Genomic DNA, 72,089 nt, shown 5'->3' with positions numbered 1-72,089 from the left:
GGAATCAGTCCCTAGAGGAGGACATCATGCTTGGTAAAGCAGAGGGTCATCGAAAAAGAGGAAGACCCTCAATGAGATGGATTGACACAGTGCCTGCAACAATGGGCTCAAACATTGCAATGACTGGGAGGATGGCACAGGACCGGGCAGTGTTTCCTTCTGTTGTACGCAGGGCGGCTATGAGTTGGAATCAACTCAACAACACCTAACAACAAACAACTGAGCTCTGTCCAGGAAAATATAATACAAATTGTTTTATTATGAAAGTTTTCAAACATACATAAAGAGTAATATGAACTCACATATTACCATCCTTCAGATCCAACATTTTGCCACACGTGCTTCATCTCTTTTCTTGCATTCTCGCTTTCTCCGTCCCTCCCTCTCCTTTCTTTTCCCTTTCTATCCTTCCTTTCCTCCCTCTCTCCTTTCCATGCCACAGTCACAGTATTTTAAAGCCTTTTACATCATGTTATTGTATTCCTGTATTTCAGGATATGTAACTTTAAAAAATGGCATTTTCTTATATAACTGTAATACCATTATCACATCTGACCAAATTAATAATAATTCTCTAATATCATCTAACACCTGGTTCCCCTGAAAGTTTTAAAAATCATAAGGCGTGAGATTTCTATTGCTTCTCCAGGGAAAGGTCATGCCACAGATAGCCTTAATAGATTCATTATCAGGAAATTTTTCTTTATACTCAAATTTTCATCCTATTACTGCTTATTATGCCTCCATGTATCATGTTAAATAATTAATCTCCCCTTTTAATGTTTACACATTCCAGATATTTGTATACATTTAGTTTGTCTCTTCTTAGTCTTTGCTTAGCTGGGCTATACATATTTAATTCATTTCATCTTCCCTTATAAATCAATTCCCTCAGCCCCTTAATCATTTTGGAGCTTTTCTTTGAACCTCGCCCAGCTGGTTTCTGTAAGCCTAGTAATGAGCAGTCCAGAACCAGATGCACATCCAAGAGTGGGCTCACCAAATAAAACAGCTCCGTTTCTTCTCTGAACGCTCAACCCTAAACCACAAGAGCCTTATTTTCTGTCATATTATAACAGAAACCAACGTCTTGTTTTCTGCTTATTCCCAGTCATTTTTTGGCATTACAGCTTGTTTCTCCTTCTTCCCACTAAACATCTGTGCTTCACATCACTTTTCTCCAGATGTAATGGAAACAGCATTTTGGAATCAGAAGAATAGAGACCCAGCTTGGCCACTCTGTCTGTGCAGCCAGGCAAGCCACCTAGTCCTCGGTGCCACTTCGGGTTCTTTACCTAGATAACAGGTGAAGAGCGAGCCTTCCTACCTTACAGGATTGTTGGAGGATCAAACAAGATCAGGTAAATGAAAGGGGTTTATTAACTTTCATGGTGTGTGCCCACCTATGCATGCGTGTCCACCTGTGCATGCGTGTGTAGATACACATACATACGTATATTGTTTACATTCCAAAATTCTTCAGTAATCAAAAAAAAGGCTATTCTGAAATAATACTTATAATACTTTAAAGTCAAACGTACCTAGTTTATTCTTTATTCTATTTCCTATAATCAAATTAAATATGGCTAAATACCAGTTTGGATTTCTGCATATTAATTACGGAATTAAATGGGTTATTTTCATCTTCAGCCCCTTATCTGAAGTCCATCCAAATTTTCCCTTTATAGAAACTGTAAGTAAATTCATTTAAACCCATACTAGGTGTGGAGAGAAAATGTGTCTAAATCTCTGTCCTGAAGGGCCAAGAGAAAGTTTCATAAACTAAAACCCATTCTTTACATTATGGGGAAAAAAAAAACTTACCTTCATTCCATCATTCTATATGGCACTGAAACCACTTGGAGAAGCCACTTGATCTCACTGGACCTTGGGTGACTTACCTGTTATGAGTTTCCTTCTTGCTCTTTGCTAGACTATGTCCCAATATGGGCCCTTAGAAGAGATGTGCTCAGGGACAGTCAGTGAAAACACACCTCTTTCCTGAGCCAGCAACTACAGGGGCTGGCTCTCTCACGTACAGTTTGCTGTATCATTTTAAGAGTGACATTGTCAGTATGTGTTGATGACATAAGTTTATTCCATTCAACTGGACTAGGCCTAGTTTAAGTGATGAACCTTGGAGTGATACAAAGAGAACAGGGGAGAAAGAACTAAGCATATTGTTACTCTCAAACTCTAAGACGTTGTGTACTATCACTTTTCTAAACGGTATATTTTAGTGTCTAGTCTACGTGGTGTATTTCTTACTTTTCTATTGCCCAGTTTAACAGATTTTTCCTATTCTGGCACAGCTGCTCTTACAATGGACATAAACTTAGTAATAGACATAAAATCCAGAATGGAATGACTGGAAGGACAGAATGGTCATCACATTTTCTTTCTAGCACACTTAAAAATACAAAAGGTGAGCAGCTACATTCTCTTAAGACTTTCTCTACTTGCATCAATAGCCTATTGTATTGTTTAATAACTGCTGTCGTGAAATTGTTCCAGCTCAATTCCTCCTACCAAAACAATCTTATAAAAGCATCTTTGAAATAATTTGATACATAAACTGAGAATTTAATATTTTCCTTCTCTTCTTGCATGTAAATCAGTTGTGTGTCATTTGCTTCTGTTTACTGTTTACTAGGTTCTAAGAATCATACTAAACACTTTATCTGATAACCTAATTTAGGTTTCGTAATTATATGAAGTAGACACTATTAATATCCATACTTTACGAAGGGTTAATTAAGTGGCAAAAATTAATAGCTGATGATAAGCAGTGCTGTTGTTGTTACGTGCAACTGAGTCAGTTCCGGCTTACAGCGACACTATGTACAACAGAACAGAACACTGCCCAGTCCTGTGCCGTTCTCACAACCGTTATGCCTGAAACTGCTGTTGCAGCCACTGTGTCAGTCCATCTCATTGGGGGTCTTCCTCCTTTTCGCTGACCCTCTACTTTACCAAGCATGATGTCCTTCTCTAGGGACTGGTCCCTCCTGATAACATGTCCAACCTACAACTCCAGAACCCATGCTCTCAACCACTGGCACGACTTAATGTTTCAAATAATAAATTGGGACCCACCAGAGATGAATTTTAACAAGCCTACTCTATACCAGGCACTCTGGAAAGAAGTGAAAAGGCATGCTCCTTTCCAAGAGGCTCACTGTTTGGTCAGGGAAGAAGTCATGGCTGTTAGAAGAGAAATAAGAATGGTGGCATCATTATCAAGGGCAACTCTACCATCTACCCAATGCCTAAGAAAATGTTACTCTCATACAAAATTCAGTTTAATTCCCTTTAAAAAAAAGTATTTGATGAATATCGCAAATCACTTTTTCCTACAATTCCTTGGCCCTCAGTTATCCAATAAATTACTGAATACCATCCATTTTCCCTCAAATTGTCTCTCACATTCATTATTTGATGGTACTCAAATTAGGATCACTGCACCAGACTCAGTTATAACTGGGTTCTCTGACTTCAGTTTCTACCTCTTCAGTTCTTGCCACGCATCACTACCAGATTAATCTCCTTAAAACAAAGCTTCCACTGAAACCAGTACCCCCTCCAAAACTGTACCCAATTTTGGCTTTCAAGGATCCAAAGAATGTTAACACCAACCTGCCTTTCCAACCACACATCAATGCAATTCCTCCTCTCCATTCAGACCAGTACACTGGTACACTGTCATTATTGTTGGAACTATCTTGCCCTCCTAAACTGCTCTCTGCTTTTGACTCTGAAGATTGTTCAAGGCCCAACTCAAAGCCTTCTTCCTCTCTGCAGCTATCCTGACCACTGGTCATCCTGTGTTTTCCCTCCTCTATTCCCAGCAGAGCTCAACAATTGTTTGCAGAAATGAATTAGTGCTCAATTGAACAACTAGAGTACTTTTTGCCAATACCACTCACGGATGCTTATGTATTGCCCTGTACTACTACTGATTTTTTATATGTACATTTCTTTAGTTTCCAGCTGAAGTAATTAAAAGTTTCATAAAGGCCTGGACCATGTCTTCAAGTCATCATCGTTTGTATGCCATACATGGTCTCCTACTCTGTAGGCACTCTGTGACTATTTGACAATTGATATGTTTAAATTATAGGGAAGAAAATTGCCAAGTCGTCACCTTTAGATCATATAGCTGATTCTGTGAGCCAAAAGCGTATTAATGACAAGATATCTGGCCTCTAAGTTCTGATTTTACTCATGCATTAATTTGGAGCTGGGAGAAGCTACTTTTCTATGCCCTAATTTTCTCACCTATAATGGAAGAATTAGAAAGTCAAATAATTTCAAAGCACCCTGAATACATGAATGCTAATTTATTAAATGCCTTGCTATTAGTCAATGGCTTGACAGACTATTTGCTAAGGATAGAAAAATTACATACAATGTTATGGCGTTGCAAGTCAGTTAACTTTATCTGACTTAACTACTCTTAGGAAACGGAGGGTTCCATTTCTAGCAAAGATAGTGGACAAAATAACCTCAGAACACTCCCAACTATTAATGTTGAAAAAATATATAAAAGCATTATTTAAGGTTCCACTTCCACTTAGGATGCAGAAAACTTCAGGAGGATGTCAATCCCACCCTAACAATGAGGAAAAGACGAGTAACTTCTTGAACCCATCAGTGAGCTGAGGTCACAAGGTGAACTGAATTCAAAAGGGTGATGAGCACTCCCGAGGAGAGATGGAGTACAGGAACCCTTTCACTTTTGGCAGGGTATGGAAGGAAGAGGCAGTCACCATAAAAGCAAGTAAAGAAGAAAACGCTGAAACTGTAATGAATTCTTCAAGGTCTAAGAGTGGCCGTTTAGAAACCCTTCGAGCCCCAGACACAGAGGAAGTCTGCACCCATTTCCTAGTTCTTCATGAGTCACCACCAGGTGCTCATGAGAAAGACTGGCAGGCACAAGACCTGAGAAAGACCCTGTCAGTGGCCCAAAGGTAGAAGCCCCTCCTTCTACATGAACCCTTCTCTTTTAAGAAACAAAAGACATAAGCTTCTGGGGGAGAGGAGAGGCCCAAGATGCACTGCTTTTGGCAGAGGGACGGGAGCAAAAGCTATCTGGCACTGGAGGAAGGACAGAAAATGAGCTCTGCTCAGGACCCTGCACTGACACAAAGCAGATCTGCGACCACAGTGAAGGGGCAGAACTGCCGAGAAAATCCCACCCCGGAAGTCCAGGAGCACAGGGCATGCCTAAGTCTGAGGCTGGAGCCAGAGAACCAAGAAAAACCCTTTTCCCCTCCCCTGAGCCTCACACCAAGTAACAAGTAACAGCAGCCTATTGCTGGGGGAGATGAAAGAGCATGGGTCAGACTCCTTCCGTGATGTAGGTGTTTAGGGCTTGCTGAAATTTGAGTTTGGAGAAAAACACTGAGAAAAACCCTTCCACAATCCAGGCCCCATACTAAGCACAAAGTAGCAGTACCCCTGTGGCAATCTGAAGTCTGGTGCACTAAAGATAGCCATAGCAACAACAAACCAAAGCCTAGTTCAACTACTGACTAGACGGCCCCAACCCTCCGGACTAAAGGCTGGACAGAAGGTGTGTGCCCATTTCTAGATGCAAATGTTATTTATCTCAGTTTATTTTACATACGATATTTGGTATTCAATAAAAAAAAATACAACACGCACACACAAGCAAGAAACAAAGACTCCAAGTGACAAAGCAATCAAGAGAACTAGATTTAGAAACTACTCAGATGTTAGAACTATCAGCAAGGACTTTAAAATAACTATGATTAATATGTTAAAGACCTAGTGAAAAAGGGAGACAACACGCATGAGCAAACAGGGAATTTCAACAGAGATGGAAACCAGAAAAAGGAATTAAATAAAAATGCTAAAAATGAAAAATACGGTATCATAGTTGAAGAATTCATTCAACATGTGTACCAGTACACTGGACACAGCTAGGGGGACAATCAGTGAATCTGAAGACAGGTTACCAGAAATTACCCAAACTGAAATACAAATTAAAACAAACAAACAAAAAAACAGAGCATCCAAGAGCTGTGGGCCAATATCAAAGGGCTGAGTTTGAGTTCCAGGAGAGGGGAAAATATACAGCATAAAAACATTTTAAAAGATAATAGCTGAGAATCTTCCAGAATCAAAGAATGAAAACAAACCAAAGATGCAAGAAACTCAGAGGCCCCAGAATAAATACCACACACACACACATACACTCCTAGCTAGAGTCCAACTGCTGAAAACCAAACGAAGAGAACACCTCGAAGGCAGTCAGGGAAATTACACAGGCCAAAGGATAATCGAGTGATATGGTTAAAGCACTGAAGACCACCACCACCACCAAATAACAAATTGAACTAACTCAGATGTATATACCCAGCAAAAACTCTTTCAAAAATGAAACTGAGGGTCTTAAAAGCTAGCGAGCGGCCATCTAAGATGCATCAATTGGTCCCAACTCATCTGGAGTAAAGAATGAAGAACACCAAAGTTACAAGGAAAAGTATTAGCCCAAGAGACAGAAAGGGCCACATAAACCAGAGACTGCATCAGCCTGAGACCAGAAGAACTAGATGGTACCCAGCTACCACCAATGACCGCCCTGACAGGGAACACAAGAGTCCCTGATGGAGCAGGAGAAAAGCGGCGTGCAGAATTCAAATTCTAGTAAAAAGACCAGACTTAATGGTCTGAGACTGGAGGATCCCCAAAAAGAACAGCCCCCGGACTGTCAACTCAGCACTAAAACCATTCCCAAGGCCAACTCTTCAGACAAAGATTAGAGCGAACTATAGGACATAAAATGATACTCGTGAAGAGCATGCTTCTTAGCTCAAGTAGATACATGAGACTAAGCGGGCAGCTTCTGTCCAGAGGTGAGACGAGAAGGCATAGAGGATTAGCAGCTGGCTGAATGGACATGGGAATTCAGGGGTGGAAAGGAGGAGTGTGCTGTCACAGTATAGGGAGAGCAATTAGGGTCACATAACAATGTATGTATACATTTTTGTATGACAGACTAACTGTAAACTTTCACTTAAAGTACAATAAAAAATAATTAATTTAAAAAAAATGGAAGTAAAAAAAAAAACTTTTCCAGACAAACAAAAACTGAGAAAATTCACTGCTAGCAGACCTGGGCTACAAAACATATTAAAGTTCTTCAGGAAGGAGTATGACGCCAGATAGGAATTTGTATTTATATAGAGAGACAAAGAGCACCAAGATGGTAAAAAACGTGGATAAATTTATTACCTTTAACCTCTTTAGAAGATAAGTGAGTCTAAAGTAGGGCTTGGCAAACAATAGCATGGGGGCCAAATATTTACATGCCTTTTTGTAAATAGTTTTATTGGAATATAGCCACACCTATTCATTGATGTATATTGTCTATGCTGCTTTCATGCTACAATGTGAATAAAGTTGAGTGCACAAAGGTGAGTAGCTGACACAGAAACCACCCATATGGCCCACAAAGCCTAAAATATTTACTATCTAGCCCTTTGCAAAAAAAAGTTTGCTGACCAGTAGTCTAAAGCAATAAAAGTAAAAAAACAAGAAGTAACAACGTATTATAGGGTTTATAACATGTAAATAATAAAATGTATCAAGACAACAGCACAAAAGATGAGAGAGAAGAAACAGAAGTATATTATTGTAAAGTTCTTACATTATATGTGAGATGGTACAATACTCTCTGAAGATAATCTGTGATAAAGATGTACAATAAAACTGCAAAAGCCGGAATCTACGTAATGCAGAAACCTGTCAGAGAAGGAAAACTCAGATATTTCCCACTAAAACGAGTGACAGAAAGGTGGTAAAACTGCACCCTATCAAAGGCAGAAAACTTGCAAGACCCAGAAAAACTAGACAGTCCTGTAGAGTTCCCACTGTCACAGGTTTCACTGTACATTGTAAATCCTGAAGCAACTACTAAAAAATTTTTAAGAGGTATAACTAAGAAGCCACTAGTGGAGATATAATGAAATACCAAGAAACATTCAGTCCTAGAGAAAAGAGCTAAAGGATGGCTCAGTGGTAGAATTCTCACTGTCTATGCGGGAGATCTGGGTTTGATTCCTGACCACAGCACATCATGTGCGGTCATGAAAACTTAACATATGTATACTATGTAACTTAGATTCTACATTTAGATAGAATCATATACAATCAAGACATACACTAGATTGTTCACAGAGGTACTATTCAAAATAACCCAAACTGGAAGCTCACCAAGTGAATGAACATCATGCAGTAAAACGGATAAATGGTAGCATATTCACACAACAGAATACTGAACAATAATGCGAAAGAATGGTCTACAACCATATGCAACAACACAGAACCTTACAAACATAATATTGAGCAAAAGCAGCCGGACATGAGTATATACTGTATGTTTCTATTTATATAAAGCAGACAAAACTAGTAAATCTGTACTGTTACGAGAGGGGTTACCTTTGGTGGTCAGGTGGGGTGGGGTGGCTAATGACTAGAAGAGCTTCTAGACGGCTTCTGGGGGGCTAGCAATGTTCTGTTTCTTGATGTGGGTGCTGGTCATGTGTTTTGGTTTGTGAAAATTCATCACACTGTACACTAATGGTATGTACAATTATCTCCATGTATATTAAATGTCAGTAAGTATCTTAAAATCCAATCGGAAGGATAACACACACACGTGAGGAAGATTCTGGGGGGAAAAAAGTTATTGAAATAAACACTCAGATAGCTAAACAGTAAATTAAAATAGCAGAAGAGGGAATTAGTTATCAGAAAGATTCAAGGAAATGTCCCAGGATGCAGCAAGAGGGGATAAAAAGAGGTTATGAAATCGAAGTTAGACACAGAGAATAAAATAAGAAGACATAAATCTCATAGGATGAGCTGGAAGAGATGCAATATTCAAAGAGATAAAGGATGGAAATTTTCCAGAATTGAGAGAGACATTATTAGGCTCCTGAAGAACAAGTCCTGAGCAGAATAATTACAAATTACCTACACTTAGCAGCCTACTACTTTAGGTCCTTAGAGATGGAGTAGTCCCATCCCCTTTGTTTTAAAGATGAGAAAACTGAGGCCCAAAAAGGATTAAGTGATTTGCCTAGGGTCAAAAATTGATGAGACAATCCGTACAGAAGCACACAATCTGAGCATGTTATATTTTAAGGGTTATGAGTAACAAGAGCAAACAATTTGACTTCAATTTTCCTACTAGTATCATTTATAAACAGCCATCTGAAGATATTCTTCATGGAGAGAATTTTAACTCCCCAGCTGAAAATATGGAGGCATTACTGATTCAAGTACCATGCAGTAAGTGCTTAACAAATGGTATTTAATGAACAGTAAGACCAAACCAGAGCTGCTCACCCATACCATAAAGAAATAAGTTTCAAGCCTTCTACTTAAATTTCACAATGAGGCCATTGTAATCATTTCAGTGCATAAATCTTATATATATAATCTTCCTCTGTTAAAACGTTTCAACATTTTAGAGTGCTTTTTGAATCACATATTTTAAATTATGTATCACTGATATAAAGCAAATTACTTTCTTCCTTTGAAACAGAACAATTCAACATCTAACTGAACCTCTAAATGCCACTGGAAGTATGACACAAATTTCAAAATGGTCAGAGGCATAAAACGTACTGAAGACCTGATAGAAAGCATCTTTTTTTTTATATAATGAATCATTACTGATGACAGGTCAGTGGCTTTTAATTCAAATATTTAAGAAGATCTAGTTAGTATAGGAAATATCAGTTTAGCCTTTATTCAAGTTTCACAGTTTTGAAGTAGTGAAGAGCAAATTTATATTACTTTAATGCTCACAGATTTTAAAGTCATTAATAATATAATCCTATGACCACTTTTGACAACTTTTAAATTAGGACAGTAAGATTTTTCAGAACTATAAAAAAACTTGAAGTGTCAAAATGAAGTAATTTTGGATGTTCCAAGTTGAAACATTTTCCGGAATTTCTAATATTTTTTATAAGTAAAACAACTTTATTATGTCATGAAGATCATAGCCTAGAAATACATAAGGCACAGATATTTTCTTTAATATTTTGATTAAAATGGAAAAAAAAGTTGGTACTTAAATACCAGACTCAGGAGAAAACAAATTTGTTTTAAAGATGAGTTTTTAACTTTTTCAGAGAATCCTGATCAGTTTCAGCTGCTTATGAGAGTTAAGAATAATGTATTTTTTTTAGGTTTCAATAAACTTTATTCATACTCAAATCTGACAACTATAAAAGCGGGAGAACTATAAAAATTAGCAAATTTAGTTAGCAAAAGGAAAATAAAACTAAAATAAAAAAAGACAACAGGCTATGAAAAATACTTCTATCAAGTATTTACTGCATAAAGAACTCATTCAAATGTATAACGAAACCATTAAGACAACTGTTTATATAAATGAACAAAGTACACAGACAAGTCACACAAAATCAAATTCTAAATTGTGAATTAAAATATGAAAAAACGTTCATGCTTGCTAGAAATCAAAGAAAAACAAATTAAAGCGACTTTGAACTTTCCCTTGTACTTACTAAATAAGCAACAATATTTAAACGCCCCACCCAAAGCTGCAAACTTCCAGCGAAACTGATATACGCCAATGGTGACAGTAGAATAATACAATTCTTTGAGGAAGCAATAAGGCAGACATATTAAGAACCTGAAAACTGATCATTTTATTCCCTTAATAATCCCACCCCCAGGAATTTATTCTAATAAATTGAAAACAACTTCCTTAAGTCTTCAGCAACAGGGAAATGGCTTCAGTTGTAATATATGAGTATGATATGATTCAAATAATTATCAAAACTAATTAAGTACAAATAGCTAGATAACATAAAATGAAAACAATCAAATGAAAATTGCAGGTACCTTAAGACTGTAATCATGTGAACAAAAAAGGGAAAATAATACAAAAATTAAAATTCTGAAGTCATTGTATTAGAACAGTGAGGATTATGGGTAATATTTTTTGGGCAAAATGTTCCCCGGTTTTCAATAAAAAATAAAAAAAAAAAAAGATCGGTTATCTTTCTAAAAAGCCACTTGCCGTTCCAAAAAATCTCTACTCTTCTTAATAAATTATACATGTCAGTTTTTAAGTTGAGAAATACAGCAAAAATACCACAGCTGTTTCCTAAAATCTAAATATTCCTCTATTTGGATCTTATCTGGCAAGGCATGAAGACACACTGTAACCTGTGCCGTTCTAATAACATCTCTTGCTGACATAAGCTACAGGCTACTTAGATATGCATAAGTAAAACTGTAAACTTTCAATTTATAGCTTTGTGTTTGGTATTTTGTTAATGCATCACAATATCAAACTCTTCCTTATAATTTTCTGTGTTACACTAAGAATTAGTTTTAATGTTTTCACTTAAAATATGTTGCCAATATGCTGAAATGCTCTACTGAAGCATATAGCTTTTCATATTGAGTTTATACTAGATTAACCACAAACAAAACCCCTTTAGTTTACATGTTTTAAAATTCTGAGTTAGAAGTTGCAAGCAGGCAACCACCTTTAATAGAAAGTCAATCCATAAAAATGAAAAAACTCCTATTTTATGAAATTTTTAATGGTTTTTCCTTGTGAAACTATATTTGAATAAATGAAGAGGGAACTGAACTTTTCTACAGACTACATATTACTTTCCTATATGAAGCAATAATTACATATGAAATTTACCATGTTGTTATGTAACTTTTTTCAAAATTATGGTAAAGAGGGATAGGGAACTTTCAATAGACTATCTGAATGAAAACGTTTGAAAATAACTATTACTAAATATTTAGAGCAGAAGGGATAAATGGAAATGCAGGGCAGCTATCTCAAAGTCTATAAATATACTTGACAGAGCAAACAACTAAAAAAACAATGTCACAAGGATCAATGCCCTAAAAAGGGATATAAAGATAGTTTAGTAAAGGACGGAGAAATCTATTTTTAACTGAAGACTCATTCTTCCGTTTTAATTAAAAATATTATATGCTATTTAGTAACTTGGTAAAAAGTGGTCAACTATGTTGATGAAATTACCAGGAAGAGATCTCATAGCTGCCAAAATATAAGCCACTGAAGCTGTCCTCTGCTCCAATGGTAGAGGTGAATTTAATTAAACATTTAGTCTTTTGCTTATATCCTGTTAGTGGTAGCAGTAATAATCTGGTTCACTTACAAATATTTATTATAAAAATTTATTAGTTTCCAAGATCTAAACAAACACAGCTATTACTAGATGAGTGCGGTCTTATCAAAGACATGTTCTTAATAAAAATAAACTCTCCAAAACACAAAGAGTTAAATGATGGCCATTTCAAACATAGTTAAAAAAAGAATTTCAATACAATATGGAGCCAGCAGAAAGTCAAAATAACACTAAATTACGTTCACTTTTGTGAAACCGAAGTCACATGTAGCTCCACATTTCTTTTTTCTTTGATTAGAAAATTTGTTCAACTTTTCACAGGAAAAGACTTTGAAGAGAGATCAAATTCAGAAACAACATAAAAACATCCTAAAAGAACATTCCATAATACAGCAAAGAACTGAACAACTGTAAAGCCATTTATAATTTCTAGCGGATGAACTGTACCCTATAGAAACTATAAGTAATGGATATTTTTCTTCATGCGTGGGAGAAAAAAAAAAGCCAGGCCAATTTTAACATGTCTGAATTACATCATCCTCTCCCTTCACCTCATTTAATGATACACATTCACAGCTCACAGCCTGTTCTTTAGGCTCTTCTTTCTCCTCTTTAGACTCCTCAGGTTTGGGTTTTTTAAGTCCTGTCTCTTCTGGGAGAAGAGATGAGCAGAGCTCGAGAGCCTGCGCGATGTCATCAATGGTCCACTTCTCTTCAGGAAGGGCATGATCTTCTAGTGTAAATGGTCCCTGTTTGGTTCGGGTCAGCTCTAGCACATTGGCACAGGAAGAGAGTTCTAAAGCAACAAAAGATGGGAAGAAAAAAAATATATCCGCAAGATAAACAGTCAGTATTTTATTGTCTATTAACGTTTCAAATGACAGAAGAACTCAATTTAAACCTCTCAAAACCACTCTAAAACTGCAGTAATCCAATGTAAGAACCAAGAGTCCTGAGATGAAGAAATGATCAAGTAGCAAAATAATAATTAATAGCTCACCTTATAAACCGCTTTAAAGTCTACAAGCACTTAACATTTTTCTTATTGCCCTCACCACTTTGCAGATGAGGTAATATGACCTATCCAATGTCACAACTGCCAACAAATGATAGAGCCAGAACTGTAACTCTCTGGCTGTTTCTAAGGCTATCACTTCCAGTATTTTTAAAAAATTTTATGTGTATTAATGAAAATAACTTTTAGATGGAAATTTCTTTCTGATCCCTACCATGAGTCAAAATATTTTGCACTTAAAAAAACCTTGGCCTTTATATTCATTACTTCCATTTTCATTTTCTGATCTTCTCTTTCTCTTCTTTCCCATTACAAGCATTTCACTGCAGCTGCTGATGCTGATAACTGTATGCCATAAACCTGCACGATTCTAAACCTGAAGGCACCAAGAGTTCAGTTCCTAAGGCGAGTATTCAGAGATACGGAAAACAGAAAATTCCCTCTTCCCATCAAAGAGGAATATTACTCTCTAAATGATAATCCAGAATTCATTTTCATACTTACCTTTGCCAATGTCACTGACCAAGCTTCTGATATAAAAACCTCCTCCACATTCAACATCTGGAATGTTAACAGTGACATGGTAAATTACCCACCTCCTATGAAATCCACTTTACATAGAAATGATGCCTCTAAACAAATGTAAAACTGCACTAGGCAAACAATCGAGTGATAAAATATTTATGTGCTAAAACATAAATTATTCATCCAGTAGCATATGTGTGAGATTGAAAAGTCAGAGCGTGGAGAAAGCAAACAGCAGAACCTCATGAACACATTTTAAATTAACTGGCAAGTCAAAGCACTTTAATACTTCAGCCTTGTTCATTTAATAGGTTTTAAATGGCAGAAATCTCAGCTTCGCTATCATGAACTGTAGATTTTTTTAAATATTCGGATTTGTACACTCAAAAAACACAACAAACAAAAAAACCTTTTCAAAGTGACAGGAATCATGTTCAGGGTAATACATTACACAGACAGCTCAGCATATTTAAATGTTCTCTTGGAAATATTCCTAAAGAAATCATAACCATTAAAATTATAAGATGTCCCAGAACTGAATGCATTCTACGGGTCAATAAGAGTTCTTGAAACCTACGTTAAGCCTGGGACCGGAGAAAAATCACTTTTCTGATTCTTTTTATTCATATACAAGCTCTTCTGGAAAGAGCTGCTCCATTTCCACAAAAAAGGACTACATTCCAGCTGTTTCTAGTCTTACCATACAAATAAAGCCATTTGGAGGAATTAATCAAAGCTCACCACCTGGGAATTCTTTCTTTTCCCCTACTGCTGACATAAAAAATGAGCCCTAAGATCTGTAATGTAGGTGTGCCAGCTTTCTTGCATTATATTTAACTTTGGCGAAAAGACAGAACTTTTGGCCTATTATAATCTTTAGTCAACAAAATGAAGTATTTATGACTTCAAGGCAGTTGGAAAAATTTGAGTTTTTCTTACTTTCAAAGATACCATCTACTCTGCCAATCCATCTGCTGCATTTTCACGGAATACAGCAAAGCATTTTTAAGTGTGTTTTTATCATTATCGGTCAAATATTTTAGATTCAGGAAGCAAGAAAAGTGGTGACTTTCTTTTAATTGTACAAAATCACATTCTACAGGAATTTAATACACATTAAATAATAATGCTAATGGAAAAGAGCAGGCAGGATTAATTTAAGGGGGTCTACAGATTAAGAACTTCAGCTTTTGATTCTTCACAGCTCCTACATGTACAGGGCTTCAGCTACCACTTTCTGCAGCCAGGAAGATCATAAAATTTCAAAAAAATATAAACAAACTTTTTGGTTTTTAAATTTCTTTCAAATGCAGATTATATATAAATTCAAACTGATAATGTGAATTAAAATTCAACCACATATCCAAGAATTCATTCTTGCCTGAACCATTTTTCCTGTATTTTCAGGTTCTTTCATAGTAAATTGTAGGGGTCAAAGAAGGGGGGAATATCACTCCACTTTCAGAATTTCTTGTCTCAAAACTCAAAATGCTTTGTTTTAAAAGGATAAACTAATGTCAATTCTGAAACTGAACATAAACGATCAAGGTACTAGCAAAAATGGGGAAGAAGCACCCATTAAGATTATAAAATATAAAATCTCAAATTTTGAAAATACATATTCCTTTACCCACACCTTTTGGTCCAATCTCCAACCAATCATGGGATAGCAGGAACAGGCAAAGTTTCTTTCCATGGTGCACGGGTTTGCCATGAGTTGGGGGCTGACTGGATAGCAGCTAACAACAACAACCTATTCTTTCCCACAGAGATCTAATGCACAGTACTTCCAACTTCATAGTAAGATAACACAATATATGAAAAACTCAGCCTATTTAAAAAACACTTCTGAACCTCCATATAGCTATAGGTATCTCATTAACTGTGTTATCAGAAAAGATTAACAAATTCTAATCTTCCTTAAATTCAAATTTCAAGAAATCTTCAATATCCTAGGGATCCATTACAGTTACAAAAAATAGCCAAATACAAAATATAAGTACACATAAATACAAATTATTTCAAACTTCTCCTTACCTAATGTGAAAAATGGTGGCTGGAATTTTTGAAGGGAGATACTGTACACAGTAACTGGCCTGGCAGGTTTTGCTTCTACTGCTTCACCTCTCTTCATCAAAGTTGAAAGTCTCTGTCCATCCTTCTTTAATGCAGAATAGCTTGCAATATAAGAGAGGGAGACAGAGAGGGAAGGAGAATTAAGAGAGAGGAATTCCAGATTACGGCATGGAAATATAGGATAACTAGCAACCCCTTGAGGTGCCTGTGGTTCAGGGGTAGAATTTTCACCTCCTGTGTGGGAGACCCAGGTCTGACTCCCAGCCAATGCACCTCATGTGCCGCCACCACTCATCTGTCAGTTTGTCGTACTACGGTGGCTTGTGTGTTGCTATAATGCTGGACAGGTTTCAGTGGATCTTCCGACTAAAACAGACTAAGAAGAAAGGCCTGACAATCTACTTCCAAAAAGCAGCCAAGAAATCCCTATGGATCACAAAAGAACATTATCCAGTCAGCAACAAATCATGAGGATGGTGCAGGACCAAGCAGTGTTTCATTCTGTTGTACATGGGGTCACCATGAATTGGAGTCAACTCAATGGCAAGTAACACAACAGCAGCCACAGCAGCCCTTCAAAATGAAAATCCTTCTTAAAAATGGACAAGTTTTTTCTTCCATGCTACTTCACAGTGGTGTCAGAGGTTAATGTATCTCATCCTAGCACTCAATGAGCAATGTTTCTCAATTTTAATCTTTAACCATCTCCCTGGAGATGGTTTATTCATGTTTTCTCTTCACTACTCCTCACTCTCAATTAAGAGCACAGGGAAGTTAGTAGCCTCTGGCCACAATGATCAGGGCTATATGCATTAAACAATTTCTATTACGATAGTATTAATTTTCATATAAAAGCTACCAAAATATTTCTAAAAAGCATATTAGTAAATGATCTACTTAACAAATCTTCAGCTTTGTGCGATAAAATTCTATTAGACCACAAAACATTGGAACACTCATGGAGAAGAAAATTCTAAAATGATCCTTGTAAGTATGACAGTATTGTAACAACGATTCAAAATAATGTTTACACAGACCTGGCTAGATTTTTAAAATCTTTACATCTGAGGCACAATCATGAAGAAACCTTTCTCCACTAGATATCTAAATGTTCTTGAAGAAACCAAGATTTTTTTAAATACAAAATATACACTAATTCAAAAAGAAATGCCACTAACTTATCCTGACACATTCTAGAGCAATTAAAAAAGCAACAACAAACAAGAAGTGATCTGCTTGAATGGTAATATACACAAAAAATGTAGTATCAACACATTTACACCTTTAATAAATTGTTTAACTCTCATCTGTTTTGTTTGTTAGAGGACAGTGAAGCAAAAGGTTACGGGCCCAAAAGGAACGGTGCCCACACCTGGCAGGCAGTCCACATTAGGACACAGATACACATCTATGATGCCCTTACCAGACTGGACTGGTCCCTTCACAGCACTTCTGAGCAAAAGTGACATCACTGGGCTCCAGAACATACCCTGATGTCTTCAGATGGAATAAAAAAACCAGTACACTGGACTAGCACAGATGTCTGGCTGTAGAAGCATCTAAGGACAGAGGAGACCACGTTCCACTGCCTTTTTAGAGAGTCTGGAAAGCTCTACATTCTGTCTAAAGCAGGCTCACCTTCATTTGATCATGGTTATGTCAGACTTAAGACCTGCCTCACTGTATAGTAAAAGGAACCCATTTATTTTAATCGAAGTGATGTTCACCATCACTAGCTGCCGTGAAGTCAACTCTGACTCATGGCGACCCCCTGTGTGTCAGAGAAGAACTGTGTTCCATAGGGTTTTCAATGGCTGACTCTTTGGAAACAGACCACCAGGCCTTTCTTGCAAGGTGCCTCTTGATAGACTCGAACCTCCAACCTCTTGTTTAGTAGCTAAGCACATTAACTGCACCAATTATTCAAATTCAATAATGGAACTTACAGGGGGGGTACTTGCATTATATTCCCAGTAAACTTCTGTAGAATGCCTTCAATATCTTCTTGTGTTATTTTATCTGCCAAAAATGAAGAAAAAAATGACACTAAATCAACCACAGAAGCACATATGCTATTTTCACTCCACCAATGATTCTGAAAAATTCATTAAAAATTTTTATAACAAAGTATGTGCCACAGTGTATGTTTTATAGGCCAAATTCTACCTTGTTGAGATGAATAAAACATAAATTGATGAGATCAAAGGGGAGAAAAGTGTTCCCTTATTCATCACTAAGACAAGCTTTCCTCTGCTTCATTTTTCCCCCCAATAAAAACGAACCAATCATCGTACATGCATTTAGGTGGCTCTTACTATGGACTTCAGGAGACCAGAGAAACGTGCCACACTAGCTATAGCAATGGGCCTGCAGTGATCAATAATCAGGTGATCAAATGAAGAAAACTAACACCCATAAATTCTTTCCTAAATTTCTCCAGGCATCCAATACTGTAAATAACCTCACAGTAATGTGGTATCGAAGATTATCAAGTGTTAACCACATTTTAATTTTTACCTGAGATTTTTCAAAACTATTCTGTTAGACATCTTACACACTCACATGCAACTTTGTCTTCAAGTAAAGTTTTATTTATCTGCAACCCCCTCTTCTCTGCTCTTGGAATCTATTCTTTTAAATGAACACTCTCAGTCAGGATTCTGACTTTTCTTCAAAAATGGGCCAGCATAAAACAGAATATACACAGCGAGGATTTTAGCATGCTTACTAAGCCTTTTTTTTAAAGTGATTTCATAAAATTCGAATGAACAGATATAAATAAAGCTTTCAATATCTGTCACTTAATCTTGTTTTCAACTACTGTTTGATACTCTTTCGAAGAAAAGACGCTGTACTACAGTTCTATAATTTAAAAAATTGAAATAACACACTAACATTCAATTATCCGGAATTTTCATACCTACTTATATATGAATCCTTATGCATATTTGATATTCAATAATAAACTAAATCATGGAAAGATCTTGTAACTTCTTTAAGTCACAGTCAATGGAAAGAAATTACAGTGCTGCTTTTTTACCTCACTTCGTGGGAAATTTGTTTTAAACAGTTTTTATTCTGGTATATACAAGTTAAATCTGATTTATGTGAACAATATTAAACAAAAACTAATTAATGTGCTTTGAAGTCCTTTTCTAATGCCAGAATTTAAATTAAAAAGCCAGCATGGAATACTGAGCTCAGATTTGAACATCAACACAGCGAGACGGCCTTAACCTCAGTGTGACCTTCATCCTTATAAGCTAAGCATGAACAAAAGACCCAAATCTACTGGCCTCAGACAGACACAGAAGCGCTACAGAACTCAAAGGAATTGCTCCTAACACCTAGCGGCTTCACAAAGGCAACTCGCACTCCCATGGCTGTTCTGTTCACACTGCTTCTCCAACAGATGTATCTCATGACATAAATGAGGATTTTTCCACAAAAAAATTCTTACTCTATTGCAACATTAAAACATACTTACTGGTGGCAGCCCTTTAGTTATGCAAACCTAAGATGGTCAAATCTAGACAGCCAATGCCACCACTGTACTGAAGAATTGTTGAAAATGCTATAGTTGACAAAATTGAAATAGCTCGTAATTTAACCAGTCACACATCTTAAAAACAAGACAAAACAGCTTTCTACTTCTGCTAGGCTGGTGTCTTTATGCTGCAGACGTGTACTCCTTTGTCCTGCACAGGTGGCTCTATTTTACTGATATTCCTTCTTACAAGATGACGGTGCGCATTCTTTTTCCTCCTCCACCTATCCAGAAACTGTCCATCTATCACAGCTCGGTTTCCATTCCACTTCTGCCATGGTGTCTCCCTTCTCTGATTTAACATCTCAGGCATTTATGGTTTGTTATTTATTCCAAGTAATCGTATATAATTTTTAATCATCACCTATTATAAGTATAGCTATTATCTCACCAATGAAATTCTAAGCTCCTTAAACAGTTTTTCTTCTTACATATTACACATGATTAAACGGTATAGCCACACAAACAAACAAAAAAAAACAACGAACAAACCCAAATGCACTGCCGTCAAGTCCGACTCACAGCAACCCTACAGGGAAGAGTGGAACTGCCCTATTGGGTTTCCAAGGAGCAGCTGGTGGATTCGAACTGCTGACCTCTTGGTTAGCAGCTGAGCTCTTAACCACTGTGTCACCAAAGCTCCTATAGCCATAAAGTGCAATCTTATTTAGCCATAAAAATGTTACAGCATGGATGAGCCTGGAAAACATTATGCTAAGTGAAAGAAGCCAGATGCAAAAGGCCACATACTGTACGACTCCGTTCATGTGAAATGTCCAGAATAGGTAAATCTAGAGAGACAGAAAACAGATTAGGGGTTGCAGGGGCTGAGGGAGGGAGGGAGGATTGGGGAGGGACTTCTTAACACGTATGGGGTTTCTTTCTGGGATGATGAAAATGTTCTGGTATTAGATAATGGTAATGTTGCACAACACTGTAAATATACTATAAACCAATAAATTGTACACTTTAAAATGGTGAATTTTATGATACCTGGATCTTATCTCAATGGAAAAAACGAAGATATTACTCTGGGTGGGAGATGTGGTACATGAGTATGTAGAGAAGTATGCTGGTCATATCTAAAACATGCTATTAGTCTCATCCACATAATAACCAATGTCCCTACAAAGGATTGTAAGAATAGGGAATCTATCTCCAAAGGATTAAGGCTATCCAGTAACTAGCCAAAAGACGAACAACTGATGAAAGAAGACGGCTATGGTACAAGTGTCACAGGACTTGGAATAATTACTCTTTGTTTAGTAAATTAATAAACCATCAATGTGACAGCATTCACTTGAAATTAATTTTTTAAAATCCTTCTCATGAAACCAATATATAAAAGATCATGTTACACATGATGATTTGTTTAAAATGTATTGACTCATCCAGGGAAGCTACAACATAATAGTCGGTACTTAACTGCACTATGGTATGGAGTTAAAAACAATATTCAAACACGATAGAGTAACAGGTACCTGACAAGCCCTACCACCATAAGCAGCTTTTAAACTGGGCCAAACATATTAAACAAACTGCTTTAGACATTAGACAACAGGCTAGGACTCTAATCCCTGAGAGAAGGGAAACAAGGTGAGCCCCATCATCACACTGGCTTTCCGCTGGAAGCACTTTCTGAATTGTGGTACAGGGAGGAGGATGAATCTCAAAGCACAGTGATCTGTTGAATTTAGGAAAGTGAGATCAGAATTTGGATTAGCAGCAATAGCCAAGAATTTGAGGGAATTACACAGAAAAAGAGCTCCAGAAACAAACATCTGCATATACTGACAATGGTTTTTCCACATACGTGCAAAGCCAAGTGGAGAAGAGGATAGGTTTTCAACAAATGGTGCTAACACAATTTGATATGCATATGCAAATAAATGAACTCAGATTCATACTTCACACCACATACAAACATTAACTCTAAATGGACCATAAAGGGAGTGATTACAAAGGGCAATGAGGAAGCTTGTAGGCGATAAATATGCTATCTTTATCGTGGTGATGGCTTCATGGGTGAATACCAATGCCAAAACTTACCAAATTGTATACTTTAAATATGTACGGTTTTTTGTACGTCACTCATACCTCAAGAAAAGTCGTTTCTAAGAAATAAATGGGGGTCTCTGAACTGGATTACAGGAATGTATTGATGCTAATTTCCTGATCTGATGGTTGTACTGTGGTTATGTAGGAGTGCTTTACTACGGAAGATGCACACTTTGGTACTGGGGGTGGTGGAGCTACATCTTGCTCTTGGGTGGCTCTGGAAAAGTTATTCTGCTCTATTCCTGCAATTTTTCTGAGAGTTTGATATTATTTCAAAACAAAGAGTAAGATCATATGGGGATATTATAAACTTTATTCCAATGAGTTTGAAAATTTAGATGAAACATACAAATTCGGCAGGAGGGGCGAGCGGGGAAAATTATCTAGAATGACACCAGAAATAAAAAAAAATGTTTGACACTAGTGACAAAATCCAATCTATAATTTAAAACCTTCCTAACAAAGAAAACTCCAGATCTACATGTCTTTATCAGTGATTCTATCAAACATTAAAAAAGAAACAATGTTGACATAAACTCTTTCAGAGAATAAAAGAAAACACTTCCTCAATCTACTTTACAAGGTCAGCATAACCTTAATAACAAAAACATTCAGAAAAAGGAAAAATACAGGGTAATTTCACTCATGAACATATGCAAATATCCTAAACTAATATTAGCAAATCAAATACAATTTATATAAAAAAGACAATCCATCATGACCAAGATGGGTTTATTCCAGAAAAGTAAAGTTAGTTTAACATTTGAATAAGGAGAAAAAAATTAACAGATGCAGAAAACGTCTATGTTCATTCAGGATTACAAAAAAAAAAAAAAACAACTCAGCAAATTAGGAACAGAAGGCAACTTCCTTACTCTGAGAGAGGGCTATTAAACAACAACAAACAAAAACCTACGGCAAAAGTCTGTAAGAAATAAGGTGGGAAGATTTGTTCTTCCAGGCATTAAAGCTACAGCAATTAAGACAGTCTGATGCTAGTACAAGGACAGACAAACAGACCAATCTTACAAACAGACTCAAAACAAATCCATGTATGTATGGTGCTTAATTTGTGACAATGGAGGCAATGCAGAGCCAACGGGAAAAAGTGCTGGGTCAACTGGATAGCCACATAGGAAAAAAACAGAATGTTACAATCCAGGCTGATTATACTTGCAATGTGAAAAGACAAAGCAATAAAGCTTCTATAATATAGTAAAATATCTTCATGGCTTTGGGGTAGGAAAAGTTTTCTTAAACAGGGCACAAAAGACTAACCATTGAGAAAAAGACTTGATCAACTAGATTAAATTGAATCTAAGAACTTCTGTTTTGCAAAGGACACAAATAAGAGAGGGAAAAGGCAAGTCACATAGTAGGAGACAATACGTGCAATAAATATAATCAAAAAAAGAGCACATTTTCTTAGTGTATAAATAACTCATACAAATCAATAAGAAAAAGGCAACTCAACAGAAAAAAACAAGCAAGAGACGTGAACAGACAATATACAAAAGGAGATGGCCAAGGGGCCAAAACACATATGAAAAAGTGCTGACTCTCATTAGTAATCAACTTAAAACCACAGTGAAATAACCACTACACACTCACCAGAATAGCCAAAAGATATGAGGCAAGGGGAACTCTTATACAGTGCTGGTGGAAATGCAAAGTTATACATGTTAACAGTTAAACTGTTTGGCAATTTCCAGTAAAGCTAAATAAAGACCCATCCTATGACCCAGAAATTCAACTTGGTTATATAGCCAAGAGAAATCAGTGCACGTCTGAACCAAAAGTCAGGTACAAAATCTACATAGCAGTTTTATTCATAAAACCCTAAATGGGAAAACCCAAATGTCTATCAACGGAAGAGAGAAAGAGTTTGTGTGTGTGTGGAGTGGTATGTTCACACAATGGCATACTACACAGCAATAAGAAAGTCTACAATATTGATACATACAACAACATGGATGAATCTCAAAAACACACTGAGTGAAAGGAAGACGTAAGAACGTGTGCTGTACAAAACCATTAATATGAAGTTCAAGAACATGCAAAACCAATCTACGATGACAGAAGGCAGAACAGTTATGGGAGTGGAGGGGTGGTGACTGTCTTAGAAAAGGCACAAGGAATCTTTTGGAGTGATAGAAATGTTCAGTATCTTAACCACAATAAAAAAGAAAGAAAAATCAATGAGGTGAAAACCATCTATTCTTAAAAAAAATTGTTTTTAAGTATTCAGAGCAGCATTATTTGCCCATCAAGAGTCGAACAGAAAATAAATTATGGTATACTACACAGCAACACACAAGGATGAATCTCATAAACACAGAAAGTAAAAGAAACTAGACTTAAAAGGATATATACTGTTTGATGCCATCTATGTAAAGTTGCAAAACTATATGATAGTTTTGGAACTATAACCACAGTGTTAGAAATCACAGTGGAAGTTATGTTTGGTAAGGAGGGATGAAGTAGTGATCGGGATGGGGATTGTGAGGGGTTTCTGGGAATCTTTTTTCTTGATTAGGGTGGTAGCTGCAGCAATGTTTGCTTTGTGATAACTCATTGAGCTGTCAATTTATGTTCTGGTCATTTTTCTTTATGTAATACTTTATAATAAAAAAGTCTACATACAAACAAACACCATAAGATTGATACCCAGCTATACTGGCCCTGCTATAATGTATGCCCTATTTGTTAAAATACAATATGAGACCGAATTCAACTCTTCAGCTTGCTAGAAGACTTGAAATAAATCAGTGAATTATTTTTTTCATTATGTTGCTTGATTAATCAAGCAAAATGCTTAGCTAACGTATAAATATTAACAGGCGAAGTGAAGCTATTACGAACAAGAACAGGGTGATCTCACTATTATAGGGCAATACGTAAAATACAAGAGGCCACTCAACACAAATACATAGGGAGGCCAGGTACTGGACTACCGAAAACTAAAATAAAAAGAGTTAACTTTAATCACAGGGGAAAAACCAGAAAGCCTACAAATAATTCAAAATTGGTGAGATGATAATGCAGGTGAACTGACTGTACAAAACTGTAACTGCTGCATGATAAACAGTATATGTACTGTGAGAGTTGCTGGGAGACCATTTCATTTATCTTAAAGTAGTGAAAGTAGGACTGGTAGAAGGTGGGCCCCGTGAGTTCTGCTTTACTTCCAGGCAAACAGCTTTCCCACTGTCTTAGCTTTCGGTAAACTCCAAAAGCACAGTGACACTATCAGTCTTACAAGTGCTAAACCTGGCATTTATTTCAACTGCTGAGAAGTAACTGTGAAAAAAAAGCAATGGCCAGATACAGGTAAAATCTAACAAGAGACTATCTCTGCTTCTTTTCTCATTTACTAGAAAAAATATCCGAAATCCTAGCTTTAAATGCTTTTTTGGCAAGGGTGTCATTCGGAAAGATAATTCTGAACATTTAAAAAACTGATTTTATAGGAAATATGCAATTATAAATCTTTATTAATAAACTCCTACCATCTCTTCAACATATGGTGCTGAGAAAACGGAATATCCACAGGCAAAATAATGAGGCAGGACTACCTTACATCATATAAAAAAATTAACTCAAAATGGATCAAAGACCCAGATTTAAGAGCTAAAACTATAAAATTCTTAGAAGAAAACATAGGGGAAATTTTTCTTTATCTTGGATTTGAAAATGGTTTCTTAAATATGACACCAAAAGCTCAGGCAACAAAAGAAAAATTAGATAAACTGGACTTCATCAAAACTTATGTGCACCAAAGAATACTATCAAGAGTGTGAAAAAGACAATCCCCGGAATGGGAGAAAATACTTGCAAATATATGTCTGATAAGGGCTTACCATCCAGGATATATAAAGAACTCTTAAAACTCAACAACAAAAAGACAAGCAATCCAATTTAAAAATGTGCCAAACCCACTGAGGTCAAGTCAATTCCAACTCACAGCAACTCTGCAGGACAGAGTAGGACTGCCCATAGGGTGTCTAAGGCTGTAAATCTTTATGAAAGCAGACTGCCACATCTTTCTCTCATGAAAAGGCTGATGAGTTCAAACTGCAAATCTTTTAGTTAGCAGCCCAGCACTTAACCACTGTGCGACCGTGGCTCCTATTAAAAATAGGCAAAGGACTTCAATAGACATTTTCCCAAAGATACACAAATGGCCAATAAGCACATGAAAAGATGATTGACATCATCAGTCATTAGAAAAATGCAAATCAAAACTACAATGAGATACTACTTCATACCCATCAGGATGGCCATAATTCAAAAATTTTTTTAAGAAAGGAAAATAACAAGTATTGACACGCATGTGGAGGAACTGAAACCCACTGCTGGTAGGACTGTAAGATGGTGCAGGTGCTGTGGCAAGTACTTTGGTGGTTCCTCAAAAGGTAAAACACAGAAGCTAGCAAATGATCCAGCAACTCCACTCCTAGGTATATACCCAAGAGACTTGATAACAGAGACTCAAACAGGTATTTCCACGGGAATGTTCATGGCAGCATTATTCACCATAGCCAAAAGGCAGAAACAACCCAAACGTCCATCAACAGGTGAATGGATAAACAAAATGTGGTATATACATATAATGGAATAGTACCCAGCCATTAAAAGGAATGAAGTCCAGATACACGTTACAGTGTTGATGATCCCTGAAAATATGCTACATGAAATAAACCAGAACGAAAGAATATTATAAGATTCCACCTAGGTAAAATATCTAGAATAGGTAAATTCATTGAAATAGAAAGGAGATTAGAGTTTACTAGGGGCTAAAGGCAGGAGGGAGTGGGGAGTTATTGCTTAATTGGTACAGAGTTTTTGTTTGGGGTGATAAAAGGGTTTTGGAAATGGTGGTAATGGTTGCACAATATTGAATGTAATTAATGCCACTTAATTGTACATGTAGAAATTATCAAAATGGCAAATTTTATATTATATATTTTACCACAAAAATAACTAAATTAATTAAATAAACTCATACCAAACAATGTGATAATTTCCAATCTTCTTAACCTAAAGAAATGTACTGAAGCCTAAAATCACTGATAATATCAGATAAAGAGATTTATTTTCAAATTCTGAATTCACAGAAACTCTCTTTAAAATGTTAAAAAGAAGACTACATCAGGGGGACTTCATACCATAAGGTTTTTCTTCTGTTACTTTCCCTGTAGAATCCAGCGTATCAGTAGCTTTTCCCAGCTCTCCAGTGGCAATGTACCTCTAAAGGAAAACAAACAAGAAAATTAGGCCAGAAGGTAAAGAAAAATAGTTATGCATATCTTGAAATTTATACAGAATTTTCCTAGTACACAACCAATGATACAAAACAAAGGCAAAAATAAGAGACAGCAATTGTTTGTTATTGACAGGCAGGAAGTATTTGTGCAAAGAGAGGCACATTCAGAAACTGCCCACACTATCCAACATGAAAGAAATATCTGACTTTATTGAAAAGTATGGCTTATAAATGCTGTTATTTTAAACAAATTTTTTAAAACCAGTTTTATACTGGGCAGTTTTGTTTAATGAAAATTCTCCAATATACCTAAGTAAACAAAATGATATAATAAACCTCTACACAGCTATCACTAGGTTCAACAATTTTGCCATATATGATTATGTACATCAATTTACAATTTCTTATATGGAATAACACAAATCTTAGTAACTACTAGATCATGTATGTGAACAAACTATGTAGAAAATGAGCAAAACTAGTATAGCAAAGGTAACGCACTTGATTATTGTTTCCTTAATAAAGAGAAACTGATGCTTCTTCAACTCTCTCAAAGGAAAAAAGTCACTTCTAAGAACTGACCATTATTCACATGTGAAGAATTATTTCATTCTTAGTCATCTCAGGAATGTCTTACTTCTCATCTCAGGGCCAATCTATAGTACGTATTTTTTTCACTACTCACTTTTGGTCAAATTCAAATTTATTTGGTATACTGCATAAAGTAGGAGGTCTGGTAACGCAGTGGTTAAGTGCTCAGCTGCTAACTAAAAAGGCTGATGGTTCGAACCCACCAGCTGCTCCACAAAAGAAAGAGTGGCAGTCTGCTTCCATACAGATTACAGCCTAGGAAACTTATGGGGCATTCTACTCTGTCCTATAGGGGGGCTATTAGTCGGAATTGACTCAGCAGCAAGTGGTTATCTCATGCAGTAGTTAGAAAAAAAGAATCTAGGTCCTACTGAAAATAATCTGTATTTATGTGAGCATTTTTGCAAGAGGAAGTTCAAAGTACTTTGCAGAAATATAAGTTCACTAATGACAAGCTCACTGTGCTAGTGAAGGGACTAGAGGCAAAAATGAGAAAAACATTAGAACTTCGAATTCCCATAAACATGTAGGCATTTTATATCATCCGAAGTACCCTTTGATGAAATCCCTTACAAATTTACATAGTGCAGAATTACTTTTTTTACAAATACAATACAGGAAAAAATGTTTTGAGGCATTTGAATTCATTTTTTTATTTCGTTAGTATTCACAAAAGTCAGTTTCCAGTTAACTAAACTTTCAGTCTCATCGTGTGAGACGCCCACTCCTGCTCCTGTATTTCGGAACAGTCCACCTTGACTAAGCATTTAAGCATACGCGGGGGAAGGCTAGCAGAGTGAGTGGGAAAGGCACAGGCTGAGACTCCAACTGGCTGGGTTTGAATCCTGACGCCACCACAGCTGAAAAGGAGGTTAAGTTGATCTTCCCTATAAGAGCCTCATTTTCTTATTTTAAAATGGAGATAATAACAGCACCTCATGAGAAGAACAAAAGTTTAAAACAGTGCCTGGTCCTAGTAAGTAACGGTAACAATACTATTATCATTACTGTTATTTAAAAAAAAAAAAAAAAGAAGAATTCATAGAACAGGGGTTATAGTGACTCATCTGGTTACACTGAGTTCCCATAAAGAACAGTAATGCAACAAATTGCTCTCAGATTTTTGCCTTAATAGCCTGTCTAGTTGCATCAGAAAAACACAATGCAATCTCACATAACTGTGTCTTGAATGTTCAAACCAACCCAGAAGCGCCTCGCCTCAGAAGAAAGGCCTGGCAATCTGCTTCTGAAAGGTCACAGCCATGAAAACTCTATGGAGCAATTCTACTCTGTATACATGGGGTCGCCAAGAGTCAGAATCAACTGGACAGCAAATGGTAGTGTTAGTGGTGCTACGTAATAAATTGTTCCCAGGAACCTTAACAAGCTTTCCAAGCATGCAATGCTCATTCAAGTCTAAGATTCCTTCCAGTGCTAAAAACAAAACCTATAAAAAATATCCACCAACACTTTTTAACTACTTTTGTTAAAAACTTAATCGTCAACATACTTAAAGGTAAAACCTAAATGATTTAATTCTTTCAACAAATACATAATCTAAAATTAAAAGTGTGAGAAATACAAACAGCTAACAAGACAATAACATCCATTTTTGAAATGTGAAGCACACACGAACTAGGTTTCTGTAATAAGATGCACCTGGGATTTTCTATTTATTTTATAGAGTCATCCGAGGAACACGGTATGACATTCAGCTTTCTTAGCTGGATACCAAAACAGTTTGTGACAAACAAAACTGAAATCAAAGCCAATGATGTATTTACATTTCAGTCGTCATATTTCTGGAAATAAAACTTTTAAATAACATATTGTTTTTTTTTTTTTTTTTGTGTGTGTGTGTGTGTGTGTGTAGTTTTACGGGGAAAGTGTAGGATGAATATTCCAATGAACTCAACATTTTATAATAAAAGTGACTAGTTAATTACAAAGATTCGGAAAAACAGCAGATACTATGAGCAAAATTAAAACCATCCATAATCCCATAGCAAAGTAACCACTGTTTATATTTTGGAGTTAACAAACAACTATTAAGCAACCTGTAAAAATTTACATCAGAAAGAGATTCTAAACACTGTACTTAAGCACAATGTACAAATCCACTGTATAACAGTCAAACCCCTCCATTTTAACAAAATTTCTGTATTTTGGTTTTTTTTTCATCGCCAACATTTTAAAGATTCCAAGTAAGCCAGGTTAAATTGTTTTTCATTTATCTAAGGCACTTAGCTCCCTTCCAACTGAAAGACACAGGTTTTCATGCCAATGGACAGACAACTAAAATGGAGACGTCACAGGCACTATGCTCTCCGGTGCTTTTTCAGAAAAGCTTACTTAGATCACTGCCACTCACAGTGGGGTCCACAGGCCAGTACCAGTTCATGACAAGATAAATTAAAAAAAAAAAAAGAGGGTGTTTAGAAACTTATCTAGCAACTTGGCATTGTATAACAATTGTATTTTATAAAAGTCATCAATAAATTGGAAATTTTTAAAAATGGTCTCTTACCAAAATTTCTGTAGAAGAAACAACTTAGATAAAATCTGATCACTTTACCAACTATTTATATTCCATTTACAGCAAGGGTTTTAAAAATAAAAAGTTTAGTTCGGGAACTTGTTGAAATTCTTCTCTACCTGTTGGCATAGTAACTTTTCTTCCACAAGCATTTTCATCGCTCCTAACTCTAGCTATTATAATCAGCACCTAGTTGCTAATTAGAACACAGATATCATTATCCTTTTGGAGCTGGAAAAGACCCAAGAAGTGATCAAATAATTTTTCCTAAGGAAAAACTGAGAGGCCCAGAGAGGTTGACTACTTGGACATCTTGACTTCTATTTCAATGCTCCTTCCAACATGCTGAGGGTAACTCACTGAATACCAGCAGCAGTCCACAGGTTTACTGTTTCTCCTGCCTCTGCATAACCCCTCCTCTCTCTCCTATCAAATGCCTTAAAAAGGGATTTTTTTAATTTAGTCAATATAACAAAGCCCCACTCTTTTCTTTAATAAACATTTTTTAGCCACTCAACAGTGACCAGTGGTAGTTCAGGTAGAACTCTCACTTTCCACGCAGGAGACCCAGGTTTGATTCCAGGCCAACGCACCTCAAGCCCAGCCACCGCTTGTCTGTCAGTGGAGGCTTGTGTGACGCTGAATGGGTTTCAGAAGAGCTTTTAGACAAAGACAGGTTAGGAAGAAGGGCCTGGCAACCTACTTCCAAAAGTCAGCCAATGAAAACCCTATGGGGCCGGCTCAACTGTAGCCAACAACAACCATTCAACAAATCCTGTTTTTTGCTGAAAAGTGCATGGTTTACAAAATGGTATTGTTGCTGTAAGAATTCCAAAGTTTTAAAAAATCTACCAATAGAATTAATGATCTTTAAATGCCTTTCCATCTAAGAAATATAATTACATGAAAAAAATCTAAATATATACATATTTAATTGTGGGCACTGTAGAATTTTTGCTTCTAAGAGTCTAATTTGTTTTTCAATTAAGAATCTCTAATTTATAGTCTTAATATTTTGAATCTCATATCAGAATTATAAACACTGTAATTAATACTCAGGAATAATGACACATGTTCATGCAACAAACACAGTTTATTTTTCAACTGACTTAAAATCCAACCCATAAGTCATTAAGAAAAACATTTTTAAAAAATTAAGAAAAACATTAAAAAACAAAACAAAACAAAAAACTATTCTAGTACTCTTACCTTGGTCCCTGACAGCATACTGGTCAACATTTTTGTTCCTCTTCCAACTCCAACCACTACAAATCAAAGAAAGAAATATTTATGACACTCTATTTTGTAAACCGTTTTAAAAATATCTATACTTTTAAAATCATAATTTCCTGGCATACACAATGTGAAGCTGGAAAGAACGTATGTTTAACATAATCTGAGGACTCCTATTACCGCAATCAGTTGAACCTGACATGCAACTAAGAAATCTGGAAAGGGAGGGTCGGGGAGAAGAGATACACAATTTTCCATTCTCAATGTACTAAACATGGCAGAAACCTCAACCCAGCCAATGAGACAATGAAAATTTTTAGAACAATCTCAAAAGACTCACTGAAATTTTATATATGCATCACTGAAAAATATATGGCACAATTAACCATGCTGTAGTGTCTGACAGGATGAAGGTTTTTTGAGAGTTCATTATTAAACAAAGCAAAACCCATCATCACAGCTAATGAACCATTTAAAGATGATTACAATCAAGAAAACAGAAACATAACAAATCAACCTAATACAAAGAATAATGTAAGAAAAAATGAAAGCTTCGAGAATGTATGCTAAGATAAACCAAGTATAAAGTACAATGGCCCACTTGTCTCTCCAATTTCAAAGATTAGTTAGCCTTCAATATCTTCCATCAGGTTAGGCTGAGAGGATTTAATCACTTCTTCACTTAACAGCAGGCAAATTTTTATAAACACTGAAGTATTTACCATCAATGGATACAGTTGTGCATAAGAAAAAAATACAATATAACCATCACAATTCAGAATCACCAGAAGAAACAAGGAGAAATGACTGGCAAGCTGAAGGAATTTCCATCAATATTTATAACTGCTACTATTCAGTGAGTTTACCGTGGATCAAGGGCATTGAATCTAATAAACTTAAAATATTTCTAGTTAACCACAATTATAGATATTTTTGCCCACATGAATTACAATCTATAATTTTAGAAAACAAAAAAATCATACATTGTTTCTGATTTTCTTGAAAAACAATTTTCTTCACCGATTTTATCCTTTTCTTTAAAAAAATTTTCATTTCTTTCCTCAGCTTTACTTAACTTAAGTCATGGTTTAGTATTTGTTTTCATCTAATTTTAGCTCTAAAAAATGGACTGGATACTGTAGTATAGTATTTTACAAACCACAAGTCACAATTCATTAGTGTATCATGAAATCAATTTAATGAGTTACGATCGATATTATTTAAAAACTGAAAAATAAAACACTCAGACTACATTGCATGTAAAAACGTAGGTACTGTTCCATAAAATTTTGTTTCTAGTTTGGAGGGGGTGAGTTGGGAGGAATCCCAACACACCTATTTCTCTGTGACTACAGACATAGTTACAAAAAAATGCTTGGAAAACACTCATGCGGAACCTGTACTTAGACCAAGAGGCAGTCATTTAAACAGAACAAGGGGATGGTGCATTGATAAAATTAGGAAAGGAGTGCGTCAGAGTTATACCCTTTCGCCATACTTATTCCATCTGTATGCTGACCAAAACATCTGAGAAGCTGGACTGTATGAAGAACATAGCAACAGGATTTGGGAAGACTTATTAACAACCTTTGATATGCAGATGACACAACCTTGCCGGCTGAAAGCAAAGAGGACTTGAAGCCCTGGTGGCACTGTAGTTAAGAGCTCGGCTGCTAACCAAAAGGCTGGCAGTTCAAATCCACCAGCTGCTCCCTGGAAACCCTATGGGGCAGTTCGACCCTGTCCTACAGGGTCGTTATGAGTCGGAATCAACTCGACGGCAACAGGTTTAATTTTTTTTTCATTTTTTAGTACAGGCTTCAGTATGGATTACACCTCAACATAAAACAAAACCCCTCACAACTGGACCAATAAGCAACATCGTGCTAAATGAAGAAAAGACTGAATGAAGTTATAAAGGATTTCATTTTACTTGGATCCACAATCAATGCCCATGGAAGCAGCAGTCAAGAAATCAAATGACGCATTGCACTGAGAAAACCTGCTGCAAAAGACCTCTTTAAAGTGTTAAAAAGCAAAGATGTCACCTTGAGGACTAAGGTTTGCCTGACCCAAGCCATGGTATTTTCAACTGCCTCGTACCATATGAAAGCTAGATAATGAATAAGGAAGACGGCAGAAGAACTGATGCCTCTGAATCCTGGTGTTGGCAAAGAATACTGAATATAACATGGACTGTCAGAAGAACGAACAAATCTGTCTTGGAAGAAGTACAGCCACAATGCTCCTTAGAAGTGAGGATGACAAGACTTCATCATATGTATTTGGACATGTTATTAGGAGGGACCAGTCCCTGGAGAAGGACATCAGGCCTGGTAAAGGAGAGGGTCAGCAAAAAAGAGGAAGACCCTAAACAAGATGGACTGACACAGTCACTGCAATAATGGGCTCAAACACAGCAACAACAGTTAGGATTGTACAGGCCCAGGCAGTGTTTCATTCTGTTGTATATAGGGTCGCTATGAGTCAGAACCAACTCAGTAGCACTTAACAACAGCACGTGCGTACATTCTTTAGCAGTCAAAAAGATATACTTCAGAGCCTCTGCCAGATGTTTAAAAAAAAAGATGGACGGAAGAAGCATCAGTGATTTTTCTCCCCTCATCAATTCTACCAATTTTCTTCCACAAGCAATAAATTGTTCAACGTATCTCCAAGGGAAAGTGACTTCCTCTCAGGAACTATAAGGTTCACCTTCTAAAGAAAAACAGCTATCTCAAGAGATTAGATATACGTATAAAAAAGAGCTGCATCTTGTGTTGGGGATCCCTAAAACCACCCTCACATTTGAAGATTCACTCAGCATACAGCTGTGCTCATGGCTAAGATTTATTACAGTGATGTGCTAAGGATACAAAACTGGATTATATGGGAAAAAGGCACAGGCACAGTGAAGAAATCCATGGACAGGCTTCCTTATGCTCTCTCCTTCCTATGAGGGGTCACACTTGAACACACGCCTTTCGCCAGCAACGAAAAATGCAGTAACAGGTATGCAATGTTTCTGCCCAGGAAAGCCCACTAGAAACTCAGCACCGAAGGTTTTTATTTGGGGCTGGTCACACAAGTACCCTCCGCTTGTGTTGGTGGAAAAAATTCCAGACTCCTAGAAGGAAAGCAAGTGTTCAACATAAACCACGTTGTTTGCACATTCTAGGCACCGTAGACCCATGTTATCAGTTAGACGGGAGTGAGAACACTTCCAAAATCCAAGTTCCTACATGCCAGTCACGGGCCAATCTTACAAGCTGGTCTTTCTAAAGATAGCAATCTCAGGCCTGCTACGTTAATTCTTTTCCATACACATACAAACCCTTTCTCAAAGCCCTACTCACATATAAAAATAGTTATTTCTAATAGACTTGTATACCTTGTACTATTGAAAAGCTTCTATACAAGATGGCCATATAAATCCAGTAGGTGCGAAATAGTTCAAAGTAGACTGAAAATGGAATGGCTTTAACCAATCTTATCTGTTTTCAATATCTTTCTAATATTAAGTGGCAGTCAGAGAAAACTTTCATTCATATCTCTTACCCAGAACTCCTTTGGCTGCACTGTCTAGAGTTCCTCCATGCCCGATTTTGAAAGTTTGCTTTTTCCTCTTGTTGCATTTTGGAAGAGGCATTCCAGCTTCTATTAGAGTAATCAGAACAAAAAAAGTTAATTACCAAGACAAATAAGTAGAATCTCCAGAAACATAAAGGGAAGGCAGGCGGATTATTCAAAACGGAAAATACAAATTAAACATATTAAGCTATAATATTAACAGAGGAATGGTATCCCAAAACTAGTTGTCTAGAAACTGGAATTCACTTTCTAAGAAAAAAAAAAAACTTAAAAAAAACGGGTAAATATCCTTGCACAAAGTAGCAGCAGCCCACTTCTGTAGCAATCTTAAGTCTGGTGCACTAAAGACAACCACGTTGTTTTAAACTGCCACTGAATTGATTCTGACTCATGGCAACCTCACAGCGGACCGCGTGTGTGCAGGGCAGAACTGCTCCATCCGGTTTTAAGGCTGTGACCTTTTGGAAGCAGCTCATCAGGCCTGAATTCCGAGAGGCCTCTGGGTGGGTTCGAACGCCCAACCTTTCGGCTACCCGTGGAGTGCTTAACCTTTTGCCCCAGCCAAGAAAACCTGTGGAGCATAGTTCTACTCTGAAGCAACTCTAAAGCACATGGAATCGCCATGAGTCAGAATCCACTTAACAGGCAACAGGTTTGGTTTTTATCAGGGTAATTACCTAGTTTTGCATTTCAAAAAGGAAAGTTTGCCAGGGGACAACGCAAACAAGAAAGTTCCTGTACTGATTAAATGGGAAGGCAGAAGAGGACCAAGAGCTGGAAAGCCTTGAATACCTAGTTAAAGAGTTCTATCACCAAAGGCTGCAGAAATTACTGGGCTATGAGCTCAATTAAGCAAAAGGACAGTATCTTTCACCTTCCTATCTTCATAGATTAGTACAGGCCTGTCTTACTGCAGGTGTTCAATAAACCTAAGGTTCCTTGATGCCACTGTGTGAAATGATCTACCAGGCCGATGAACTGTCTGACCCTTTAGGTTTTTCTAGTTTTCTCCCAGTGTATATGAAGAAAAAAAAAAAAAAAGGCTCTTGGAGAAGTTGTAGTGTTCCTCAAATTGTGGTCCACCAACCACTTAACACCAGAGTCACCTGGGGCAACTGTTTAAAAATGCAGTTTCCTAAAAAGATCCTAGATTCCCAGAATCAAAAATCTCTGAGAGGTGGAGATTAGTAATCTGCATTTTTACAAGGGACTCCCAAGTAATTATGCCCACTAAAATGTGAAAACCACTTCATTAAGTCTTGGCTAACTCCGTTAATATCTGCATCTCCAATATATTTTTAAGAATGCAACTCTGGGAACACACAATCAGTACTTCCTTTCTGTGGGGTTCCTACACGTGCACCAAACAAAAGACTCCTGAGAGATCAGATTACAGAAAACTGGTAGGCACGCACAAAGACGGTGGCTTGTTGAGTTTCGGTTTTTTTTCCCCCTAGAGAGCGACAACTGCCATCTAGGCTACAGGAGTTCACCTCAGGCCAAGTCCAAGCCCGAGATGCCCCAGGTTTCTGTCCATAGTTAAGTCAGTGGTCGTTCTCCCTTTCCCTTCCTTTTAGCTCTTGAGCCACGAGCGTCGCAGAAAGCCCATGTGCTCTCTGCGGCCTTCCCTTCGCGGCGACGCCTCGGCCTGGTCCCCACCCAGGCTTCAGTACCTGCCAGCAGCTTCTCCTTTAGCCGATTCAGCAGCTCAGCTGAAGTGGGCCCTTTGGGCTTGTGCACAGCGAACACGCCGTTTAGGGACAGCAGCTTATTAGCCATAGCGGACTTGGCGTCACCCGCTTCCGATCCAGTCGGGGCCTCAGTCTCAGCCGCAGCCTCGGTCGCAGGCTGAGCCTCAGCCGCAGCCTCGGTCACAGCCGTCGCGGCCTCAGTCTCAGCCGCGGCCTCAGTCTCAGTCGCAGCCTCCGCCGAAACGGCCGCAGTCTCATTCGCGACCTCAGCCGAAGCGGCCCCAGTCTCAGTCGCAGCCTCCGCCGAAGCGGCCGCCTCAGCCTCAACCTCAGCCTTAGGGGCCGCAGGCTCAGCCGCAGCTTCGGCCGTCGCAGTCTCAGTCGCGGCCTCAGCCGAAGCCGTCGCGGCTGCGGTCTCAGCCGGAGCCTCAGCTGTCGCGCCTGCAGCCGTTGCTGGGGAGACCGCGGCCGTTGCTGCGGCTGTTCCTGCACTTTCTAAGACTGGGGCTGGGTCTGTTTCCAAAGACAAAGACGACGACGCCATCGCTGCCTCCGTAGCCGCCATACTTTCGTGGCCTAGTCCTCGCTTAATCTTGGAGGCGCACGTTGATGACGAAACAAAGAGCGCGAACAACATTCACCCACACTCCCGCCCTTTCCCATAAATCGAAACTGACTGATGGAAGGGGATCGCGGGGCCTTGTGGGAGTTGTAGTCCATGGCTTTCCAGAGCCAGCCGAGGGGTTGCCACAGCTTCTGAGGGCTCTGATAAGGGTAATTTTTCTCCTGTACTCCTATTTGCTTCTTAGGAGGGGCTAGTTTGATGACTTAGAGGTAATTCGGAGTTGCAATCTTAAACTGCCAACCAGAACACCGAGTATGTGTATATTTTAGGGGAGGAAATCTATTCGCACACCTCCACCCAACAACGGAGAAGACCCACCATCCAAGCATAGAAAAAAGTACTGGTTTTTGCTACTGCTTGTGAAGAATCACTGCTTTATTCAATGTGTGGTGTTCCTAGATGCACAATTCAGAGTTAAAATACACCTGAATGTAAGCTCTATTTGAGCAAAGAGCCTATTTAACTTGATCACTTCAGTATCCCAAGTACCTTACACATACCAGTAGCTGTGGAGTCAACTCCAACTCATGGGGACCCCTTATGTGTCAGAGTAGAACTGTCCTCTATAGGGTTTTCAATGGCTGATTTTTTCAGAAGTAGATCGCAGGCCTTTCTTCTGAAGTGCCTCTGGGTAGACTCCAACCTCCAACCTTTTGGTTATCAGGTAAGCGTGTTAACCATTTGCTCTACAAGGGATACCTCACCTATAGTGGACTCTTAAGTATTTGGGAATAAGTAATTGAATACAACTTCTTCAAATTCCCAAAATAAACTTTTAGGCCATACCAATGATAAATCACCGGGGCTTATTTTGATGCCCCTCTTGCACCCCTGCCCCATCCCCATTGTAATTCTTAATAATGCTAAGATTTTTAATACTAACTCTTCCGTGGATTACATTCCTTAGTAACACATTGCTTAGATACCAAAAGGCAGTATTGCAATTCATAAGCCTTGCTTTCAATTTGAGAGCTTCTCTCTAGAAGTTTTTCCCTCCTCTACAAAATTCAGGAAGTCTTCTGATACTGGCATATTCTTTATTTTACTTCCTTTCCAGATACATGAAATGGTATTGTATTATGAGACAGATAAAGTTTGTCTTCACTGTTTCCCCATGTTTCCTTACAACCACCCTTTCTCTTCATATCCCCTTGGACATTAATGTCTAGTATCCTAATGATGGAGCCCTGGTGGCACAGTGGTTAAGAGCTCAGCTGCTAACCAAAAGTCAGCAGTTCGAATCTACCAGCCACTCCTTGGAAACCCTATGGGGCAGTTCTACTCTGTCCTACAGGGTTGCTGTGAGTCAGAATCAACTCAACAGGAACGGGTTTATCCTAATGATATAGGGAGCCCTGATGGCACAGTGGTTAAGTGCTCAGCTGCCAACCAAAAGGTCGGCGGTTCATCCTTTAGCCATTCTGCAGGAGAAAGATGTGGCAGTCTGCTTCCATAAAGATTACAGCCTTGGAAACCCTGTGGGGCAGTTCTACTCTGTACTACAGGGTCGCTAAGAGTTGGAATCGACTCCACAGCCGTGGGTCTGGTTTGATTTTGGTATCCTAATGATGCCTCTTAGCTGCCCAGAATCACCAATTATGGGACCCCATTTGAACTTGGCCCTGGTCATTCAACAAATACATGACTGGGCAATTGTTTTAAATACAGCATTAATTTATTTATTCCTATATTTTCACCCTTCCCCATTTCAGTCAGATCACCAGGTTCTCATTAAATCTTTGTCTGGGGAAGTTTTTGCAGGCTGGAAAGCTGAAGCTCCTAGAAGGAAGTCACCCACTCTTGTTGTCTATTATAAAAGCCTAAGCTCGCTAAAAAGATTGTGCAGATGTGTGCTTTGGAGGCCAGAAGAGAAGAGAATTATACTGAGAATAGGAAGAGAGAAACTGGAAGATTTGCAAGTCCTGCGATTAGTGGTGAGCTCGGCCCCACCTCAAGATTCGCCCTTTTCCAGGAAGGTGGCATGACTTCAGAAAGGATGACTACACCCTAGGGGACAAGGCTTTCTTCAGCCTCAGCAAAGGTTTCTGTGTTCTCCTCTTGGCATGGAAGCAGAGAGCCAGGCTTTAAGGGAAGGTTGCAGGTTTGAACAAGGATGGCTTGGAGACAAGAGGGCCTTCTCCCAATTGTCTGGACATCAGTCCCCAAAAAATCAAACCCATCGCCATTGAGTCGATTCTGACTCATAGCAACCCATGAGAGTACCAACAGAGTAGAACTGTTCCATAGGGTTTCCGAGGCTGTAAATCTTTACAGAAGCAGACTGCCATGTCTTTCACTCGTGAGGCAGCTGGTGGGTTCAAACTGACCACCTTTCGGTTAGCAGCCCAGCGCTTTAACCACTGCGCCACCAGGGCTCATTTGGAGATCAGTAAGCCTCCCTAATTCTGTTGTGACCTCAGGGTGGAGGGGGTGCAGAGAGAGGGTGGAACTGGGAGTAACAAATAATGCTTACCTTGGAGATTCAGCAGAAAGCAAACAATCCCCATCTCTGCTTTCATTGAGTTCAGAATTCAGCAAACATTAATGAGTTTCTACTAGGTGCCAGATGTAAAAGGCAAGGCTCCTCCCCTCAGAACTCCCTGTAAACAAGTCATGTTATACTAATACAATCCCTTCTTTGATAGATTCACTAGGCTGGTAACTGAAGGAAATCTAGGAGCTATGGGTTTATCTGCACTTAAGCAAGCTATTTGATAAGGTTAGTCATGATATTCTTAAGAACAAGATGGTGACATGTGGGCAGTTTGTAAGAAAAGCTAGACAATGACTTTTGGAAAAGGATGATATTTAGTGGATTAATGTCACCTGACAGAGATTTCTAGTGCTGTCTAACAGGACAGCATCTGGGGCCCTGTTCCGACCGATATTTTAAGAATCGTTGACATGTATGAAGATGTAAAAGGTATGCTTACATCATTTGCAGTTGACACGAAGCTGGAAAAAAGAGTATAAATGCATTTGGGGACAGAAACAGCTTCTAAAAAGAGAAATTCTGAGCACTTACCAGTGCCAGGCACAGTGATTACCACAACTCACTTAACCCACAGGTAACTCATTTAACGACTCTCAGAAGTAGTATTGTCATGTAAAGATGAAGACATTGGGGCTCAAAAAGATTAGATATCTTGTTGAAGATCCAACAACTAATAAGTAGCAGAGTTAGATTTTGAACTCAGGTCTGCCTGACTCCAAAGTCCATAGTCTTAACCAGTACTCATACAGATAGGCTGGAGATCTAGGCTGAATTTAAGTAAATTTTTACAGAGGTGAACATTAGGTCCTAGAATATGGATGCGACCAATCAACTTCCAAGGCAGGCCATAGAAAATATGATTTAGGATCAACCTAAGTGAAACGTTTTGGGGGTTTTAGTCTACAATGGTTCACTCTTCTATGAGTTCACTGTAAGTTTTATGTAAATATAAAATGGACACCAGAACAGCTAATGCGATCTTGGGAGCATAACAGAATTATCATGTCTAGAATAAGAGAAGTGTTACCACATCCTGACAACATGGCTGACTAAGCAATACTTCGTATTCAAGTTTTTCTTGCCTCAAAGATTTCTTGTCCTCTGTCTCCTCAGTTCAATTAAAAAAAAAAAAAATCGGCTAAACCATCCCCAGAAAGTTATTAGGTTGAACTAAATAAAAATGCTATTTTATAAGTCAGAATGTTCGACAGCAATTTCAATCTACTATTAACACCTGATAATGGTGGTAGCTTAACATATCACCCTTTTGGGGGTATTTAAGAAGCCCTGATGGCTCGGCGATTAAGAGCTTGGCTGCTAACCAAAAGGTCAGCAGATCGAATCCACCAATTGCTCTTTGGAAACTCCATGGGGCAGTTCTGCTCTGTCCTATAGGATGGCTATAAATCTGAATCGACTTGATGGCAAGGCGTATGGTTTCTGGTTAGGGGTATTTACATTTTCGCAGAGTAATCTGAGAGACAATAGCCCAGATTAAGAACATGGAAACATTCTGAGGCTTGCCAAATCACACCATGCCCGACCTACGTTTTCTTGACATTTTGTTCCATTAAGTTACACCACTACCTTTTTATGGCATTGTCAACCCATGTCCATCCAAATAAATTAATGTTGCTATCTCAGCCAACTCGTTTGGCAGTAATAGCTAATTTACCTGCCAATTCATTAACCAGCTCACATGACCTCTCTATCAAAAAATATAAAGTGCATTTTCACATTAACAAGCAAAAAGTAGTAGTATGCTCTACCTCCACCTACCTGTTTCCACTGTAGCATCCTGAGAGTTCAGCGTAAAGCAAATGTAAAGATTTTAAGGACAAAGAGTTGGAAAAGAGAGGACATGATGAAGAAGGGTCTGGGATTATAGCGATGCTTTATAATGTATAAAATAAGAATATTGACATTTTTTGGTTTTTAGGTCCTTAAAGAGATCCCTATAATTACTCCTGAACTCTGAAAGCATTCATTCAGAGGGCATAATTGATTCTCTACAATGCATGCAATGTTATCAAGAATCATTCAGGGTATTTAATAAATTCACAGATGAAACAGGTATATACAATTATAAATAATTAAAATTTTGTTAAATTGCATTAATAATATAAATATATATAATTTAATGTACATTAAATATATGTGATTATGTTTGTTAGGGAAATTACAAACACAGTAGAGCAGACTACTCTGGAATTGGTCAAATTTAGTCTTTAATGTTGCCAAAATAACACAGCAGATCTCGTTGTTTTTATGTTATTTGACATTCATATTGTAATTCATTTGTGCACTAATATTTATTATGCACCTGCCCGGTGCTAGGCACATAAAATAACTTTCATTTTGACCACTGTTGCAGTATAGTCATTTGTAAACAGTTTGGAGAAAGTGTTGTCGGTATCAGTTTTTAAGTAGGCTCTCAAGCATTTGGAATATTTAAAGTCATTCTATATTCACTTTCCAAAGATAATGTACAAATTGTCTTCATAGATTAATCTATGCTATCATAAAACCAAAACCAAACCCACTGCCCTTGAGTAGATTCTGATTCATAGCGACCCTATAGGGCAGAGTAGAACTGCCCCATAGGGTTTCCAAGGAGCGACTGGTGGATTCAAACTGCCAACCATTTGGTTAGCTGTCGAGCCCTCAACCACTGTGCCAGCAGGGCTCCATAGGACAGAGAACTGCTATAATCTTTATGAAAGCAGACTGCCACATCTTTCTCCTACGGAGCAGCTGGTAGATTGGACCTTTGCGTTAGCAGCCAAATGCTTTAACCACTGCACCACGAGGGCTCCTTATGAGCTGCGGAAATGTCATTCTGTGACTTCAGTTTTCTTTAAACCTTTAATGATGTTCTCCATTTCAGTGAGTGTTTAAGACTGGTCCTTGAGACACAGGTGATGGATGTTTTCTATTCTGAGGTTGAATGAAAAACCTCTTATTTTGCATGGACTATGCCTGGAGGCTAATGGAAGGAGATGATTTTACCCCTCTGTCATTTGTTATCTCAAAACTCCTGAAGGTTTCAACCTTTCCTATGACTACTTAATTGGATTTAGAAAAGCATAATCTTCCTTTTTAATATTTTAAAGGTTTTTAAATGTAAGACTAATTTTCTTTTTTTTTTTTTTTTTTTGGCCTGGAAAAGGTTTAGATAAATTCCTCCTTATCTGTAATTTGGTATCTATTCCACAATTAAAAAAACATCTGAATGTTTTGGCCAAGTTATAAAATAAAAATATGTTCTCATTTTTTGAGCCAAGACATATCTGGCCAAGTTTCTTGATTCTTGTGGTTAGGCTTAAGTATGGAAGAACAGTTCAGACAAAGCAAAGCCTGAGTATGAAATCCTAAAATTACTTTTTATATTTAACATTGAATTATATGGAGTGTAGTACATTATATGCACATATTACTCTATGAACTTTACAGTACGAATCGCAATAATAAGTTCTGGCCTGCATGCACCTCTTAAAGCCATAATATTTTTTCTTTCTTTCTTTCATTTCTATTATCCTTTCCTGGTTTTAACAAGCACTAATTAACCATGAACACCTGGCCATTCTCATCCCCAGAAATAAAACTGACTTCTACTTCACAGCGTTTCTGAAGAGGGCCATACTCTCTTATTTCGTTTAAGACCATTCTCAAGTTATAAAATACTATCTATCAAAATAAATTACTCCATGTTGCTGTGCCTTGATCTGTTTCTTAATCTGTAAGATGGGAACTTAAAGTTCATATCTGGTTTGTGAATTGACTATGACACCTCATTCAATGGCTGAACTGACTTGTTTTAGCCTATCCTGCTAAAGGTTATATCCCACCCAGCAAATTTATCTTTTATCTTTGATAATAAATAACTATTCAGGGGAGAGGGTCTCTCTCTCTCTCCACACACACCGTGCAGTTTTTAGAATATATTGAGTGCTAGCTATTTAAATTCTAAAATAAATATTCCATACTTTATCAGAAATCTGGGGTGCCTGGGATATTCACAAACCTGCCAGTCTGTGCAATCCATCAAACAGAAAAGTAAGCCCACATATGAAATCTTAGCCTTAACTCATTTCAGAGTTTATAGCCAGCTTGTTTTATTAAACATATGTATCTAATTTTACACATTTCATGTACATAAATTTTCTGATTACTATAAAGTCATGTTTAGTTCACATTCCAGCATATAACAGATACGGATGCCAAGCAAGAATTTTTAAACATGGTGTCATTTTATTGAGAGACCCTTTCTTTTTCTGATCAATGGCTTTGAAAGCAGCCATGGAGCCTTCCCCTGTCCTCATCTGTTCCACCTCATCGTGTATCTCAGTGCACCTTTGTCACCTGCCTGAAGAGAATCATCATCTGCAGGATGACTTCACCAGCCATTAATCTTCCTCCCGTTTTAGGGGTCTGAGAGAAGAAACCCCTATAGCCTCTGAGTCATCCTGTTAGCTTCTTCAGTCACAGATAAAATAGCAGTCTGGTGCTCTCACTGCTGGCCTCTGGGGGCAGGGCCAGCACGCGAATTTGTTTCCTCAGATTTTTCCATGAAGGATTCATGCTTGTCACCAACCAGCAGAAAATCAAGCCTTTCAGCTTCAGTTAAAGTGTCACTATAAGCAGAAGATGTTTTCATGGCCGGGATACAGCTCTGAAAATAAGGAAATGACACAAGCAATCGAAATGTTAAATACATTATCATTCAAGGTTTGGGGCAAAGACTTCTTTTTAAAAGCTTTCGTAAAATAACATTTTCTGCCAGCAGTAGCATTTTATCACCCGTTGCAATAACCAGCTCCTTAAGTGCATGACTTCCCTGAGAAGTCATCAGTAAGCCAATTCTGATTCCTGGGTGCATAAATTGTCCAGGATGTCTCTTCTAAATTATATGTCTATATTCTGCCCACAGAAGAGCTCAGGAAGAATCTTAAAGCCTCGTATAATTTCATGAAATGCTCTGCCAAGACAGGGTAAAGGACGCAATTTTCAATCGATGTGGTGTGTAAATTATACCACTTAAAGGTATCTCCAACACTCTGTCACTAAGTAATGTGATCAAAATTACTGGAAGGGGAAACCCCAAGAGTATAGCCCCCGGACACCCTTTTAACTTAGTACTGAAGTCACTCCTGAGGTTCACCCTTCAGCCAAAGATTAGACAGGTCTGTAGGGCCAACAATGGAGTCCTGGTGGCACAAAGGTTAAGCATTCAGAATCAAAACGTCGGCTGTTCAAATCCACCAGCAGCTCCTTGGAAACCCTATGGGGCTATTCTGCTCTGTCCTATAGGGTCACTGAGTCAGAATCAACTCGATGGCAGCGGGCTTATAGGGCCAACAATAACAAACGTGAGGGACGTGCTTCATAGTTCGTTTATATGAAACTAATGGGCACACCAGCCCAAAAGCAAAGATCAGAAGATGGGAAGGGACAGGAAAACGGGGTGAACGGGAACAAGGAACCTGGGATGGAGAAGAGGAAAGTGTTGACACATTGCGAGGTTGGCAGCCAATGTCACAAAATAATATGTGTATTAACTGTTTAATGAGAAACTAATTTGCCCTGTAACCTTTCACCTAAATCACAATTTAAAAAAAAAAAAATTACTGAAAGGCTCACTGATAATGTCCAAACTTATTTCTGTTTTCACTGAGAAATATGAATGAAAACTCAGAAAATATTTTTACCTCATGGGTGCCTGGTCACTAATTGGTCCGGTCAACATTCATCAAGCACCTCCTGAAATTTTTCTTTGTTCCAGGCATCTTGTTGGAGGGGCTCTGGGGCAGATGGCACACATGCACGCTCATGTGTCCCAAACACACTGAGGTCAACTAAAACTGCCCCCTAGGGTTTCCAAGGCTGTAATCTTTACAGAAGCAGACTGCCACACCTTTCTTCCAACTTTTTGGTTCGTAGCCGAGTGCTTTAGCCACTGCGCCACCAGGGCTCCTTTCACGGGTTTCAGTGCTCACAAAAACAATGGTAACAGGCCCAGTAGTTGACGAGCAGTTTATCAGTGCAGGAAGAAGAATCCTAGTTCTGTTACTGGAAAATCACATTGATAAGTTATTAACCATATGCCTAATCATATTAACTTATTAATCATATAATTAATAATCATATTAATATGGTTAAAACTTTACATATTTATATTCAGAATGACTTAAAGCCAGTGCTTCTTGAAGTACTTGTGGTGAAGGATGTCTTTCTAAGCATCCAATCCACTGTGGACTGATATTTTGTAAAATATAATACAAATGCACTGCTGTTGTTGTTGTTAGCTGCCACTGAGTTGATTCTGACTCCTGGTGACCCCATGTGTCTCAGAGCAGAACTGCTCTGTAGGGTTTTCTTGCTGTAATCTTAACAAAGCAGATTGCCAGGGCTTTTCTTCCACGGTACTGCTGGGTGGGTTCGAACTGCCAACCTTTAGGTTAACAGTTGAGTGCAAACTGTTTGTGCCACCTACAGGCCCCAAATGAACTCCTAGGGAAAAAAATTTAAGCCTCAAATACAAGGCTAGGTTTTGAAAAAATTATTATTACTCTGTCAAGTTGCTATAAAAGTTCCTAAATGCTTACTCTTAATTTCTGTGTTTATCTCATCACAGACCAATAACAAATGGAATACAACTGGCACTCGTCTGTAGATCAGACTTTAAATGTGTACCTTTATCGTTATAATCAAACTGAGATGCAAACTTTTCTAAGAAAACTTTCTCTTAGATGAGGAAAGATTCCTTGTTATGGTAGTAGTGAACATCCCCCAACCTGGTACCCATCTTTTCTTTTTAAGAACAGGATGTTATTATGGAATGAACACAGGCTTTGGATTTAGACAGACCTGAATTTTAATCCCAGATCTGTCATTTACTAGCTGTGTGTCCTTTGGCAAGTTACTTAACCTCTCTGAGCTTTTTTCCAAAACTGTAAAATGGGGGTGGTCATAATGACTTCCTCTCAAGATTGTTATGAAGATTAAATGTAACAATATGTAAAATGCATCTGGAATGACATAAGTGTGCGATAAATGCAACTATCATTATTGTAAATGGTTGCTGACTGAACTGGGAGAAGTTTTGAGGCATGTTGTGGGGGAAAAACACTTTTTTTTTTTAAATGTCACAGCTCCTAGCTCAGCACCTGGCAACAAAATGATTGTGATATGAAGAGAAGGAAAGGGATAGAAATGGGAGTACAAAAGAAAGAAGGAAGAGAAGAAAAAAGAAAGGAAAGAAGGGAGCAATACCAGCAATGGTAAATTGAAGGTTTTTCTCCCTTTAATGAGTTTCAGAAGGTGCTTCATTATACCTTGCAGAAATTGGAATGGATGAGACATAAATTCCTTGGTTAGCTGCCAAAGAGGGTTCAAAGTGGGGTCACCATCTTTCATTTGGCCTCGGACACTCATTCTGGCTAATCCAGACTGCACTCACCGAGTGATCAGTCAGTCAGTGGGTACTTATTGAGCAATGTATTCAGCATTATGCTAGGCATGCCAGGCATGAGGTATCACGACTTTGGGACACCTGTTTAATTGGGGAGAGAAAAATTACCTAGTTTGACATCATCTTGAAAGCTAGAAAGTGTCCATAGCCTGAAGAAGAGACATGCTTGCAATTTTTTATGAACAAAGAAAAAGAAGTGTGTCAGTGATTTCTAATGGTTATCTCTAGGTTGGGTATCATTATTCAGGAAGGCCGGTCTACTGGAGCAGAAGAGACAGACGTGGCAGTGTTGGCTAAGTGAGGTGATCTATAACCTGCCACTGCTCAGGATTGCTGATGGGGACTGCAGGGTACTATTTCTTTTTACAGGTGACGTCAGTTATTTTGGTGTGTGCTTTTGGAACGTAGTCTTTTTCTAAAAAGTTGTTAACTGGCCACAGATGTGGTAGGAAATGATATTGGTCTTTGGCCTTTTGCGATTACAGTAATAAAACCTGTAACTGTGTATTAGTGTTCAATGATTCATTTCAAGACTACAGCTTTTTCTTCACTCTCCTTTTGTAAAGAATAATTGCCACTGGAGAAACTACATTTTGTGTTTTTCCGAAGAAAGAATCACGTTTGGCCGTTTCCAATATTCCCTATAGGTACATAACACAATACTTTTTTTCTTGCACTTACAAAAAAAGATTTCTGTGATTTTTAAAGTACTTAATGTGGTACTTCCAGCAAGAGAAAGATTTCAGTTTTTACTGAGGCTGAAGTAAAATATTCATCTGTCAGCAGTAATACAATGCTGTATGCTGTGAGGATACTTAGTATGGTAATTACTTCTCTGGATACAATTGATGATGGCCTCTTTCCTCTGAAGTAATTCTCTTTTATTTCTAGGGATGGTTAAAGGAAAATGTTTAGGCTTGCCTGGGCACTGAAGAATATGTCTGTATATGGACCATCAGTCTCCATTCCAACAAACAACATCTAATTTTTGTCATGTTGAGTTTATAAAGCTCTTTAGCTTGCATTAACTGTGATTTTTAAAAAAAAATTAGTAATTCTTTAATTGGATAAATCTTTCTAAACTAAATCAAAGAGGGTGTTAAAGTCCTAGAAGCTGATGAACTATAAAAGGCGTCTAATAAAGGTCTTTCCCACTTCTAACACATTAAGCAGCTGTGAGCATCAGAATTCTATGTGTATAATTAGTAATGTACAATATAATGTCTCATCTTGAATATCTGCATAGCTCAGCCCATTATGACAAGATAACACTGAGAGCCTGACATTGGAAGAATCAGATCACCCATGGGAAAATAAACGAAATACATTTTACAGACCTTTGATTTCCTCCTAACCTGGTGGGACTTTGATGCCTGGTTTAAATTTATAAGATTTATTATTATTCCACTGGCAATAAAAATATGTTCATATTTCAAGCACTAATACTCTAATTAAGAATTGAAGAAGAAATTACTGTAACAACAGAATGTAGGGCTTTAAGTACTTTCAAAAAATTACCAGTATAAACAAAGAGTTATTTAGGGCCGATGATGGATCTTCTTTCGGTCTGGCAAGATAAAAGAGAGAAAAATGATTCTTATAGTTATCTTCCTTTGTCACTGACAAAGGCGGAGATTAGGACCAACCTTGTCCTGTATACAAACCAGCCACAGTGAGAGTCGTTTATGAAAACCTTGAGCAGAATTTGGCTCTGCATTGAAACTGTGATGAGTCCCAGCTGTGTCCCTTGAAGCACCTAAGGAAGCATGGTCCTACGTTTAACACCATCCCCCAATTTTCTAATGACATCTGGAGACACACCCTCTTGGTTTATCTCCAGTGACCCTCTCCTGACCTTTGGACATGATTTCAGACTCCAAAAATGAGACACATTTAACTGGACTTCACATTGTTCACCGGAAGATCCAAACTCTTTCTTTCTCTTCATTGCACTGTGCCTCTCTGACACCTGGCCCTGGCTGGTTTGTTGCTCCAATAAGCTGTAAAGGATCCAGAAATGCCGTTAAGGGGTATATTTTCATACATTTGGTTCCTTTATAATCTATGTAGCTGAGGTCCTGGGAGAATGGTGAAGTTGGAAGACTTTTGAAATAGTATCAGGAAAGCTGGTGATCATGGAATCTGCTCCCACCTCCATTTTCCTAAAATCAAGCAAGCTCTTGGTTTCCTGTGATCCAGTGGAGACAGGAAGGGAGTCTTAATTGCCAATGACTGCTACTTGCCTAATATTCATTCCTTCTTACTAACAAAACGGCTATGTTATTGGAGGCAACTGTACCTGCCGTAAAAACTGTGTTTCCTAGTCTTTCTCACATATTCGTGAGGTCAGTGAGAATAAGAAGTCATCAAGAAAGGCTTTTGAAAACATCCCTTTGAGATTTCCCTTCTTCCTGCAGGGAGTGAGAAAATTGTGTCTGAAGGCCCAAAAGCCATCTTTTAATCTTGAGAATGGAAACCATTCACTACAGATGGCGGAAAGATAGAGGAACTTTTCTGATAACATTCTGGAGTTACCATACAAACTCAGGACTGCCTCCATCCAGAATTTTATATGAGAAACTAACCCTTCTCTATCTTAGTGTAATAGTTAACCAGGTGTCATGGAGTTGATTCTGACTGATGGCGAGCCCATATGTTAGGTCTCTGTGATTGGCAGAGGCATGAAACTCCTAACCAATCCAAATAATCCTCATAACAACCTTGGAAGTAATTATTATGACTGATTCCATTTAGCATGAGAAGGGATTGATAAATTATGGATAAAACCCAGTTTTATCTGGTTCCAAAGCACATATTTTTAATTATCGTGCTATCAGGTAAGTCAAGCTGGGACAGACAAACTTGAGCAAGGGAGGAAGGGTGTAGATCCCAGAGCAAGAGCCCGGTAACTGGAAATCAGTCTTCCGCTTCCTTGGCTCCGTCCTCCAAGAACCTGAGGTCTTTTGAGCAGCCAGAGGCCGTTTCCTGGATGAGAATGGAAGGTTTGAGAAGCACGAGGCGTTCCTGCCCTTCTCCTTGAGCAAGCGTGTCTGCCTTGGGGAGGGCCAGGCACGGGCGGAACTCTTCCTCCTCTTTGCTGCCATCGTGAAGACCTCCCTGGAGAGCCCATGCCCACTGGGTGCCCTGAGCCTGCAACCAGCCATAAGTGGCTTTGCCAGCATCTCCCCAGCTGTCCAGCAGCAGGTCCGGTCCCACTGACCCCACTCTACTCAAGATGACCAGAGGAAGGAAGGAGCTTTGTCCGCCAAGGACTGTGCCCCCGTCCTTGATGGTAGATGTGGACACAGTTATGTCTCCGGAGCCATAGGTCTGTAGCACAGGCAGTGACACTCACACACCTGCAGCTGTTTTTGCACAGACACACAGCCTGTATGTCCACAGGGCAGACAGGTCCACATCACTCAGCTCATGCAGCCACTGATACACGCAACCCTGCAGCCATACACTTGGCCACATAGCATTCAACAGACATAAAGTTCGTCCATCTAGGGTAACAACCACATACCCAGATAACCCACCAACTCATACGCACATAACTGCCCCGGCCACACACCGTGGTCATTCATCAAACCTGTTGAGTGCCCACTGCCTCCAGGAACCTGGCACAGGAAAGAACAACATGCCCCTTCCTAGATCATGTCACTGCACAGAGACCACCCCTTTCCACTGCTGTCCAGGCATGTGACTGCTGTCATTGCCACCTCAGTCCACACTCCCCAATCTCAGAGCCACATAGAGCCCCCATATGACACCGCCACTGCTCCCCGCACAATAGCTCATCACTGAGATGCACCGCTCACAGGGTGGCCCTATCCCCGGCCACCGGCACACCTTCAGCACCTAAGAACACCCCTTTCCAAGCACCCTGACCCCCCAATTCTCCCAAGCACAAGCACATACCTCATGTGCAATTGTGCACACAGACCTAGGAACCAAGTTAACTTGGGCACACAAGGACCCTCAGACCAAAGGAATACCCCCCCACTTACGTAACCATGTTGTAAGCCTCCCCTGCCCCTCTCTCACCAACCCCACACAGTGATTATGAGCAATGTGAGCTCTGAGTGTTGCTCTGCTTCAAAATCCCTATTAGACCCAAGGAGAGGGACTCCACAGGCCAAGGAGGGGCCATATCCCAACCCCAGCCTCGTAGTGTCAGGGAGGAGCCAGGTCTGGCATCCCTTGTGACTTAAAGGTCCCTGTTTTGCAATAAAAGTTCATTTCTGGCCTTTGGAAGGGCCTAGGAAAAAAGAACAAGGCCCAAGAAATACAATCATGCTGATGAGTGCTGCTCCATCTGTTTTTCAGCCCTGCTCATTACACTTGATGTATTTCTGAGCTTGAAATCTCAAGGCTAAATGAAAAATATGCAGGGCAGTTAGCCCCCTAATTGAGTTAATCTAGATGCCAATCCTGATAAATCAGATCTGGAAGAAGAAATTTTGATCTGAATTAACTAGTTTAATTGTCTGCGAAGTCCAAATTGACCAAATCATTGCAAATTAATCCTTTCATTTAATGCTGTGTAGATCCACCCACTCTGATTGGAGACGTGCTATTTGTATTCATGGTGTTCTCGGTCTCTGGGTAACAGGTAGGACTCCTATCACCAGTTTGGGTACAAATATGGTCACAGTTCTCATTTTTCTCAAATGTAAATCAACTTGTGTGACCCTTTTGCCAGATTATCAGTAAGTCTAGTATCTTACTAGAAGCCTCTCCCATTCCCTGAATGATAATTCAGCAGCTCAGTTCAAAGAGGCCGGTGATTGCTTTGAATACCTCACGTAAATGAAAATGGCAGATGCTGTTTGGTCCTACAGTGGGTGCTTCTGTCGTTGCTGGCAGTCTGGTTTGTCTTTGTCTCGTGCTTAAGTAAAGCAGATCCCTGCTGCTAAGGATTGAATTGTGTCCCACCGCCACCACCCCCCTCCCCTGCCAAAAAAAAAAAAATATGTGTTGGACTCTTAACCCCTTTACCTGTGGATGTAATCTCAGCTGGGAATAGGGTTTCTTTTTTTTTTGTTATGTTAATGAGGCCATATCACTAGGCTGTGTTCTAAACCTACTCACATCTGAGTTATAAAAAGAGCAGAGTAGACAGCAAAGCAAGCACAAATGTAGGGAAGGTATCTGCCACATGGAGCTCACCAGGGAACGGAGGAATGCCAAGGTTAGGGAAGCTGAAAGAGAGAGGGATCTTCCCTCAGAGCCCTCAGAAAAAGCCTTCCCCTAAAGCTAATGCCCTAAATTCAGACTTCTAACCCCCTGAACTGTGAGAATATAAATTTCTGTTCTTTAAAGCCACCCACTTGTGGTATTTGTGTTCCTATAGCACTAGGTAACTAAGACACCAGCATAGGGGACAGTGATGCCCAGACATGAGTTCCCAGGTTAAAACAAAAAATTGAAATCCGTTGCCATCGAGTCGATTACAGCTCTTAACTTAGATCTACATGCTCATCCATTGTTTTGGGGAGTGTCCAGCCTTAGCCATACACAGCGCCAGAATCAACCCTCTCCTTAGAACCAGTCAAGCTCCGGGATTGGTCAAGGACACCAGCTCAGATTCCCCCTTCCCTTGTTCAAATTTCTCCTTTGGTGTCCTTTCCTGCCAATGGTTCCTGGTTAGGACCATCTCAGTCAATCCATGAGTTTCAAATAATATCGTATCTGAAAAGAGAAGTTTCCCCTCAGAAGAATTACATAACCACTATGCAGATTTACATCCCCCCTCCTCACTGATGTTACGCTCTTTATGCCAAAGGGTATGGCAAGTTGCTTCATTACATTTGCATTATGATGTTGGTGAAGAATATTGAATATACATGGACTGACAGAAGAATGAACAAATCTGCCTTGGAAGAAGTACAGGCAGTATGCTCCCTAGAAGCAAGGATGGCAAGACTTCATCACATGTACTTTGGACATGTTATCAGGAGGGATCAGTCTTTGGAGAAGGACATCATGCTTGGTAAAGTAGAGGTCATCGAAAAAGAGGAAGACCCTCAACAAGATGGATTGACATGGGCTGCAATAATGGCCTCGAACATAGAAACAATTGTGAAGATGGCACAGGACCTGGCAGTGTTTCGTTCTGGTGTTCATAGGGTTGCTATGAGTCGAAACTGACTTCACGGCACCTAACAACAACAACAGTTGCTTTATGTCTGCTTTTTCAAAAACATAAAAATCTACTCCAAGGATCTTGCCGAATCCACACAAATTGAGGACCGGTTCTACCTCATCATGCCCCCATCCCCCACCCAGATTTAGTTATGCTCTTACCCAGTGGCTCCCAAAGGCAGGGAACCTTTTGTCTCCCTTCTCTCTTCCCTCCAGGGGACATTGACAGTTTTGGTTGTCATAGCCAGGGGATGTTACTGGCATCTAGTGGGTGGAGGCCAGGGATGCTGCTAAACATCCTACAATGCCCAGGACAACTCCCCACAACAGAGAATTATCCAATCTAAAATGTCAGTAGTGCCACTGTTGAGAAACCCTGCTCTAGTCAAACAGCACCTAGTAAGGGGAGAATTAGGCACTTTACCTGTTAATGACAGTCCAATCCATTATTATAGGCTCCAAAGTAATGTTTAAACCTGGCCTATCGATTTAGCAAATTAAGCAGGTAATTGATTACACTCTGCTTTGACTTTTTCCATTGTTATCGTTAGGTGCCATCGAGTCAATTCCGACTCATAGCAACCCTATGAGCAACAGAACAAAACACTGCCCGGTCCTGCGCCATCCTCAGTTTGTGTTGAATTCATAATTGTTGCAGTGTTTGAGCCCATTGTTGCCACCATTGTGTCAATCCATCTTGTTGAGGGTCTTCCTCTTTTTCAATGACCCTCTACCAAGCATGATGTCCTTCTCCAGGGATTGGTCCCTCCTGATAATGTGTCCAAAGTAAGTGAGACGAAATCTTGCCGTCTTCTAAGGAGCATTCTGGCTGTACTTTCTCCGAAACAGATTTGTTGGTTCTTCTGGCTGTCCACGGTATAATCAATAATCTTTGCCAACATCATAATTCAAAGACATCAATTCTTCTTTTGTCTTCCCTATTCATTTTCCAGCTTTTGCATGCATGTAAGGCAATTGAAAATACTATGGCTTGGGTCAGGCATACCTTAGTCCTCAAAGCGACACCTTTACTTTTGAACACTTTAAAGAGGTCTTCTTGCAGCAGATTTGCCCAATGCAATGCATCATTTGATTTCTTGACTGCTGCTTCCATGGATGTTGATTGTGGATCCAAGTACTATGAAATCCTTGACAACTTCAGTAGTTTCTCTGTTTATCATGATGTTGCTTATTGGTCAAGTTGTGAGGGTTTTTGTTCTCTTTGTGTTGAAGTGTAACCCATAGTGAAGGCTGTAGTCTTTAAATTTTCCATTGTAGACGCAGACAAAAAGTATAGCAGATAGGTTTCTAAAACCCTTCATCCTTTTTGCTCCAAGTCTTTGTGTTTACTGGAAGGTCATTAAATTGCTTTGCTTTTGAGTCCATTTATTACTTCTAAACCTAGTGCAGTCTATTTAGTCTTTCTTAATGCTGTCTAGTGAAACATTAATGAGAAGCTCACACATAGTCATAGAATCTGTCTGATTACCTCATTAATTTTTAATGAGCTTGCTGCTTACACTTCAGGATAAGATAACAGAAATTGAATAATGTAATTCTTTCTGGGTGGAGTGCCCCTAAATTTCCCTCTAAATTATTAACTGTGTAGGCTGAGGACATTATTTGCCCATAAGTTTAACTAAATCTTTGACTACATAATTTCTATCAATGTATTTTCTTCCCAGAAAATTCTTTTAATCAATTTTTATGGCTGAAAACATCCAATTTTTCTTCAGAATGCAGTCCTCAGAATTCAAAACCTGGCAAATTGAGCTTCATCATAAGATTCAAACTTGAGGCTACTGTTAAGAGTCATTATAGTCACATTAGTTTCTTAGGAAGAAAGATGTTATTATTTAAACATCAATGTGTGGCTTCTAAAATCCAGGTCTCTGTGAGTTGGAATCGATTCGACAACAACAGATTTGGTTTTTAATTTGGGTTAGAATCCAGGTAATATCTTTAATCTATTTCTGTACCTAAGTCATCTAAGTTTATTATACGTTATTTTAAAATTCTCATCTTATGGATTTTTGCCAACAAGTTTAACTAATACACCACTAGTTTTGCAGCTATTGAATGATCTGAATCCCATGGTAAGAATGGATATAGGACTACTTGGTCAGTAAAAATTTCTTTTACAGTTGGAAACACCTCATTACAAAAAAAGTTAAATTAGTTGTTGCAGTCAATAAACCTAGAACTTCTGTACCCTAGTCCTGTTCTAAGAAGGGTAGCAACCATTTCCTTCTAACTGAGCAAGAATGATAGTGAAAATCAGATGTAAAATTTAATGAAAACTGCTATATAATCCTGACTCTATGAATCCTAACATTACAAAAGAAGCATCTTACTGAATTAATCAGTCTCAGACCATCAACACAGAAGTACAATCAGGATGACCAATACTTCCCAGCCTCTGCTAATCCACCATCATTTCTCTCAGCCAAAACTGATTGGTTTGACTGAAAGCTAGAGCAATAAAGTTGCTGTGAATGCTTTGCGGCACCAGGGCATGGCTTTGGTGGAAAAAAACAACAAAGACAATCAAGCAGTTCATTTTAGCCATTATTATGGATTAAATTGTGTCCCCTCAAAAGATATATTGAAGTGCTAACCCTTGCACTGATGAGCGTGATCTCGTTTGGGGAAAGAGGGCTATTCTTTGCAGCTGTTATCAATTAAATTAATGAGGTCATACCAGAGTAGGGTAAGTCCCAATCCTAATCTTTTCTGAGTGGTGTTTTGTAAAAGAGAACAGTCATAAAAACAGAATTACGCACATAGGGAGAAGTCAACATGTGAAAATCCCTCTATAAGCCAAGGAATGACAAGAAATGCCTGGGGCTACCAGAAACTGAAGGAGACAAGGAAGGATCTTCCCCTAAAGCTGAAAGAGACATCATAACCCTGCCCATGCCCTGAATTTGAACTTCTAGCCTCCAGAACTATGAGGAAATAAATTTCTGTTCTTGAAAGCCACCCACTTTGTGGTATTTTCTTATGGTAGCCCTAGCAAACCAAGACAGTCGTGTAGACCAAATTGTTGTGATTCAAGGAGGCTAAGCCCTGGTGGTGTAGTGTTTAAGAGCTTGGCAGCTAACCAAAATGTTGGCAGTTCAAATCCACCACCTGCTCCTTAGAAACTCAATGGGGCAGTTCTACCTTGTCCTATAGGGTCTGTATGAGTGGGAATCCACTCAATGGCAGAGGGTTATGCTGAATCAGTTGAATTCAGCAAAGTCAAGTGGAGATTTTTTCTTTTCTTTTTTTAAATTAGCTTTGTTGTTAGTAAATGGAGCCCTGGTGGCGCAGTGGTTAAGAGTTAAGGCTGCTAACCAAAAGACTGAGAGTTCGAATCCACCAGCTGCTCTTTGGAAACCCTATGGGACAATTCTACTCTGTTCTGAAGGGTCACTATGAGTCAGAATCAACTCAGTGGCAACAGGTGGGTTGGTTGGTTACTGTTAGTAAATCGAATAAAGCTGCCTATAATAAGCTGCTTGAACCTATGACAAAGTCAGGCTTTCTGCTCTTCCCTAAGTTGTCCTAGGCAGCCTGCCCTCTGCAGGAGTAGGGCTTGCCCTTGTGCTTGTCACCTGAAAAAGTGAAGAATGCATGTGTCCTGTGAACAAGCTAGTTGAGAAAAGATGGATGCCAAAAGCTCAATGCTCTTCTAGAAATCCTGCCATGGGAAGGGGTGAGTGAAAGAAGGAAGGCAGAAGCTTTCATCCAATCCTTCTAAGAGCCTGGAAGTTTTGATTTCCTAGACCAAGACTGGAAAGTCAGGAGAAAGAGAAAATGACCTCTACCTACCACAAAATCTCATTGCTTTGCAAAACAAGGGACTTAATTTTTCAGTTTTCAATAGTCAGTTTTGAGGTCTAGAAATTGTCTTTATCATTAAAACAGAATTTCCTTTTAAGATCATTTGAAATCAGAGCTTTGAATCCCTACTTAGAATTTGCATTTCTACCCCAGATACATTGAATCAGAATCTACATTTTAACAAGATCTCCAGGTGATTCTTATGTATAATAAATTTTGAGACCCACTGCTCTACTAGTGTAGCCTTGTGGCCCAGTGGTTAAGAGCTATGGCTGCTAACCAAAAGGTCAGTGGTCCGAATCCACCAGTTGTTCCTTGGAAACCCTATGGGGCAGTTCTACTCTGACCTATGAGTTGGAATCGACTTGATGGCAAAGAGTTTGGTTTTTGGTTTGGTTCTGCTAGTGGTTCTCAGAATTGGTCCCTGATCAGCAGCATTAGCATCACCTGCGAGCCCTAGTGGCACAGCTGGTAGAGCTTGGCTGCTAACTGAAAGGTTGGTGGTTTGAACCCACCAGTCACTCCTCAGGAGAAAACATGGCAGTCTGCATCCGTAAAGATTTACAGCCTTGCAAACCCTATGGGGCAGTTCTACTGTGTCCTATAGGGTCACTATTAGTTGAAATTTACTCAGTGGCAATGGGTTTTTTTTTTTTTCTTTTGGTTTGGGAACTTGTTAGACATGCAAATTCTCAGCAGGAAGTCAAGCCAGAACAAACCAATTTGAAGCCCTGTTTGAAATACATTCTTGAATTTACGGCTTTGATAAAGCTATGCTTTGAATTGAGAATTTAATAAAGTATTTCTATCACCAACTGGAGCCCTGGTAGCGTGGTAGTTAGGAGCTTGGCTGCTAGCTAAAAGGTCAGCAGTTCAAAGCCACCAGCTGCTCCTTGGAAACCCCGTGGGGTAGTTCTATTCTGTCCTATAAGCTGCGCCTGTCCCAAGCCACGGTGTTTCCAATCACCTCATATGCATGTGAAAGCTGGGCAGTGAATAATAAGGAAGACCAAAGAAGAATTGACACCTTTGAACTGTCGTGTTGGAGAAGAACATTGAATATACCATGGACTGCCAAAAGAAGGAACAAATCTGTCTCGGAAGAAATACGACCAGAATGCTCTTCAGAAGCAAGGATGGTGAGACTACATCTCACATACTTTGGACGTATTATCAGGAGGGATCAGTCCCTGTAGAAGGACATCATGCTTGGTAAAGTAGAGCGTCAGCAAAGAGGAGGAAGACCCTCAATGAGATGGATTGACACAGTGGCTGCAACAATGTGCTTAAGCATAACAATGATTGTGGGGATGGTGCAGGACCCGGCAGTGTTTTGTTCTGTTGTACTTAGGGTTGCTGTGAGTCAGAACTGATTAAACGGCCCCTAACAACAACAACAACGAGTCGGAACCAACTCGACGGCCCCTAACAACAACAACATCACCAACTAGAGCTTTTTTGTGGCGATGACCTGCATTAAATGACAGATTCTGGTCAAGTTATAAAAATGTTAAGAAAGATTTTATTTGGGAGTAAATCAAATTGCTGCAGCAAGGAAGCCTAGCACTCAAGAGGAGACACTAAGGACTTCAATTTGAGAAAGACAGCGGTCTTCATTCCTAAGAAGCTTTGAGGAAGCTAACCCGTTGCCACTGAGTGAATTCCAACTCATAGCCACCCTATAGGACAGAGTAGACCTGCCCCATAGTGTTTCCAAGGAGGGGCTGGTAAATTCGAACTGCCGACCTTTTGGTTAGCAGCCAAATGCTTAAGCACTGTGCCACCGGGGCTCCTTGAGGAGGAAGTTAGGTGGAAAAAAGAGATAGGTTGTGGAAAGTTGTAATTTAAGCAAAGGCAGGTAATTTTGAAGGGGAGGTGGTTTGTGATTGGTCCACGGGTCCTTTCTTTCATTTGTAGTAGATGCAAGAGTTACTGGTCTTACCATGATGAAGTCTCAGCAGAATATGTGTTTGGAAAATACCAGTTAAGTAAGGTTTTTTGGTGGAAGCACCTGGGGCTGGTCTAAACTGGTTGTAGTAGTTTCTGGTTGACACCAGATTATATTAACCTAAGTTATCTAGTAAATCTACTGTGTCTCTTGACTTTGATGACAAGGTTAAGATTAGACTCTTAAATAATAATGGTGTGGTCAAGGAAGCTTAGAAATTATTTTGAACCGTGGTTTTCAACTCTGGCTGCACATTAGAATCACCTGATGAGTTTTTAAAAAATATATTAATGGCCAATCCCCATTTTCAGAGGTTTTGATTTAATTGGTCTAAGGTGCAGCTCAGACATCAGTATTTTGAAGATTTCCTAGCAGGACCTCCAAAATTTGAAAAAGGGCCTCTCTTTCTGGCAGAAGCAGCCCCAAGCCAGAGGTCAGGGCTTGGCTCAGACTGTGCTCTGTCCAGCCCCCTCAGCAGGCCTCTGATTAATGCAGAACTGCCTAAGTCGAGGGAAGTGAGGAAAAGGTTGCTCATGAGACAAATGAAGTGACGATTCCTGAGCTGTTTTCTAGGATCCCTCTCTAAGGAAGCTGAGCTAAGGGAGACGGTGGGACCTACACTCAGTTTCCTCTTCCTGGCTCCATGATTTATCCTTTGGAATTTTTCCCCAAACCAGGAACTAGGACCCAGTTACCCAATTCTCTGCAGCCCTGGCTACCACTCTCTTGCTATTGCTATTACTGTTAAGATTTTTACTGCTAATCACAAAGGGGAAACAGACATATTAAGAACTTTAGACATTCCAATTCCTGGCTTCCTTCTTCCATTCAGTGATTATAAATGGAAGCCCAGATGGCTTGTCCTCAAACTTCCCTTTTTGGACCAAGCCCTAGGCCTAATAGACTGTTGCCTCCAAGAACGCTTTACTTACACACTGTGAACCCATGGAAGCCATCAGGTGCTCTCTCTTCCTAAGTGTGCAATTTGCATTTCTTTTCATTATAAACCAAGTGATATCTACTTCCAGAATTTCTCCACCGACCACCCATATGTGTGTGTGTGTGTATATATATATATATATTTTTTCCTTTTCCCCCTAGTTTCCAAAAGAACAGAGCGCATATTCTGATGGAACAGAGGGAAGGAAGGCAGAGGTCCCAGCGAAGGGGGCTGCCTTGGTGGCACAGCACACCGCAGACCTTCAGTATGTGGAGGATAGCAGGAGAACCTAAGGAACTGAGACACTCAGGGTAAGGAGAGGGGGGACAAATGGGGAAGGGGAAGAGTGAAAGCCACCCTTGACTTTGCAATGTGCCCTGGAGCCAATTCCGACAGTCTTTTCCCACCTCCTCACAAAGAGTGGCCAGTGAAAGCTGAGATGACAACCATGCTTTCTTCCTTGTAAAGCTGGGCTCATTTTGAGACAGAATATTAATGGCAAAAGGCTCAATATCTCATTACCAATCCCTGTGGGGACGAAGCCCCCAGAAAAGATAAATATTTGAATAGATGATGATAATATGTATGATAATTTATAGTCAGCATTCCACATGCGTTTTCATTGAATATTTTAAACTAGTTCTTTCTGAGATTTGCAGCAGTTATATGCATACATATTTTTAATTCTGACCTCGGGATTTGAGGATCATTAAGCCCATATAAGCCTTTGAAAAGAGCAGTTTCCTTATTGATTTACCCAGGAGTGGCAATGCAATGTCTAGATTTCTTCCCTTTTTCTTTCACTTCATTGAATAAAAATAGATTGAGGCTTATCCAGTTTCCTCAAAATCTTGCTTAAAGGTGAAATTGAGGTCACCTTAAATGGCTATCAAAACCACTTCTTATTACCAACCTTGGAAAACTTTTCTCAATTCTCTGCTTGAAATTCAGTCTTTGGGGAACTTGAACCTCTTTCTGATGTCTAATTAGCTTTTCTTCAATGACAAGAGTTCAGTGGAAAGTGGGAAGAGTTTGGGTGATTGCCTAGGGCACACAGGTTGCCGAAGTAATGGGACTCCTTCTTTCATCTCTTCCTCTGAAGCAATTCCAGGGATTAATATTGTTGTCTTTAAAGTATCCATTGAAACCAGCCTCCCAAAGAAACTATTGACATACACAAGCAGACACGATTCCCAGATGGGCCGTTGATCTGTGCACTTCTATCCTTACGGACTCAACTTCAATGGCAAGTCCTAGAAGGTGAGTCATTCCTACATGGACTCTTCATAGACAGCCTGTTATAGATCCTTCCCAGTCCCTGCAGTCAGTTCATTCTGGAGTCAAGTACTTTTCCATTAAGTGGGGAGATGCCTTTCAAGTTGAAAGAGAATCTTCCATTCATTTGGATGTGGGCTTCTGGCAGAAGGCACATTGTCTCAGAGCCTCCATGCCAAAAGAAATTCTTTGCTTTATATTTATGTTACTGCAAGACCCAGTCAAGTGATTTTTTTTAAAAAATAAAGGAGCAGTGTATTCTCAAAGATAAATTTATGTATCCATTCATTCATTCAGCAAATAATTACATAGTGTCTACTCGATGCAACTGGTTTGGATTTTTTGTTTGTTTACTATGTGTCAGGAAAAGGTACCAGGTTTTAAGTATACCCTTAATTCTTATAGAGCTTACGTTCTAGTGAGGGTGGTGGATAATAAACAAGCAAAGACACAAGTAAGCCCAATAGTTTCAGGTAGTCATAGATTGTTTTAAAGAAATAAATAGGGCAATAAGAGGGTAACTGGGGAAAAAACTTTACCTAAAGTGATTGTGGAGGGCTTCTCTGAGGAAGTGACTTTGAGCTGAAACCTGAAAGAAGACAAGAAGACAATCATTAGAAGTGGAAGAAGAGCCTTCCCGGCAGAGGGACTAACAGCAAGGATCTTGAAGTGAAGGAGCAGAAGTGGACTTACTAGAACGTAAAGAAGGCCAGAAGGTCTGGCTGCAGGTGAAATGAGATTAGGCAAGTTGATGGGAGCCTGCATTCATTTTGTGATGTGATTGTTGGCATTTTCTGGTTTATTTCTTGATTTAGTATTTTTAAGATTTTTAACTTTTTTTAGTCTTCCTTTACAATTTCATGTTTATGGTTCATGTACCTCAAGTTTAGATTATGAATCATACCGTCCTTTATAGTAACCCCTTCAACGCATTCTTTCCACTAAGTTGAACAACCTTCCTTTTTCACATTGAATCTTTCTGCAAACTGCTACCGAGCCTATGCAAATATTTTTTCTAGGTTAGAAATAAAAATTTTAGCGTTTAATACTTGGCAAGATTGTAATCTAATCTACTTCTCACTTGTTCTCTTTAATTTAAAGTAAAATGTCAAATTAGTTAATACACTTATTTAAAAATTTAAATACTAAAAATACAAAATTAAGGCTGATGTTTCATTTGAGGAATCGATAAAAGAATAATAAAATGCTTAGTGTTTGAAAAGCAAAAAGTAACATCAAAATAATTCAGAAAAACAAGTTTTTTGGTAAATAAGTAAATTTGATAAATTTGAAGAATTGTTCGTTTGCCGAAGTGTCAGTGGGTGAATTGAATTTCTGCAATTTAGCAGTTGGCAAAAATTGATTTTTGGATAATTCTTCCATAAATGATTTCATTTCCATGTGGGGGAGGGGGAAAGAACACTCTGACATAAATGTGTAAAATGTATATTGAATTCAACCTCTACATTTTAAGAAAAACGCAACCTCGTTATTTCAGAAGCAGCGAGTTTCTACTTACGGTGCTGGTTGTTCAGCGTGGTTAATTAATAGACATCACTAAACTGTACACTTGAAAAATGTTGAATTGGCAGGTGTTGTGTTATATATATTTTTATAATAATTAAAAAAACACACACACACACAAAGCGGCTTACAGATTTACACTGATACTTTTTAGCTTCTAGTAATCAAAGTTTTAGAAAATCTTGAGGTCCACTCTTATTAGCCAGGCATCTCTTTATATAAGGTTTTATTAAAGTTATCATATATCATATTTTCTGCTAGACTTTCAGGGTGGACTTTTCCAGATGCTCACCTTTCATAAATAATCTTTTCCTAGTATGAAAACCCAATTACTCCCCTGAGACTAGTGCCCTAAAATAACCTTGAACTTGGAACTGAAGCTATTTCTGGAGGTCACCTTTCAGCCAAATAATAGATTGACTTATAAAATAAACAATATCACCTGTGAGTAATGTAGTTCCTTACACAATCAACTATAAGGGACCAAACAAACAGTCAACATTTACCCAAGAGCAAAGATGAGAAGGCAAGGAGGGGAAGGGAAGCCAGATCAATGGAAACAGAACAAACAGGAAATAATGAGAATGCTGACACATTGTGAAAATTATAACCAATGTCACAGAACAATTTGTATAAAAATTATTAAATGAGAACCTAATTGGCTGTGTAAATTTAACCTAAAACACACTAAAATATTATAAAAAAAACCCAAAAAACTCAATTCAGTTACTAAGGAGAGTAGACAGTTTCAATAAAACAGAGACATGCGTTTATTAGTACTTTTCATTAAATGCCCTCCTGGATTTTTTTCTCCAAGGAAGTTCCTGGTATACTGCCGGATGACTACCCAAAATGCTGTTACAATTGTGGGATTTTTATGATTTAAAAGTTATTTAAAAATCAATCCCCTTTACCATTTACTCTCAGAGACACTTACTGTTTTGTACTTATTTCGAAATGTGGTCAAATGAAAGAAGCGTTTCCTGGTCCTCATCATCTACCAAGTCAGAGGTTATACCTTTCTCTCATTCAAGTTCCCTTTTATGAGAATGGCAAACATCTTTGGTATGTCTTCACGTTTTTCCTTTCCTTTTCACCCTTTATGAAGCAGTGCTAAGAAGTTGCTTCTGAATTTTTGCCCACCTTATTTATAGTCTGTATCTTGCGCAGTCTTTCCATCTCTTTTTGTCCCGGTCTTTATTTTACTTTTCCACACCGTCATAGTATAGGAGTCCCTGGGTGGTGCAAATGGTTAAGCACTTGGCTGCTAGCTGAAAGGTTGGAGGTTCGAGTCCATCCAGGGGCTCCTTGGAAAGGCCTGGGGATCTGCTTCTAAAAAAGAAAAAAAAAAGAGAGAGCCGTTGAAAACCCAATGGAACACACAGTTTTACTCTGACACACACAGGTTTACCAGGAGTTGGAATCAACTTGATGCAACTGGTTTAGTTTTTTGGTTTTTAGAGGGCAGTGTAAAAATTAAGGTGAGAATATTTACATAAAAGTGGGAGCAGTGTCAACTCTTCTGAGAAAGCAAATGTGCTTGAAATCCCAGTGTCCCTCCTTGCCCAGGATAAAGCAGAATGACAAACATTTGAGTTAGAAACACTTTTACCCAGAAGACAAACATTTTCCTTAAATGGGTGACTTCAACAATTTCATTATTGTTATGACAATATTATTTGGGCAATACACATTTTTTTATTAAAAAATGAGTACACTGGTGTGGTAAGCTAAATCATGGGCCCCCAGAGATGTCTACGTCCTAATCTTCAGTACTTGTGAATGTATTACCTTACATGGCAAAAGGGAGTTTGCAGATGTGATTAAGCTAAGGGGTTTGAAATTAGGAGATTATCCTGGATTATCTGGGTGGGCCCAATGTAATCACAAGAGTTCTTATAAGAGGGAAACAGGAAGGTCAGAATCAGAAAAGGAGGTGTGATGACAAAACAGAGGTCACAGTGATGCCATTGCTGGAAGGGGGCCACAAGCTAAAAAATGCAGCAGCCTTCAGTAGCTGGAAAAGGCAAGGAAGTGCTCCCCTAGGACCTCCGGAAGGAACATAGCCCTGCTGACCCATTTTGGACTTCTGAACTTGAGGACTGTAAGATCATAAATGGTGTCATTCTAAGCCATTAAATTTGTGGTAATTTACTGCAACAGCAATAGGAAACTAATACAATTGGAATGTAAAAGCGATTTCCAAATTGGAGTCCTTTTTAGTAAGATCTCTTTAAAGAAGTATTATTACATTTTGGAAGCCATTTAAAAATAGCAACTCCTCCACGATCATTCCTCCTAAGTTCTCTTCTCTTTGGCACTTTGACTCCCAAGAGGAACAGTACAGATCTGGAGCAGCTAAGCCAAGTTAGGTAGCCTCTGAGAAGTTTCCCAAGCTCAGAGCACCAGTAATTGAAATGTTAATGGCTTCAGGTCATGGTTGGATCTGGGAACTTAAATAATTTTATCAGCTGTTTTTTATCTTCTCTCAAATAAGCTCTCCTTCCAGGTGCCAGGCATGATGGCCACAGAACCCCAAGACACATATAATTAACTTAGGAGCCCTCTGAGGAACAAGAGCTCAGGATAACTGTGTCAGAAAGGTCCCAGGAGGACTCTGATTGGCCTAGCTTGGATCTCATGACTAAGCCGGGTCCAATCTCTGCGGCCAGGGAGATGCTATGCTCTGATTGGCTAGTCTGGAAGACATGCCTATCCCTATGGCAGGAAGTTGGGTCAGCTCCAACCAAACTTCACAGCTTCCTGAACTGTTGTTGCTATTGTTGTTAGTTGCCCTCAAGTAGCTTCTGACTCTTGGTAACCCCATTTGTGGACCATAGAACTGCTCCACAGGGTTTTCTTTCTTTTTTTAGATAGTACTTGGTTGTGTTTTTAGTGAAAGTTTGCACAGCAAATTAGGTTCCCATTTAACAATTTTCTACACAAATTGTCTAATGACATTGGTTACATTTTTCACAGTCTGTCAGTATTCTCATTATTTCTATTCTGGTTATTCCATTTCCTGTAATCTAGTTTCTCCGCCTCCTTGCCTTTTCATCTTTGCTTTAGAGTAAATGGTGACCATTTGGTCTCCTATAGATGATGTTTTAAAGAAGCACAGTATGCACAGTGATATTATTTTGTGAGCCAATCTGTTATTTAGCTAAAAGGTAATGTCAGGAAATAGTCTCGGTTAAAAGTTGAAAGGGTATCTCAGGGAAATAGTCTTGGGGAGTCCTCTAGTTTCAACTGGTCTGGTATGCCTGGACTTTTTAAGAATTTGTGTTCTGTTTCACATTTCTTCCCCATTCTATTAGGATACATCTATTGTGTCCCTGACCAGAACTGTCAGTAGTGGTAGCTGGGCACCATTTAGTTCCTCTGGTCTCAAGGTAGATGAGACCAGATGGTTCACATAGACTATTAATCCTGTAGACTGCTTTCTTCCCTGAGTCTTTGGTTTCCCTTTTTCTCTTTGCCTCCGTCAGGTAGAGACAAATAGTTGTGTCTCAGCTGGCCTCCATAGAGTTTTCCTGACTGTAATCTTAAAGGAAGCAGATCGCCAGGACTTTTCTTACACCATACCTTTGGGTGGGTTCGAACCACCAACCTTTAGGTTAGCAGTTGAATGCAAACCATTTGTGCCACCTAGGAAAGTTTTCTCAACTATAAAGTCAGGTTAATAGTAGCCAACTTACAGGATTAGAATGAGAATAGAGTTAGAGATATGTGAAAGCACTACGCCAACTAGCAGATTTTTCAAAGGTAAGGTTTTGTTTGTTATTAAAGATTATACTAACTCTCAATTTATTGCATATCCTCTGAAAATGTTGATTAATTCCTTAGCACCTCATAGCTTATGAAAAATAGCACCTATCAAGGGAAGGTGTTGCCTCCCAGGCAGCAAATGGGGTAAGTTTTACAGTCAGCAGGAAATGAAGAGCAAGGGAGCACAGTCCAGAATGGGAGAAATGATAGAGTTCTTCCTACCAGGAATCTCTGCATCTCAGTTATTTTTGCCAAATATCTCTTTCAAGTCATTTTGGGAAATGGCTCACTGCCTTTTCCCATTTTATTAAATCTAAAAACCTCATTAAATCAAACTATCAGTGATGCATTGTCAGCAGGCAGAAAATGAGGAAAATCCTCTTTCAGTTTTTGATCATGAAAACCTTTGTAACAAACCCAAGACAAACACATTCCACTCCCACTGCCTATTCACAAGAGATTAACTATTGTGCCGATCACAATATTCAATCATCATCTCTTACCCATTTAAGAGCTGCTTGCATGAATTAGGAAATGGAGACCAGCAGGCCCCAGTGCATCTTTCCACACTCTCAGCTCTAGAAATATGGCTTAATTAAATGCAATTAGGACGTTGACACTATTTTTATTAAGAAAAAAAGAAGCTAAAGCTCTCCTTTTCCAAAATAAAGAAAAAGATACTTGGAGCAATTAAAATGTATTTTCTACTTTCTAATTTCCAGTACAGGCTGCTCCCATTTTTTATTGTTCCACATTTCACAGATCGTTATTTGCAGTCCTGCCTAATAAACACCATACTTTATATCTTGCCTTGGCTTGTTGCATTGACGGTTCCCACTAATAAGAAGCAGTTGAGCATGTTTGAAGGAAGTGCACAATTTCATATGCTCGGTCCAATTTATGGAAATGTCCTTTTCCACATGGTTTTCAGGATAGTGTTCCATCATTAAAATGGGACTGCTCTCTTAGTCCCTGAGTGAGTGTCTCATTTGGTGTCTAGCGCATAGAGGCACACAATAAATATCTGTTGAATGGAGGCCTTTGGAATCATATCATGGCTTACTTTATCAGTGAAAGAAATCTTGTAAGGACTCATAAGAAGGTTTGAAGCTTTTCAGACAGTATTTAAAACTAATTGGTTTCATATAGAATGCTAAACCAAGATTTATTTTTAGACAGTCTTCCCCCTCATCATAAATTTTTTAGAAAATATAAGAAAAAAATAAAGAAGATGATAAGTATCACCAAGAGTCTCACAATCCAGATATAATCACTTTTAACATTTTCGTGTATTTTCTTTTCAGTCATCCTTTTCTCTCTGTCTCTGCGTCTCTTTCTCTCTTTCATCATATAATACACAGTTTTCTATTCAACTTTGTCACATAATATCTTTTTAATATCTTTTTCTTGTCATTATAGTCTTTGAAAACAACATTTGTAATGAATGCATGATATTCCATAATATACTTGCATATATGTATGTACGTGTGATCCCTCAGTTTGTGTATACACACATATACACACACAGATGAATTTATTGGTCACTATAATAAAGGAGTCCTTGAGTGGTGCAAACGGGTAACATGCTGGACTGCTATCAGATAGGTTGGGGGTTCAAGTCCACCCTGAGCAGTCTTGGAAGAAAGGCCTGATGATCTACTTCCAGAAAATCTGCCATTGAAAACCCTATGGAGCACTGTTCTACTTTGACACACAAGGGGTTGCCATAAGTTGGAATCAACTCGATAGTAACTGGTTGTTATAATAAAGGACACACACACAGAACACGAAACACAAAGCTGAATTTATTGCTTACTATAGTAAGGGAGAGCTATAGTGATCTGGCACAGTCTTGCTGAGCAGAACAGACTGATGATTTTATACAGGGCTTTGGGGAAGTGGAAGTTCAGGGATTAGCAGATTTTTCAGGGGTATAAGTAGGTTTATAGCCGTATGGAACACAGTTCTACTTTGGCACACATGGGGTTGCCATGAGTCAGAGTTGAATGGATGGCAACCAGTAGTGGTGGTGGTGGTGGTGGAAGTAGGTTGACATCACCTCTAGCAATGTGGTTACTCCAGTGAGACTATTGTTGATTTGTTGGTCAGAAGCATGTTTATTGGTCTAAGTCTGCTCCTGATTGGCTGACTTGCAGGCATAAGGGACTGTCACTGATTGGTTGACTTGCAAAAGTGTGTTCATTGAAGCAAGCTGTGATGATCAAAAGAAAGAGTTTAAAACTGGATTCAAGCTGTACTTATTACCATGGTTACAAGCAATCTGCCTTTTCCTAGGAATGTGGGAAATTTAAAAATCCTTAGTACCATAATTAATTATTTTCCTATCATGGGATAATTGGATTATTTAAAATTTTTTCACTATTCTAAAAATGTTGCAGTGACCGGCCTAACAATTAAATCTTTGAGCGTATTTCTAATCATTTTCTTAGGAAAGATTCCTAGAAGTGGACAGTTGATTCAACAGATGCTTTTTTATTTTAATTTTATAGAAGTATTACAGGTTTATTACAGAACATGTGGGAAATATAGATACATAAAAAGAAGAAAATTAAAATCATCGATAAGCCATCCCCCAATATAATTGCTGCTTAATGTTTAGTGCTTACCCTTTTTAATTCATTTTCTGTGCTTCTGTTGTTAGTTGTCATAGAGTCAATTCTGACTCAAGGGGACCCCAAGTGTCTCAGAGTAGGACTCCACTCCATAGGGTTTTCAATGGCTGTAATCTTTCAGAAGTAGATCTCCAGGACTTTCTTCCAAGGTGCCTCCAAGTGGATTCAAACTGCCAACCTTTGGTTAGTAGCTGAGTGCTTAATCATTTGCGCCACCCAGAAATTCCTGCTTGACCAGTAGAATGTGGAAAAGTGACATTCTGGGACTTTGGAAGCTAAATCATAATAAGCCTGATAACTTCCCACTGTCCCTTGGAACCCAACCACCATGTGCCATGAGAAGCCCAAGATAAGTAGACAGGCTGTATGTAAGCACTTGATCAGCAGCCCTAGCTGAGATCCCAGGCAACAGCCAGTGTTAACTGCTAGCTATGTGAATAAACTACCTTGGTTGCCAGTGCAGTTGAGGATAATAATAGTACCCGTCTTATAGAGCTGTTTTGAAAATTAAATGATCTATAATATGTAAAGTGCTTGGAATAATGCCGGGCACACTGTATGCACTTAAAAAGTGTTCGCTGCTGCTGCTGCTGTTGCTATCATTATTCCAGTGATTAGGGTACAAGATAAGAACTATAGAAGATACTAAGATGCTTTATACAATGCCACTGCCATCAAGAAGATTGTGATCTGTTTGAGGAAACAAGTCATGTTGTCCTGAGAAGCCCCATTAATGGAGCCATGTCCATACCATCCTTTTATGTAGCTAGGGAGCATTTCTTTGACCACCAGTAACAACAGGCAAACTGTCAGGATAAACAAAGCCCTAGGTACCTAATGTACCACGGTAGCAAAGCCTGATTCTTTCTTTGCACTCTTTTTGCACAAATTATACTCAGGCCTTAGTTGAGGTAGAGACTAGTTCTTTCAATACCTACAGCCACAGAAGGGAAAAATGAGGGAAAGTTATTCCTACAAGGGCTTCAGAAGGTGCAAGGATGCACTTCTTGTAAATGCAACAAAACTGGACTAATTAAGCTGGGTGGACAGCATGGGGAATATGAACAAAGTGAATGGTGATTACATCTGAGACAGGATTGTGGCTCAGTCACTTAATTCTACCTTGGCTTTGTTGGCATAAAGTTTTTCAGTGTCAAAGGCTGGCACATCAACACCACCAGCATTAATTAATATTGACTAAGTGTCCAAAGTCTGTTGGGCACTGGGGAGCAAGAGCAACCCCTAGCATTTGAACGAAAAAAGGATAGAGAAAAAAAGGGCATCATCTTTTCATGGTTATTTCCCCCAGGAAGGTGGGCAGTTTGGGAAGCCATTGGATTTATTTAGCAGTATTCTTATAGGGAAATGGAAATAATCATCAAGTGATGATAATCGCAGCTAACATTTACTGAGGTCTTACCATGCATCAGGTACTGTCCTAGGACTTTACACATAATAGGTCATTTTAATCACAAGTGATCCTTATTCTCTAATGAATGGAAAGAGGAATGGAACTAACATTTATTAAATCCTTTATAAAATGAAGACCCTGTTTCCAAATACTGTCACATTCACATGCAGAGACCCTATTTCCAAATAAGGTACACGTAGTTAGGGCTTCAACATATCTTTTTGGGGGATACAATCCAACCCAAAACAAACACTTGGAGAGTCTCCAACACCGTGCTATGTTTTTTTTATACATACTCTCATTAAATCCTTAAATGGTCATTTTTCAGCTGAGGAAACAGGTTAAGAGAGTTTAAGTAACTTGCCAAGTTCTCAGGACTAGTCAGTAGCAGATCAGTCATTCAAACTCAGTCCTGCCCGACCCCAGAACGCGGCGCTCTTTTCACTACACCCACTGTACTCTTCTAACATTATTGAACAAGCCTCATAGTTTAAACAGTACATGCCTAAAGCTGACATGGTCTTTCTGTCCGGAGAATATCTCCTTTCTCTTGGGAAGTGCCCATTCTAGCCATGTGAGAGCTACCATCTTTCTATAGATCCTACCTCCCTGGCAATAATGATTGGTCTGAGGTGGGCACTTCATTGGGTTAGGCCCTTTGAACCTTCTCTAGGATTTTTTTTTTTAATTTGGGCCCACAAAGGGCAATTCTCAGTTCCTCTCTGATAATAGAGATATGAAGCTCTGGAGTTGTTGGCAGCCATATGCCTGGCAGTGTAGAAAAAGGCATCTAGTTGGAGAGAACCAAGCCAATATGCCAAAAGGAGCGGTGAAGAGACATGGTGAGCGTGGCCTGGCAGTGTTAGCTGTTGTAGTTGCCCCTTGACCCAGCTGCATCCTTGCCCTCCTTCCTACGCCATGAACCTTCCCATGAATTAGCTTTTTCCCGAAGCTAATTCTGCTTGAGTTTCTGACACTTGTAGCCTAACAGCTCCCAGTTTAACCCCCACTGCAATTTTAACGATGCAGCAGGGTGTTAATTCATTCTTGGCATATTATGTAGTGAGATGGACATATTGCTCTGCACAGGATGTAACTATAATTAGATGGATCCTTGTGTGTGGAGGATGGAAACCAGTCTCTTTACTATCTAGTCACAACTTTTCTGAGGGAATAATGATCTGGCCTGTATATAACAAAATCTATTGTGTATCATTTTAAGTTGGGATGGACTACTGTATTTACTTTCAGTCAGTACAGACCAAAAGTAGAGGGTCGGCAAAAAAGAGGAAAACCCTTAATGAGATGGATTAACACAGTGGCTGCAGCAATGGGCTCAAACATAGCAACGATTGTGAGGATGGTGCAGGACTGGGCAGTGTTTCGTTCTGTTGTACACGGGGTAGCCCTGAGTCGGAACTGATTCGATAGCACCTAACAACAACAACACAGGCCAATCAGATGCCTTATCTTCTTCACCGTACACCTCCTCATCCTCAACAGTTATTTAAATAATTAGGACTGTGGGTATAGGGTGGGGAAGGACATTCTAAAAAGCCTAGTGTCTTTGATTGCAAGGAATTTAAAATGTGGATAGGGAGATAAGATACATAGATCTGAAAAAATGAGAACACACACAGTTGGTAGAGCCACTTCCCATCTTATCTGTTGGTTGGTCATGTTCAAAAAAGTCCCTTAGAAAATTGAT

The 72,089-nt window shown here is 38.9% G+C and overlaps 1 protein-coding gene across 2 annotated transcripts; it reads right to left on the bottom strand.

The window, feature by feature from the left end:
- Window positions 1-12,192: 12,192 nt before the first annotated feature.
- Window positions 12,193-36,905, bottom strand: TRUB1 (TruB pseudouridine synthase family member 1). Of its 2 annotated transcripts, XM_023729979.1 has the most exons (8): window positions 36,300-36,905; window positions 34,594-34,692; window positions 31,012-31,067; window positions 26,578-26,659; window positions 17,751-17,823; window positions 15,766-15,905; window positions 13,708-13,764; window positions 12,193-12,984 (listed from the first exon to the last, which is right to left on the bottom strand). In XM_023729979.1, the coding sequence occupies exons 1-8, from the start codon at window positions 36,880-36,882 to the stop codon at window positions 12,704-12,706; spliced, it is 1,371 nt and encodes a 456-aa protein (XP_023585747.1). In that variant the 5' UTR covers window positions 36,883-36,905; the 3' UTR covers window positions 12,193-12,703. The 2 variants fall into 2 exon arrangements, with proteins under 2 accessions (XP_023585747.1, XP_023585748.1); XM_023729980.1 differs by lacking the exon at window positions 13,708-13,764.
- Between the last annotated feature and the right edge of the window lie 35,184 nt (window positions 36,906-72,089).

The sequence above is a fragment of the Trichechus manatus genome, unplaced genomic scaffold (assembly GCF_000243295.1).
Source record: "Trichechus manatus latirostris isolate Lorelei unplaced genomic scaffold, TriManLat1.0 scaffold00031, whole genome shotgun sequence".
Taxonomy (NCBI): domain Eukaryota; kingdom Metazoa; phylum Chordata; class Mammalia; order Sirenia; family Trichechidae; genus Trichechus; species Trichechus manatus.
This window is presented reverse-complemented; position numbering and strand designations above follow the sequence as displayed.

Excerpts from the sequence above, each read along its gene's own strand:
- TRUB1 (XM_023729979.1), bottom strand. The coding sequence starts at position 36,882 with ATGGCGGCTACGGAGGCAGCGATGGCGTCGTCGTCTTTGTCTTTGGAA. Across the intron at positions 26,660-31,011 it reads GTATGCTGTCAGGGACCAAG|AGGTACATTGCCACTGGAGA; the intron begins GTAAGAGTACTA and ends GTTTTCCTTTAG. Across the intron at positions 15,906-17,750 it reads ATAATGCAAGTACCCCCCCT|CTATTCTGCATTAAAGAAGG; the intron begins GTAAGTTCCATT and ends TTATATTGCAAG.